The 72089-nt window shown below is 43.6% G+C and overlaps 1 long non-coding RNA gene and 1 other non-coding gene across 2 annotated transcripts; both read left to right on the top strand.

The window, feature by feature from the left end:
• The first annotated feature begins 37577 nt into the window (after positions 1-37577).
• On the top strand, positions 37578-65077 carry LOC128340432 (uncharacterized). Its single transcript, XR_008313716.1, has 3 exons — positions 37578-37627; positions 50672-50803; positions 64994-65077. It is a non-coding gene; the product is annotated as an uncharacterized LOC128340432 (long non-coding RNA).
• LOC128341322 (5S ribosomal RNA) lies at positions 44073-44191 on the top strand. The gene has a single exon (XR_008314346.1). It is a non-coding gene; the product is annotated as a 5S ribosomal RNA (ribosomal RNA).
• Positions 65078-72089: the final 7012 nt, after the last annotated feature.

Here is a 72089-nt window from a genome sequence, read left to right as displayed (position 1 = left end):
AAACATTCTGATTGACTTTCTCAGCACAACAGCTCTTTGTTATGTGCATGCTTTCGATTCAGATTTCGTAGTTTTTTCACTTAACCTCCTGAGTAGATGCAAAATAAAAAACTAGGAAATAACAAGCATTTTAAAATCCCTGTGTGGTACATCTGTTCTGGTCACCGAAGTGACAAATTGCATATTTATTAACTTGTATCACACCTATAACAAAAGGGACAAGGTGTTGTGCATTCCAATTATTAAAAGTCACCAAAACCTTAATAACTCATATATTATGGCCTTGGTCCAGGAGAGAACTGGAGAAGAGTGTGTTTAAAAAGCACTAATCTGGTGTTAATACCGTGTAAATTAATTCTGTCCTGGAGCATGGCTTGTATTTATGAAGCTGCCTTATACTGAATTAGACCATTGGTCCATCTGGCTCAGTACTGTGTTCTCTGACTGACAAGGCATCAGGCAGAGGTCTTTCCTAGCCTGTTACCTGTGAGGCCAATGATACATTGCATTGAATATACATTCAGTGCAATGTATATATGCCCCTATGTACCCCTATGTAGGGGTATTGTAGTTCTAGCTTTCTCTTGCTGTGGAGCAGAGGATCTGGATCAAGGCTGGGGGTGGTTAATCCTGCCCTCTTGCCATTTTCATGATGTAAATCACACACACCCCTCAACAGCTTTGCCCTGGGAGAGAAACTGCCAGCTGCCCTCTCAAGGCAAATAACAGCTCTGGGGTTGAATTTCTGTCAGCACTGTAGCATGGGCAGGGGTGTAGCAATGTTGGAGTGGGCCCAAAGATAAGATTTTAATATGACCCCCCCCCAACTGAAGCTCAGCTCATGAAGTAAAGAAATCTTAAATGAGGCTGAATAGTGGTAACAAAAAGCATATCTATCTATCTATCTATCTATCTATCTATCTATCTATCTATCTATCTATCTATCTATCTCCTATGTGCCACAATAGAATATCATCCTAAATTTTTTTTTTTTAAGATTTTGTAAATTGTGGACAATGCAAGTCATTTAATGGTACTAGAGAAAGACCTGCTGTTCTGGTAGCTCTGGGTCTTAACACTCACATCAATTTTGGATGATGAATACAACAGAAGGAAGCCCAGGCGGGTGCGCGGCTGGGGGAGCCAGTTATGTGACTAGCCTCTGGGGGGCCCCCAAGGCAGTGGGCCTCCAGACAACTGTCTCCCCTTGCCCTATTATAGTTACGCCCCTGGGCATGGGGTTAAAGGTTAACCCCTCTCCGTGTACTACAATCTCATTGCATGCCAACCCTTCTCATTGTTGGAAATTCTCTGTGGTAAGAGAATCCCTTTCTCATTATAGCAGAGTGCACAGAGGCACAACACAGCGGAATTTACTTAGGCATGCGTGTATGCTGAGAGTAAAGTAACTTGGAGCCAATTCATAGTTCCAAATCAATATAGAAGGCATTTATTAAGGAACTCCATTCTAGATAGGAAAGTGAGGAGTTAGGATCTCTAATCTATCTATCTAGCTGGATGCAGATGGATTCTGCATCTTCTCTGCACACATGGTGCAGGGAGAGAGGCTTGCCATGTTGCAAGGTAGAAGGACAGGTAGGGAAGAGAGAGAGGAAGGAAGTCACCCTGAGATTAGCAACCTACATTCCAAAGGGATAGTGTCAGAGCAGTGGAGAAGGGATGACCAATGTCTTGACCCTCTAGCCCTCTGACTCACTAGTCTGTCCCCCACTGTCTGAGACAAGAGACAGCGCAAAGTCCTTTAACTTCCAACACTCATGGCTGCTATTTTATAAAAGCAGAAACAAAACAGAACCACAATTATGTGCTTAACGTCATGTTTACTTTGACCCTTTTAACTCAGTTCCCCTGCTAACTTGAGCAAAGAGACACCTTTTTAAAATGGTGATTTTCTTTGCTGAGCAGAGGGAGAGCAACAGGCCCCATCTGCCCCCAGCACAGCATCCCTCCAGTGGTTGTTGCTGGTGTCTCTCTTATGCTTGTTTTTAGATTGTGAGCCCTTTGGGGGCAGGGAGCCACCTTTGTTTGTTTTTTATTTCTCTATGTAAACTGCTTTGGGAACTTTTGATAAAACAGTATTTAAATATTCGTAGTTGTAGCAATAAAGATGCCAGGGACTGAATCTGAACCTTCAGCATATAGAGTTATGGTCAGTAACAACTGGCCTAGCAAAATCTGTGTGTATGTGTGTGCAGGCACACACACATTTCCCTCAGTTCCACTATAAGCAAGTGTCTTTCAACTTTGTCATGGTACTCCCACATGTATATAAACAAGCAGAAAGAAAATTGACCTTCCTAAAGTCCACTGGATAGATGGATTTCCTGATGGTATTCTTATTTGACACAAGCACAGAAGCAGTCACAGACTTATTGAAAACTAGACTCTGGCAACTTCCAACACAGTTGATTCACTTCACAAGTATGGCAAATGCACATCACACACATTCAGCCTTGTGTTGTACTGATTGAGGGTCCAACTTGTTGTTACTTTAAGCATGTGCTTTGCAAGTGCATTTTTTAAAAAAAAAACAGCTGAGGAGGAATCAGATTGGGCTCCTCATGGATTAGGACTTTAATCCTGGATTAGGTCTCAATCCAGATTGGCCCCCACAGCTGCTATTTCCAAGGCGGGTGTGGGGGGAAAAGCTTTGATTGACCTCCCGTCCTCCCTCCCTTCCTTATAGCAGCTGCAGTGGGGAAGTGATCTGTATTGGAGGGGAATAGAATGATTTTGCAGTGCATAGAGTTAAAGCTTCCTCCTCCCTATGGGTCCAATCTGGTTGCTATTTAATTTTCATCTCATGCTTTCAAAGCACATGTTTCAAGTAATGTGTAATTTGACCCTAGGACAGTGTGGTTTAGTGGCAAGTTGCAATGGTGTACACATGGTGTGCACACTTTTTCTTTGCAGATGTGTTACCTGGGTAGAAAAAACCACCATCTCTGAAGAGGCCTTTGGAGAGACAACCGCTGATATCAGCAGTGCCACATATTATCAGCTACTCTCACTAGCTTTTTTCACACAGCGATAGTGGAAATGGGGATGGAAACTATGATACACAGTGCCCATAAATCCCTTTGATTAGGTATGTATGTATGTATGTATGTATTTATTTATTTATATTTTCATTCATTCATTCATTCATTCATTCAATTTCTATACTTGGATTTAGATCCAAGTAGTAATGATATGCCCAAATCATACTCCCTTGCAAGACTCACATACATTAGACTCAAAGCTTGCACATTCAAGACTCTCAATATGGGAAGAATTGTACTGAAGACAGAGGCAAAGAGACTATACACTGTGTGCCCTTGCAGAAGGACATGCCTTTTAGCTCTTAGAGAAATGGTACACGTGCTTGAGCTCTCTCTCTCAATCGCTCTCTCTCTCTCTCTCTATCCCAACACATCTTTTCAAAATAACTTTGCATTCGTCCTCAAACCTGGAGCTGTGAAAAAAGGCAACAAGCCCAGTGTGTAAATGGAGTTTTCAGTTACACATGGTAACATACCACCTCGTTCTTTTCTTTTCTTTTCAGTTCTTGTTCCATTTTTGTTACTATTTTCAGTCTAAAAGAGCTTTGACTTTTTCAGGTCATGAGGAAATCACACATTGCATTTCATGTCTCCATCTTGATGTCACTATCTTTTGCATTCACAAGGTAGCATTTTTGAACCTATAATCCACACCTTTCCGACATGGTTTCCTTTAGGAGAGTCTGTATTCCCAGAAGTCTGGATCTTTCACTTTTAGCAAAGGTGAGAATGTGTTTGTGTGTGGATGGACCAATTCAGAGCAATATTTGGATGCATGTCTTTCAGATTATCCCAAGTGAGTAACCAGACCTCAGAATGGTACAGTATCTGCAAGACCAAAATCAGAGGAGTGGGTCTAGAGAAGCCTGAGCAAGAGGACGCTTGTGCAAGGGAATTCCCCTCTCACCCTACTGCAGACCCCTGCCCTTCCTGGAAAGCGACTCCTGAGGATGAGGGGACCCTCTGGAATCATCTGGGATGTGGCCCAGAGGGGCTTCAGCGGGGTAGGTATAAGCTGCCTTATAGTGAGTCAGACCATCTCGCTCAGTATTGTTGACACTGACTAGTGGTGGCTTTTCCAAGTTTTCAGGCAAGAGTCTCTCCCAGCTCTGAAGGTGCCAGAGAGTGAACCTGGAAGCTTCTGGATACAAAGCAGATGCTCTGCCACTGATCTACTGCCCCGCTTGTATAAGGGGCTTCCTCCTGATTTCTCTCCTCTCCCTGAAGCTCTCCACACCCCACCATTTGCAGGAGTGTGTCCGCAGAGGGCTGCAGTAGGGATGAGGGACAGAAATGTACCTCATGTGCAAGTGGCCATCTGCTCGCCTTTCTCTGGATCCTGTTCCAAGAACCTTCGTGGAAAACATTCTCTCTTTGTAGACTCATGGAATATGTCCCCTGCTAAATGAGCAAAGAGGCACCTTTTAAAAGTGGTAATTTTCTTTATTTAGCAGTGGGAGAACAATTGGCCCTATCCATCTCCAGCACAGTATCCCTCCAGTGGCTGTTGGTCTTATCTATCTGAAGTTTCTTTTTTAGATTGTGAACCCTTTGGGGACCAGGAGCCATGTTTTTAAATATATATATCTATGTTAACCACATTGGGAACTTTTGTTGAAAAGCAGCATTTAAATATTCGTTGTATTTGTTATCTTTGTACTGTTGTTGTTGTTGTTGTTGTTGTTATTTATTCAATTTCTATATCGCCCTTCCAAAAATGGCTCAGGGTGGTTTACACAAAGAAACAATAAATAAATAAGATGGATCCCTGTCCCCAAAGGGCTCACAATCTAAAAAGAAACACAAGATATATACCAGCAACAGTCACTGGAGGTAGTGTGCTGGGGGTGGATAGGGCCAGTTACTCTCCCCCTGCTAAATAAAGAGAATCACCACGTTAAAAGGTGCCTCTCTGCCAGGTTAGCAGGGGTTGTAATGCTTCTGTGTGTCTAGCTTCTAAATTTCAGCAGTTATGTTTACAAGTGGGAAGCATGTAAATAAGGCAGATCATGTGCAAAGTTTCAGTATCAGTGCCAGCAACTTCCAGGATTGCAGAACCATGACATTTTCCATGAGGTCTGCCCAGTTTGTGTGGTTGACAGCTGAATGCTTCATTGCTGTAATAGCATGGAACTCTAACCACATAGGAGTAACAGCTGTGCCCCTACAGTTTGTACGAACCAATCCTGTGCCACTCGTGAGACCCCACTGAGAACCCAATGATTAGTTATAGTCAGTTGCCATTTTAGAATTCTCTTTCTCATTCTTCTAAGTTGGCAGCAGCCATTTCCCTGCCCCCTCATGCTTGGGCAATAGGATAGGGAGGAGAGTTAGATACAAGTGTGGAACTCTCTCACCAGTGCTGATCCTCATCTTGCATCTTTAAGGAATTGGCTCAGCAAAGAGAAAGGATATTTGGCCTGCCCCACCACCAACACAAGCTATCACTCTGGGCACTTCTGAACAAGCAGAAAAGTCGCGGTTCTGCAGATTTTCTTCAGAGTAAGCCCCTTTGAAATCGGTTGACTTATTTCCTAGTAGCCTGGGTCAGAAAAGTATGTTCAGATTCTGAACTTCAGAATTACTGGTTTTATGCATATTCATGCAAATATAATTGACTGAAATTTATGTGATCAGTCAGTTAAAATGTATTTAACTGGGTGATGGATCTCATAGAAATTGACAGTGTATTATGCCAGAAATAATCTATTCCATAAATATATGGAAGGCATGTACTTCATCCAGCCTAGTCTGTATCTTTAAATGCCTTGTGTGTGAAAAAGATTTTTTCTTGAAGACTGTTCAGAAAATTACTTCCTTGTTCCTTTTTTATCTCTTTCTTTTAAACTTGTGAATTGTCAATAGATAAACTCCTTCCTGCTCAAAAATTCGTATTTGCTCTGGGAATGTCTTTTGCCTGAAGGCACTACACTTAGAAAAGTACATTAAAAAATCCTTAGTCATCTTAAAAATCAGACAGATAGTGATGTATTTGGACTGGCTGAGCTTTAGAGCTTATCTTTGAACCTGACATTTCATGTTCCATTTTGGTTTCCCTTTCACAGGTTGTCAGACTGCAAGCATGGCTTCCAGACATGGGAACTCTTGCTATAACAATCTATTTTTCAGCCTAGTCTATGAAGAAAAGCCAGATGTTTACTCCACATTTTAGTTGCTATTTACTACTATACTCTGGTGAAACCAATCCTTAATCCCATTCCCAAGCAAACTTTTAGCGAGAAATCAAAATTATTCATTACAAAAGCTGTATCCAAAAAGGAGCACAAACTGGGTTAGCAAAAACTTGTTAGTGACTTATTTACTTTTTGGATATCTCATATAGCTAAGAAAAGGGCATGGTTGTATGATGTGCTAGATAATGATGCCTCATTTGTGGGGGGAGGAAATCAGTGAAAATCAAGACTGTCACTCAAAAAAGTCAATGAAACTTCTCAGTTTTGATTGATCAAACCTGCATAAACTGACTTATGAATAAAAACTAGTTCTGAAGAAAGGCAGCATATGGCTGGTTTGGACGATACGTCGTCCACTGGCCTGACCTCAGGCAATGAGGATGTGTGCATACCATCAAGGTTCATGAATGGGCATGTCCTTCTCTTCTCTTCTTCAAACCAGGGTGTTTTACCTTAATTGCATGGGGTGGAAGTTCAACCAAATGGCTCCTCTACATATGCTGCAAATACTACTTTGATGATCTAGTATTTGTTTTTTAAAAATATCTATATAATGCACAAACAGATCATTGTAATCATCATCTTAGGGAATATAGAGATGACTAGGCAATAACCAAGGTACTTTTACACAAATAACTTCAGGAAGACAACACTGGGGGAAAGGGTTTAGTGCCAATCAGCTTCCTTCTCTGATCCCTTGTGTGGTTGATATTAAATTGTTTAAAAAATCACAGGGAAATCCATTTTCAGGGCTCTTGCTGTCACATCTTACTGGGCTTGTCTGCTCGTGCGAACGGCCCCTGATGACTGACACCCAGACATCGTGAGTGACTAGCTTGTCCTATTAATTAGAATGGCACTTTTATCAAGTAATTTGGTCAGGATGTCAGCCATTGTTTCCCCCCAGTTTTGAACATATTAGAGCTGATATGAAATTTGCCCCAGTTCCACTGCACCATTTGCAGGTGGTGAAATGGTGGGACGGTGATTTTCTGAGTAGCACAGCCTTATCAAACTGCCTGCCTGATAGCCACTGTTTGTCCCTCAGAAGTGCCCCAGGAATGATATATGTTGACATAGCATTGATCCTAGGGAACTTCTGTGGGGGGAAAATAACACCCACTGGCTTTCCAAAGGAGCACAACTGCCTCACAACAAGTATCAGTACAATGGAACTGGTGGCTACAGAAAATGAGCTGGAGGAGTGGTAGTTATGGTACAACATACATGTCTCTGCCTCCCAAATGTCAAGCCAAAAATTATCCTGGGACAACCTTCAGCTCAACCGTATCCATACCCAAGAGCAAGACCTTTAATCTTGCTGTGAATGTTGCTCCCCATACTGAATTATCTTTGCCTCTCTCACGGAAACCAGACACACACACAACTCTTAGGTAACGTGTGGCAAATGGTCTCCCTTTTTTAAAGCAATGATATTTGTGCCTTTCATAGCTGCTACACAAACATCCGCAATAGAAGTCCATTTAACTGTTCATCATGCCCGTAGAAATCTCTGGCCAAAATGCAAGCGCTCCTGAGGAATAACTGCATTGTGACTGAAGATATAGGAAGGTTTAATTATATATTGCAAACATTCATCAGAGTACATTTCAGTCCATGGAGTATTTGCATGAACCAAGCATGGCCAAAATGGATTCATCATGTTGAACTCTGAGTGAATGCTTGTCGAAGAGTTTCTGTCAGGCTCTTTGGACTCTGAGCAGCACACTAGAAATGTGCTTTCATTTCATCTTTTTTCTAAGAGCACCATTGTCTGAGCCTCTCATTTTCTCAGAAATCTCCTTTGACAGATCTACCCATTCAAAAGTCAACCTCAGTTTACTGAAATGAAAGAATGAGATTGAACTTCAATACACGGCCAGAGAATCATTCCTCTCATTTGCCAACCACACATTAGTTCTGTATCTCAGTGGAATAAAATAGATATGAAGTTATTGAATGGAAGTTCCAAGCACGGCATCTGCCAATTGTGCAGGAGTTGGAAATAGGCTAGTGGGAAAAGACATCTGGCCACAAAAATTGCATTGTGGGTGGAATTAATTATCTACTAGGACAAGATGCTTTTTCTTATGTAGATTGAAAAGTTGTGGAATATTGCTGTTGCTTTTTGTTTTTTCTTCAGCATTCCTGCTTCTTTTTGTTTCTTAATTTCCCTTGTCTATATCTCTTTGAACTAAATGGTGGCTTGATGCATTAAATGGTGGCTTGATTCTATTACTTTTTCATGCACTGTCCAGAAAGAAGGTGCTAATGCATCATGATAGTCATCAGCGTTGCTCCCTAGTGCTACCTTCCCTGCCCCCATGAAGTCCTAATTTGACTAACAAGCCTAGTTATTTATAGCACTATTAATTCCAAGCATTATTTGGAAATTATTGTTTCTGATGCAGAGCAAGTGATTTTATTTTCTGAGACCTCTGGACATGACACCGTCTCCATTTCAGTTATCTTGAACTTACAATTCAGTTCTCTCATACCCCTAAAAGATACATGGTGTTTATGAGAATATATGGGGATGACAAAAACAGAAAAGAAAATTTATGAAAGATAATTTCTGTAGCAGAGTATTTTGCATTATGTCTTATGGACATTTGGAGTTTTTGAAGAGGTTCTTTTCCTTAAAAAAAATAAAATTCCAAGAGACACTGATGGAAAATTGGTTTAAAATGATGATGGTAATCATAATTTTGATGACTTTATTTAGATTTATAGGACAACTTACTCCAAGTGTTTTGGCTAATCATCCTTATTCACCAATAACATCAAACTGCTTTGAGGATCAAATCAAAGGAGGAACATTAATCATGCTCAAACTTTCTTATTTCCCAGGTCTTTTAAGATGTCACCTGAGTTTTATTACTTTTTTATTCTCCTATTGTTCTTATAGCTTTCATTGTTATGTTCTACTGAATCATTTTTCTCTTATTGTTGAATTGCTTTTAATATATCCATAATTGCTGCTCTGAGAGTACTTGGTATGGGAGGTGTGGGATAAAAATGCTAGAGTTAGTAGATAGATAGCCCGGCACTCTTTCTCCTACCATGACCATGACCTTCGGGCTTGATGGAGATAGGAATGCCCTCTGGTTTTGTCCCTACAGGTAATCATCAAGATTCGGAACTTGGCTGTCATAACCATATCATAGATTTTTGTATACCATGAATATGTCTAATCAGTTTTTAAAGCCCCTTTTGCAAGTAGCCATCACAACATTCTGTAGCAATGAATTGCATGCATTAATTCCGATTCAATTACGCTTCCTTTGGGGCCCTTGTTAATGTTGAAAGGTGGGGAATACAAATTTGGATCAATCAAATAGATAAAATGAAATAAAAATAATCACACAAAGTAGTATTTCTTTTTGTTTATTCTCAGCCTGCTTCTAATCAGTGCCATCAGATGACACTGAATTGTAGTATACAGGCAAACCTCGTTACTCACGGGGTTTCTGTTCCTTGCCTACTCCTTCTAGTAATAAAACCACGAGGCATTATGCCTATGGGGAAAGGAGGAATTAGTTCCAGAATGGACCAAAATGGCAGAAAACACACATGAAAAAACAGCAAAACAAACAAACAAAAAAACACAAACCCCAATGATAACAGGCAACAATAATTAAAAGTCTTTACTATACCATGCTCTCATATATGAAAATGTTTTGTAAAAAAAAAAAAAATAGCCACAAAATGGCTCCTCCTCACAACTTGGCAGATATGTGGGAATCTAGGAACTACGGTTAAGTGGGTTTTAACCCGTTAGTATCCGTGGGTAATGAAAACAGGTGTCAATTAGACACCCGTGAATACACAGAACTGCGAATAGTGGTTATGAGGTTCTACTGTATAGAATAATAGAATAATAATAATAGAATAATATAGAATAATCTATATATATAATTTTCCTGGGTGTGCCCAGGAGAAATGCGTCCCGGCAGCCCAGCTGATTGGCTGGGCTGCAGGGGGCGCCTGATTGGCTGGCAGCACACCCAGGAGAATTCGCTTGCTGGGCGGCTGCGGAGGCAAGGCGGCGGGCCCAGGGCCGCGGCGGCAGAGCCCAGCGAGGCGGTGGGCCCAGCAAGGTGGCGGTGGCCCCGGCCGTGAGGCGGGGCGAGGCGGCGGGCCCAGCACGATGGCGGCGGGCTAGGCCGTGGTGGCGGGGCCCAGCGAGCGGCGGGCCCAGCGAGGCGGGGCAAGGCGGCAGGGCCCAGCGAGGCGGCGGGACTGGCCGGGCCGCGGAGGCAAGGCGGTGGGCCTGATGGCGGCACTCTGGGGCCGGCCGCAGCATCGGCGGCGGCACTCTGGGGCTGGCCAGGCCCGCTGGCGGCGGTGGCCTCACTCTGCCCTGCCGGAGACGGGGGGGCGGGAGGAGAGAGAGAGGTAGCTTGGCCTGGCCGGGCCCGGCCGCGGAAGCGAGGCGGTGGGACTGGCCGGACCCGGCCGCGGAGGCGAGGCGGCGGCGGCCGCACGGGTCAGCTAGTAGAATAAAATAGAGTAATAGAATAATATAGAATAATGAGGTTCTACAGTAATTACAGAGATGAGTGTTTCTCTCAGTACAGCTCATTGTTTCATGTATATCATATACCTCAAATAAATAAGTAAATGTCATCCATTACCTTTTTTTTTAGCCTAGTTTCCAGTAGGCTTATGAGATCACCCAGCATTCTCTGTGTGTGGCTGTGTGTCCCTCCCACATCAACTTTGCAACACCTGGACCAATATGAACCAAATTGGGCACAGTTGTAGGGACACATCGGGACACCTCAATGGTGTAGTTTGTGATGATGTCATCCACCCCGATCCAAGATGGCGGACACATAAGCTTTTGAAGTGCAAGTGGGCTAACTTGTGAACCACTTAACCAATTTGAACCAAATTTGCTACAGCTGTAGGAATACATAGGGATGCCCAAATAGTGTGGTGTGTGATTATGACATCCACTCCAATTCAAGATGATGGCCATGGGGACATCTGAGATGCAAGCGGGCTAATTTGGGGACTGTCTAACCAATTTAAACCAAATTATGGGCAGTTGAGGTGAGTGACACACAGGGACACCTCAACAGCATAGTTTGTGCTGATGCCATCCACCAAGATGGCAGATGCATACACTTTGGAGGCACAAGTAGGCTAACTTGTGAACTGCTTAACTGATTTGAATGAAATTTGCTACAGCTGTAGTGACATATAGGGACTCCTCAATGGTGTAGATTGTGACAATGTCCTCCAACCCAATTCAAGATGGAGGACACGTAAACATTTGAGGTGCATGTGTACTAACTTGTGGACAGTCTAACTGATTTGAATCAAATTTGCTACAGCTGTATGGACACATAGAGATGTCCCAGTGGTGTAGTTTGTGAGGATGTCATCCACCTTGATCCAAGATGGTGGACGTGTGAACTTTTGAGGTGCAAGTGCACTAACTTGAGGACTGTCTAACCCATTTGAACCAAATTTGATACAGTTGTAGTGAATGACACACATAGACACCTCAATGATATAGTTTGCAATGATGCCATCCACCCTGATCCAAGCTGGTGGATACATGAACATTTGAGGTGAAAGAGATCTAACTTATGAACCTTGATTTGAACCAAATTTAGTCCAGTGGTAGAGACAGTGAAAGGAAAATAGGCTGATTAGTTCTTACTAGAACAACTTGTCCTAATTGGAAACGTCTTTCTTCAGTAATTTTCAAAATCTCCTTCTCATGTAGATCATTGCTTCCTTAGTCTGAATGCTGGCCTGTCTTTTAAAGAAAGACACTTTCCAGTAGGCTTATGAGATCACCTGTGTGCCGTCGTGTTTGTGTGTCCGTGTGTGTCGTCCCCCCCCGCCATCAACTTTACAATGCCTGGACCAATATGAACCAAATTGGGTACTGTTGTAGGGACACCTCAACTACATAGGCTGTGATGATGTTTTCCACCCCATTTCAAGATGGTGGATGTATAAACTTGTGAGGCACAATTGGGCTGACTTGTGAATCGCTTAACCAATTGAACCAAATTTTGCTACAGCTGTGGAGACACCTCAACTACATAGTTTGTGATGATGTCATGCACCCTGATTCAAGATGGCAGATGTATGAATGTTTGAGATATAAGTGGGCTAACCTGTGGACTTTCTAACCAATTTGAACCAAATGAGGTACAGTTGTAGTGAGTGATGCACAGGAATACCTCAATGACATAGTTTGTGATGATGTCATCCACTCCAGTTCAATATGGTGGTCACATAAACATTTGAGGCACAATTGGGCTAACTTGTGGATTGTCTAACCAATTTGAACCCAGTTAGGTACAGCTGTAGTGAGTGACACATAGGGACACCTCAATGGTGTAGTTTGTAATGATGTCATCCACCCCGATCCAATATGTCAGACACATAAACATTTGAGGCGCAAGAGATATAACTTGTGCACCTCGATTTGAACCAAATTTAGTCTAGTTGTAGAGATAGTGAAAGGAAAGTAGGGTGATTAGTTCTTACTAGAACATGTTAATTGCTCTTTTCTGTGCCTCCTCCCTTTGAGGAGGAGGTGACCAGAACTACACACACTGTTCTAAAAGTGGATATATCTTAGATTTTTAATGGTATTATGGTTATTTTATTTCCAGGCCCTTAAAAAAAATTCCAAGCACTGAATTTGCCTTTTGCACTACCGCGGTACATTGAGTTGACATTTTCAGCAATTTTTCTACTATGAAAAGAGATCCAAGATATCTTTACAGACAATTTAGATTGTAAAGAGTATGAATTTAGAAGTGTTTATCCCATTGTTTATCACGTCACACTTAATGTTGAGTCTCACTTGCCATTGTATCATTCAGTTAAGTTGGAAAATTGCACTGCCATTTTCAAGCTCAGATAACTCATTTACTGCATGGTAGAAAGGCATGCTAATTAAATAAAAAGTATGTTTGTGTAAAAAAATATACAGAGGCCTTTCCCATTCCCTAGTATTGCAGCAAGCTCTTCTTGGCTGCTATAATTTCCCTAATTATTTAAGAAAAAAGGTACTTTGAATCAACAGGCATTCTCAGCTACTACCATGACAATAATGAATTCGCAATCCAGATGCTATAATGGTGCAGTCAGAGAAGGAAACTTACCTCCGAATAATGGAAATTCATATCTTTATATCCAGTGCAAGCACTTTTTTATTTACCAGCTCTCAACATAGGAGGAGAGCTGGTCTGTAGGAGGAGAGCTGGTCTTGTAGCAAGCATGACTTGTCCCCTTAGCTAAGCAGGGTCCGCCCTGGCTGCATATGAATGGGAGGCTAGAAGTGTGAGCACTGTTAGATATTCCCCTCAGGGGATGGAGCTGCTCTGGGAAGAGCAAAAGGTTCCAAATTCCCTCCCTGGCTTCTCCAAGATAGGGCTGAGAGAGATTAATGTCTGCAACCTTGGAGAAGCTGCTGCTAGTCTATGAAGACAATACTGAGCTAGATGGACCAATGGTCTGACTCAGTATATGGCAGCTTCCTATGTTCCTTCCTATGTTCCATGTCAACTAATTTCTGTAACTTCCAGAAAGAGCCAACTTCTGTCTCTCTTGGACTTGATATGGCAGTAGTTATAGAGAGATATGGTAACCTTATTAGCTAATTAAGTAGAAGCTCTGCATTCATGTTTCCAAGGTTATCATGTTCACCTTCTTCCACTTAGATATGACATTATATGTTTTCCATTTATTCATAGAAAATAGAATTCAGCTAATCAAATAAATTAGTCTAGCTGTCTAGTTCTCCATGGCCAAATATTCCCTATTGCTTTAAAATTATTCAAGTGCTGGGGATACAATTCATCCTTTAGAAAGCTATTATTTTGCAATGTAATACACAGACATCATTATGGACAATTTGCTTGTTCCATTTTTCCTTTACTCTCACATGTACACCAATTGCAGCTTATGCTATGCCTTTTGCGCCCTCTCCCTCTTTGCAATACTTGAAAACTCTAAAGCTGTTCATCCCACTCTGTCCAAGTTTGTTTGAGAATCCTATATATTTGAAAGACGTAATCTATTAGGAGTCATAGTGTTTTTAGTTCTCTTCAACTGAAACAAGTCCTTCAATTCCCTCATATAGTTTTGCTGTTTTCTTTTGAATTTGGATTAGGTATGGCAGGGGTGGGGTCCGGTAGGAGTTCTTCCAAGTCCTCTGCCAGCCTCCTGAGTGACAGCCCAGTTCAGGCCTGCAAACACATGCAGAGGCCATTTTTCTGACCTCTGCACATGTGTGCAGGCTATTTGCATGGTGATGCAAATGGTTTGCACACAGCATGGAGGTCACGAAAATGGCCTCCGTGTGTGTGCAAAGGCCCAAGCTGTCATTCGGCCCGGGCTGTCACCCTTGCCCCCTCTGATGATTCTCTGCTGCCTCCGCCGCAGCCTCTTCTAAAGGAACAGAGGCAGCTTTCTCTCTCCAACTCCACCCCCATGCCTTTAGCATAGAGATTAGGGATACCCCCTTTACTTTTAAAAGGGAATCCTCAAGGATTACCCTTTACTAGTATCTGTGAATTGGCTCTTAGAACCAGGATTGGTCCAATTCAAACTCAAACCGGCACCCCTGGTCTGGTTTGAACTTGGAGCACCTGAACCAAGCCAGTTCGATTCGAACTGCAGTTTGAATTGAGTCAGCTCGCACACCCCTACCCATGTCCAAAAATGAATGCTGAAGCATATGTATCGTATGACTAATGAGAACTCTCTGCTGTCAGCCCTTCTATTGTAACTAAACTTATGTACATGAAATAATTGCATTCTCCATTTTATGCCTGTTTCCCTTCCCTCACTTTCTCTGTTGTCTCCCCTACGTTTGTTTCAAATTGTGAGCTCACTGGGGCAGAGATGTGTTTTCTTATTATAAAATGTTGTGTGCACTGATGGTGCTGTACAAATGTTGTTATTTCTCTCCAGGCATGCAGGGGTATATATCTACTATGCCAAGATGAAAAGGGTGTGTGTGTGTGTGTGTGTGTATGTTTCTAAATTAGCTATCAGAATGACTTCTGAGAAGAAAAGAAAGATGTGGATGCTCTAAGTAAGTACTGTAAGGGTCCATAAGAACATATGAACCTAAGAACATAAGAACAGCCCTGCTGGATCTGGCCCAAGGCCCATCTAGTCCAGCATCCTGTTTCACACAGTGGCCCACCAGATGCTGCTGGAAGCCTACAGGAAGGAGTTGAGGTCATGCCCTCTCCTGCTGTTACTCCCCTGCAGCTGGTATTCAGAGGCATCCTGCCTTTGAGGCTAGAGGTGGCCCACAGCCCTCTGACTAGCAGCCGTTGATAGACCTCTCCTCCATGAAGTTATCCAAACCTCTCTTAAAGCCATCCAGGTTGTTGGCTGTCACCACATCTTGTGGCAGAGAATTCCACAAGTTGATTATGCGTTGTGTGAAAAAGTACTTCCATGTGTGGGTCCTAAATTTCCCGGCAAGCAATTTCATGGGATGACCCCTGGTTCCAGTGTTTTGTGAGAGGAAGAAGAATTTCTCTCTATCCACTTTCTCCACACCATGCATGATTTTATAGACCTCTATCATGTCTCCCTGTATTTCAAACTGTAATTGTGTACAAATGCATGGAATTGTAGTCCAATGGCTCTTTTTATTTTAAAAGTTGCTTTGGAAGGGTGTGACTGATATCAGAGAAGGGTGGGGAAAGAGTGCTTATGTGCTCACACATTTTAAACACCCTGGGGGGAAAGCTACCTGAAGGGATTTGGAGTTGGGAAAGGATCAAATACCCCTTCCCTCGCTACTTCTCTGCTATCAATCCCAACCCCACCTCATCTGAAGTAACCCTTAAAACAAAGTGTGTGTTGGGGGATGTTAATTTTACCCCCAGTGAGTAAACAGCAGAGAACTAGGGAAGAGCACACACTCCAGTTACAGAGTAGGTAGCACAGAGTTTAGTTGTTACAGCTATTTAGAGAAGACACATGGAGATTCTTGTAGAACTAAATACTAAGTACTTATTGGTTAAGTACACTTGGATAGGAAAGACCTAAACCTAATCTAAAGGACTACATAATGAATAGGTAAGGAGGGAGAGAGATGTTTCCAGGCCGGTTAGCCTAACGTCCATTCCATGCAAATTGATGGAAATCATCCCAAAGATAAAATTGTAAAGCACCTAGAAGAACAGGTCCTGCTGGGAGTGAGCCAGCATGGCTTCCGCAAAGGTAAATCTTGCCTCACCAACCTTTTGGAGTTCTTTGAGAGTGTCAACGAGTATGTGGATCAAGGTGATCCAGTTGACATAGTCTACCTGACTTCCAAAAAGCTTTTGACAAAGTTCTTCATCAAAGACTCCTGAGGAAACTTAGCGGTCACGGGATAAGGGGACAAGTACATGTGTGGATTGCTCACTGGTTGAAAGACAGGAAACAGAGGGTAGGTATAAATGGAGAGTTTTCACAATGGAGGGAAGTAAGATGTGGGGTCCCCCAGGGATCTGTACTGAGAACGGTGCTTTTTAATTTATTCATAAATGATCTAGAAGCAGGAGTAAGCAGCGATGTGGCCAAATTTGCAGATGATACCAAACTCTTCCGGGTAGTGAAATCCGAAACGTATTGTGAAGAGCTCCAAAAGGATCTCTCCAAACTGGGGGAGTGGGCGACAAAATGGCAAATGCGGTTCAATGTTAGCAAGTGTAAAGTGATGCACATTGGGACGAAAAACCCCAACTTCAAGTATATGCTGAAGGGATTCGAGCTGTTGGTGACGGACCAGGAGAGGGATCTTGGGGTTGTGGTTGACAGCTCGTTGAAAGTGTCAACTCAATGTGCGGCAGCGGTGAAAAAGACCAATTCCATGCTAGGGATCATTAGAAAGGGGATTGAAAATAAAATGGCTAACATTATAATGCCCTTATACAAAACTATGGTGCGACCACACTTGGAGTACTGCGTACAATTCTGGTCAACACATCTTAAAAAGGACATTGTTGAACTGGAGAAGGTACAGAAGAGGGCAACCAAGATGATCAGGGGCCTAGAGCACCTTTCTTATGAGGCAAGACTACAACACCTGGGGCTTTTTAGTTTAGAAAAAAGACGTCTGCGGGGAGACATGATAGAGGTTTATAAAATCATGCATGGCATGGAGAAAGTGGAGAAAGAGAGATTCTTTTCCCTCTCACACAACACTAGAACCAGGGGTCACTCCATGAAATTGATTGCCAGGAGGTCTAGGACCAACAAACGGAAGTACTTTTTCACACAACGTGTGATCCACTTGTGGAACTCTCTGCCACAGGATGTGGTGACAGCCAACAACCTGAATGGCTTTAAGAGGGGTTTGAATGACTTCATGGAGGAGAGGTCTATCAATGGCTACTAGTCAGAGGGCTGTGGGCCACCTCCAGCCTCAAGGGCGGGGTGCCTCTGAGTACCAGTTGCAGGGGATTAATGGCAGGAGAGAGGGCATGCCCTCAACTCCTGTCTGTGGCTTCCAGTGGCATCTGGTTGGCCACTGTGTGAAACAGGATGCTGGACTAGATGGGCCGTGGGCCTGATCCAGCAGGGCTGTTCTTATGTTCTTATGTTCTCTCTAGGAGGAAAGGAAGGATTGCGACTGAGTACAGGAACTATGGAAGAGTCAGATCAGGGGTCATAGAGTAGAGACAGGTAGATAAGTTAGGGAGACCCTGACTCACTACCTCTACTCCCAGTGCCCCTAGTGGCCATTAGGATAGTTGGTGCAAAACGTCGATGCACCGGAACTCCATCTCCAACATTGTGTTTGCATGTAATGTGTAGTTTGGTCTTGATGCTAAGTGTTCCTTGAGAAAGATGTGCATAAATGAGCCCCTGGTGGTGCAGTGGTAAAACTGCCGCCCTGTAACCAGAAGGTTACAAGTTCGATCCTGACCAGGGGCTCAAGGTTGACTCAGCCTTCCATCCTTCCGAGGTCGGTAAAATGAGTACCCAGAATGTTGGGGGCAATATGCTAAATCATTGTAAACCGCTTAGAGAGCTCCGGCTATAGAGCGGTATATAAATGTAAGTGCTATTGCTATTGCTATTGCTATAAAGTATTGTATTTATTGTCATTTGTATTCTACCCATCCTGAAGGAGTTCAGGCCACTATATTAAGGGGTTTCCCATTTAACTCTCACATCATATATGGGATTGGTTAGGTTGAGAGAGAAGGACTTGTCAACTGTTGTCAGCATTGCCATGTGACAGAGACTGAGACGCAGATTCCCATTCATTACAATGGAGTATATGTAGCAGAACCTTATGGTAAATGGTGTCTTATATTGTCCCTTTCAAGGAGGGATATTTAACCTGCACTATCAAGAAGTGTACATTTAAACTACACTTTCCTCACTTCCAGACTGGCTGGAGGTTGTGTGAACCCACCTATAGAATCAATAAAGCCTAAATTGCATTGGAAGAATGGCCATGTAAGTGGACAGGAGGAGATGAACAGAAAGTGGGCAAGAACCCACTGTAAATGATGTGGAGGAAACAAATGTTCATTTAATATTTTATTGGCTCTGTAAGTTGACTTTGAGAAGAAAATGCCAAATAAATGTTTAATAAATAGAAAACTAAATAATACATCTTGATAAATTATACATGGAAAAATATTATCCAAAATATTAAATATTGATCTGGTATAAATACTTTAAAATATTATTTATTAATAAACGGCTTCCAAGCAGCAGTTGCACAGCTGAGAGATTGCTTTCTCTTAAAATGGTGGTGCATGGTTGGGGGGGGGATATATATTTGCATTTTAGTAATTCTAGAATAACCATGTTCTTTTCACAACAACAAAACATTTTATTTTAGCTCACCCTCATTCCAACTCAATTTGGGTTGGAACAATTTAAGTTCTCTCTCTTGTTATGAATACCATCAATAATGAAGCCATATTGCATTCTATTTGACACTTGTATTAGCTCCTTCTTCTAACACTGCTTCCACTAACCTATTAATCTTTTACCCCGTCAAATCCACTTGTGGGTATTTTGGACTTGATCTTAAGCACAGTCACTTTACTATCATGGAACACTGGGCTTTTATTATACTAATACTTCTTACTGCGTATAAACATTGATCTACATATTCAGAAGAATCATATAGCATAGGCCTCCTAAGACTGTACCACATCAGCCTAGAAGTGGGGGAACATATATCTGAAGGACCTTCCATATTAAAAAAAACCCTACCTCCACATAGAAAATTTGCACTTCTGGGAGAAAGCTAGGTTAAAATGTTGTGCACATGACCAATCTTGGGCAGGCTGGTGTGGGAAGGGGGAGATCCTACCTTCCCACACCCCGATGCTCTGAGCCTGCTGCTGCTGCTTGCATGCCCATGTGAATGGCACAGCAGTGATACTCAGGGAAGGAATCAAGAGGAGAAAGTCCTCCAGTATCCCACAAGGTATTGCACGGGCAGCGAAGAAGCTATTCGCATCAATGCAGCAGCTCCCATCTTCCTGGTGGAAATCTCACCCGATTGCAGGGAGCTGCTAAGAACAGCCTGATCATACAGATGATTGAGGCTGTGAGGTAGGATGGGGCTTTTCTGCGCGCGCGCACACACACACACACACACACACACACACACACACACACACACACACAATATAGACGTTTATTAATTATTACACACACACACTATATCTATCTATCTATCTATCTATCTATCTATCTATCTATCTATCTATCTATCTATCTATCTATCTATATCTCCAAATGTTCAGCCTTGGCCCCTTGGCTTGGAGGTACCCCAGACTGATGTGGCAAAGGAAAGACTATCATCAACGGGAGAACCCAAAGCTTGGGTTAAAAGATAGCCCCTAGTTTTTTTTAAGTGTTTCTGTTCTGTTTTTTGTACCAGTTTGAAGCGGGGCCCAGCCCCTTCCCCTGGGGTGCAAGCATGCAGTCACAGCCATACCTCATGAGCAGAAACATCCAAAGGGGAACAGGTACAGGGATGAGTTCCAGTGCCCTGTGTGGCAATAAAATATGTAATAGATGTACATTTTACAACCTACAAGACAATAGAGAGCTCCCAAGGATTACTCTCTCATGAGCGGGACTGGCCATGGAGAGACACAGGCGGGCCTGAGGGCTGTTGCTACCTAGCCTGGTTGCTGGTTCCATCCAAGCCTCAGGAAAGGGTATCCCAGCAACACCTTTCCCAGTCCCAGTGACTGCCACGAAGCATCAGTCCAAGTGCTCCCTCTGACAGTCTGGTCTCCCCACAACACATATCCATGGGGTTGTGTTTTTGACTCTCACAGCTACCTGGCTTGCCAAGCATCACTCAAATCTGCGGGTGCCCTCCGCCGGGATGCCCTGCAGTGGTCAATTTACATATGCCACAATGTTGGTCCTAGTCTGGCCCATCTGGCTGTGGACGTGGGATCTATCCTCACTTTCCCCCAAGTATGCTTACCCAAAACTCCTCGGACACATGCACTGGACTGGACTCCTTGGAAGTCTGGAAAGGTTGAGTGGATAGGGGTAGGTGTGGAGTATGAGTTCTATTTTTAACTGGAAATACTGGGTGCTCCACATCAGTGGAACCCCCTAGTGTTGGATGGCCTACCTCATGAGAGTGCAGTCCAATGGAGACCCAAAGCTCATGGTGCTTCTGGTTCTCCCCAGTGGAGTGGCCCTCTCATGAGAGGGCTAATCCTCAACCAGCAAGCTGACATGGGGGCAGGAGTGTGTTGGGGCTTCCTGGAATGCTTGGCCCAGGTCTATGAGTCCATCCTTTGTCACAGTGGACCAAACCCCACGATCCTTTACCTGCCCTCATATATATATTCTCTCCTAGAAAATCAACATGATCCCTTCCCAGAGGAACAGAAAACTACTGTCCATCTCCACCTCTCAGTACCAGTGATTGTGCTTGTGTGAAACTGAATGGCTTCAGGGGTCTTCCAAGGGCAGTGGTGCAAGTGCTTTGAGGAAACGGTTTATGACTTTTCGCTGCTGAGGATGGGTGATCAGTGCCGAAAAGGCACGATCGCACTGAGCATGCCTCCTTGAAGATTATGACCTCTGGCAAAGCAAGCGGTACAGAGCTTGTTGGGATGCAACTTCAGTGGACCAGGAAGAGGGAGGGGTCCCTCTGCCCAAGAGCCAGGGGTTGGGAAACTTTAGTGGGATGATCATCTGCAGGATGATTCCCAGGTTCACGGATTAACCACAGGTTCATCTGCCTGAGGTTTCATGCTATGTCCAAAGATGCCTTCTCTCACACACACTCTCACTCATACAGCCAGCCTGCCAGCCAGCCAGCCAGGGACATGCATTTGCTCAATGAAAAGAAACCCAGGTTCAGGCAGCTTCTGTGTATGAGAGAGACAGACTGAGTTTGGGAGAGTATGAAATAAAGAAGGTAAGCAGACAGCTGAAGCACCCTGGGATGCAGGGTATTCCTTCTGGGGATCTGATGTAACCTGTTGCTGCTTGTTGAAGTGCTCTGCTATTTTGAGTATATCTAATGCTCAACTTGTATATCTGTAAATACACCAAATGTTACAAAGGCACCATGAACCTCCAGTGATCTCTCCCAAAGGAAGCCAGAATCTGTGTAGCACTGAACTCCTTGAATGTCTCATCGTCTAGAAAAGTGGGGAGCAGACACTGAACAATATATGCAAACAGTACTCAGGCTTGTATCCTTGGAGGAAAGTGCCACAAATTAAAAATTAGACTGAAATAATGGATTCAACCACATACAAATCTAGGAACTCTCGGTGTATCCACCATGTTTATTGTTGATTCTGAGATTGCCCAGAACAGTGAAACCTTCCCAGCTCTTTTAAAAAATGATATGATGGAGGAGAAGAGCAGCAACAATTATAGCATTTTTGTGGAGAAGAAAATAAATTGAGAGACGAGAAAGACATTATTGTCTAGCCCACTTAGATTCAAAGCAGCAGCTGCAAATATTCTCAAGTGCAGACTTCAGTAACAAGCTGGAAGGGACCGAGGATGAAATGGATTCCAGATTAATCTGGTGACAGGGCTGCACTTGTAAATGAAAACTGGGAAAGCAAATGCCATGAAAGCCACTTCAAGAGAGAGTGCTGGATAGGGAGAGGAAAAACCCATTAAAGGGATAGATTTCTGTATTTCCCAAGGCTTAAGTCTATCTTTTAAAAAAATATGTGGCTAAATCCCCTTCAACAAATGGATGAAGGAATTATCCCATTGACCAAGGCAATCATGATACTTGAAGATGAAACTGAGAAAACTAGTTGTGCTGGGGACCATTTTAATAGACTTTCCTTTCAGACTATTAACATTTGTCCAGTATTAAATTTGCTTCATGAGATTCAATTTTCTGAAGAAGGTGAGCAGACAGCTGAGCACCCTGGGGTGCAGGGTATTCCCTCTGGGGATCTGATGTAACCTGTTGCTGCTTGTTGAAATGCTCTGCTATTTTTTAAGTCTATCGAATGCTCAACTTGTATATCTGTAAATACACCAAATGTTACAAAGGCACCATGAACCTCCAGTGATCTCTCCCAAAGGAAGCCAGAATCTGTGTAGCACTGAACCCCTTGAATGTCTCATCACCCAGAGAAGTGGGGAGCAGACACTGAACAATATATGCAAACAGTACTCAGGCTTTTTGAGATGTTAATGTTACATGAGACAACTTTTACTTCTTATCCTAACATCTCCATTTCTGAATCTACAGTCCTTTAGGTGCTAACCATCATAAGCCCTGTTCTGACATTATGGCCGCCTTCTCACATAACACAAAACGGGAGGTGAATGAGCCAGAGGTTCCATTTTGTGACTGTCTGAATGCATGAAACTGTGGTTTTGTCACAAAAGTGACCTGAGGTTTTTGAGCCAAAACTGTAATCTGAACCTTTGGTTTGTAGTGAGTTTCACTGTTCCAGCCTAAGGTTTGAAGGTGGCATTGTGTCATCCGAATTCTGCCACTGCTGTAACCTGGGTTTTGTGCTGTGGCTGTTGCCAAAACCATAGAGAGGGTGGCTCAAACCAACCCAGAAATGTGCCAGCTCTATGCCTACCACACACCTCTCTGGCCGTGTCTCCAAGCATTTGCCCCATCCCCTGCTGTCTTCACACTGCTCCAGCCGTTGCCTGGCAACAGGGATGCCACATTGCTGTTTCCTGAGTTTCAAAACCATGTCAAAGGGAAAAGCCATATTGGGCCATACCAACTTTCCATGGTGTCTCATATCCCCCTTTTGGCAATCTGCAGAAAAAGGGGATGAGATGACAAGACTTTTTAATTATTTCACAGTGCGGTAGACTCCAGGATCCTTTGCCTGCCCTCATATACATATTCCCTCTTCAGAAGTCATCACAATCCCTTCCTGGAGTAACAGAAAAATAGTGCCCCTCTCCATCCCCACCACTGTCAGTAATTGTGCTTGTGAGAGACTGGCTGTGGGGCTCGTGTGAGGGCAGCGGTGCAAGTGGAGTGAGGAAAAGCATTTAAATGCAATTTCAAAGGGTTTAAATGCCCTTTTCCTGCTGAGGGTGAGCAGTCTGTCCCAAAAATGCACGATCAGGCTGTGGACGCCCTTTGAGGATCGTGATCAATGGCTGCTGACATGCGGACACCTTGCCCACCGTCTGGCAATGTGAATGTTATGGAGCTTGCTGGAACATGGCCTCGGTAGTCCAGGAGTGGGCAGGGGCTCCTCTGCCCTGAAACTGGAGGTTACCTTGCCCAGGTTGGAAGATAACCTGCAAGACCATTCCTGGATTCAAGAATTAACCTCAGGTTCGTCCACCTGCAGTTTCACGCTGTGTCCGAAAGGGCCCTATGACATACCAGATGTCTGTACTCATGGACCTGTTTTTGTATGACTGTACTGTACATGCATTCATTCTAAAAATGAACTAGGATACAGGCCTCCTGAAATACAGAATACAGACACCTATTGCTGTATGTACGTCCAACATTATGTGTGAATAATTGTATGTATGGACAGATCTGTAAGTGCATGCATTGTACACCAATTTCCATGTGCTGAACATAATAGGCCAATGCAGATGAACCTCAGCCTGCCACTGTTCTTTCACATAATAATGCTGGAATGTCCTTGCAAATGCACCCAGCCCTGTACGTCACTCAAGGATGTGCTGAGGCATTCTCGGCACATCCTTTACTCATGTGTAAAGGTTGCTCATACAAATCACCCCTCTTCATGCACTGCAAAATGGTTTTGCAGGGTTTAAACAGGGTTTTGCTGTATGTGTAGAGGAGCCATTCGGATGACCACTCCTTACATGCAAGTATCGGATGTGCCGGGAATGTGTCATCATGTCCTTGAGTGGTGTAGGGGCAGACACATTCATGACAAAGCTCTAGCCTTATCATGTGTAAGAGTGGCAGTGGGTTGAGATTCATCTAAACTGGCACAATGTGTGAATAACTGTATGTGTGTACAGAACCGTGTGTCCAGGGGCGTAGCTATAATTGAGCGAAAGGGTTCAATGAACACGGGCCCCCAGCTGCTGAGGGCCCTCAAGCTCCATCGCTCCCTATTATCTTCATTGTCTCCCTCACTCTTGGGGGCCTCCAGAGAGAGGGATGAACACGGACCTCCTCCCCCCTAGCTACGCCCCTGCATGTGTCTGTATACTGAAGCCCTGTTCAGACATTATGTTGTATGTGCATTCAGGTGTTTGTATACACATGCATGTTTTTGTATGAATGATTGTACATGCAAACATTTTAAATGAGTACAGGCTCCTGAAATGCAGGATACAGATAGGAAATGTATTACTGTATGTGTGTTCAACTTAATGTGTGTGAATAATGTCCGCTTTCTCCACACCATGCATGATTTTATAGACCTCTATCATGTCTCCCCGCAGTCACCTTTTTTCTAAACTAAAAAGCCCCAGGTGTTGTAGCCTAGCCTCCTAAGAAAGGTGCTCTAGGCCCCTGATCATCTTGGTTGCCCTCTTCTGCACCTTTCCCAGGGCTACAATGTCCTATCCTCAATGTGGTATGAAGATCACAATTCTGAGTTTCAAGCCAAGATTCCCTCATGTTACTTTTATGATGTTTAATATTGGGAATCCTGGCACAAATTTGAACAGGATCAAGTTCTATGACAAGCCCAAGCTTCCATGACATTCAATAGGATAAAATTCTTCCTTGCAGCTTTGCTACAAATAGACTGTAGGGGCTAAGGCTGGAGACAAACAATGTATTCCCCCTGCCCCCAGGGAGTTGAAAGGATTTAGTAACTGGCACTGACATCCTAACTAATGAGGTGCTAATGCTTCTACGGGCTGGAGGGGTGTGATGGAAGCCCTTGTGCAATCCCCCCTTCCGCCTGCACAAGTAAAGTTGCACAAGAGCCTTTAGACTACAGAGCATGGCTTGCACTCCAGAAGGGCCCTGCCAGATCAGAAACACAGCAACATGCTTCTGCTCTTTCAAAACCCTTCCAGAGCATGGGCAGTGCTCTGGAATCTAAAGGTTCTTGTGTAACTCTGCCCATGCAGGGAGCAGGAGGAGTTGCCTGAGGGTTCCTGCCGTACCCCCACAGCCCCCAGAAGCACGGGTTAGTTAGAATGTCACACTGATCATACTTCTATCTCTGGTAAACTGATTTTGAAGGTATTTGTATTTCTTCAAAAGCCTGCAAAACCTGATTGGAAGAGGTAGGGGCAGGGGCAGATTAAGCTTTTTGTCGCCCATAGGCAACAAGGCTTTTGCCACCCTTTTACCTTCAACAAAAAATGTTTGCCTTTAAAAAAAAAAAAAGGTAACAGAGAGAGACTTTCTCCTCGCCACCTCCACCCTTGCTGCAGCAGCTGCTGCCCACAAACAGGGGCAGCAAAACTTGAGGGGCAAAATTTGCTGCTCCTCAAATTTTGCTGCCATAGGCAAATGCCTACTCTGCCTCTCCGTTAATCCACCACAGGGTAATGGGAGAAAATTAGTGTGTGTGTACTACGGGAAGTGAAACTTCTCTCAAACGATGTTTATTCATCCTCAAAACTGGTGTCTGCTTCCAATCTAGCTTTCTTTGAGACAAAAATTATGTGCTTTTATTATGCGTCCATCAGAGGACAGGAAATCTCTGCTTTCAATTATGGATTTTCATCATAATTGGTGGCACTCAGTTACTTAATTAGCCAAATAGGCACCAGTTAGATTTTGCTCATTAAATCTTAATGCCAGCTGGTTGTTCAAGTCTGTCAGTTCCAAAGGTGCCAGGCTTCAGCCGAGAGCCGCCATCACAGGAACTGATAGCAAAAGCATCGCAGGTCTTCTCAACTGGCAGGATAGGTGTGATGAAGTTGTCGGATAATTAAACTTATTGAGCAGCTGTTCGTGATTTGACTTTTTGTATCTTCATCTGTAACGTGTTCACATGGAAGTAGTTCTCACTGAGCTCAGTAGAAGTTTGAAGAATTACAGTAACTGAACAGTAACTGAACTGTGATGCTCTGCTGAGGTCAGTGGGAGTTAGGTCAATCTAACTCACTTTGCACTGAGCTCTCATGGACGGCATTTCCTTTCAGCTTGCATCCCAAAGCAGAAGGTAGTTTGCTTTTCAAAGAAAACACCACTATGAGTTTCTTTCGCACAGTAAGAATAACAGGCAACTGCGAAGTGAACAGTGCCCCACTGCCATCCGTTTTTTTAAAAAGGGTTCCATAACACTGATGGATCTTTAACTTCTTTTGATTGTTAGCATGGTGAGGGTCATTCCTTACTTTAACATTTGACAATGAAGAAGTAAATATGGCCTTTTCGTCTAGCAGTGTTTACTAGCTTTTCAGGGTAAATAATCTTACCATCTATGGCCGAAATGTTACATATACATGCGTGTAACAGAGCCTGGTTTTGTCTCTTGAGCAGGCTCCCTGAATTGCCTTAATGTCAGGGGCATAGCAAGGTTGAAATGGACGCTGGGAAAAGAAGGGAAGATGGGCCCCAGGGCCCCTCCTGCCTTCTTCCCCCCTGCAATGACTTTGCTGCAGAATAGCAATGTAGATACGGTGAAAAACAAAGGATTCCCGGCATGCCCTTTCTCTGTTTCCTGTGCAAAGGCTATCACATACTCTTCACACTCTGATCAGGAAACAGCAGCTTGCCAATGAGTCAGGGAGGTGGGAGGAGAGCGTGATGAGGGGGCTGTTCCCCAGTCAGTGGGGCCCCCTCCCTCATGGGCCCAGGGACCTTCTGCCCCTGCTCAGTTATAGCCCCACCCCTGCTTGGTGTCTGTTTTTCCCCAAGAGGGAGGGAGACGTTAATCACTTATTTCTTTATTTGTTTTCCTTTTTAAATGGCAAAATAGTGTAATTTATAGAAAACATAATAATGAGAGAGAACGCAATGAAGTCCTCCCACTTCTCAAAGAAATGGGCATTAGGGCAACTCAGAGAGGATATTCCAGAGGCAAAGGAAAGGCGACACCCTGGTAATTCTGCAGCTGCCTGGCTAGGGAAGTGGCTGGACCTGCAGAGGGAGTTTCAAAAGGGCAGGGATCCTGAAAGCCCTTCATGGTGCTCTGTCTTTCCATACTGGACAGGACGGTGCTCCTCCTCCGTTGGATTTTCTGAGCTCTCAAGGAAAACAGGAGGAAAAGCAGTTTGCTTGCGTCATAATGTAGATGTCCATAAAAAAGCAAATCGGCCATTTTTTCGATGTGTATGTTTTTCATTTAAAAAGAAAATAAACACAAGGGATCCCTGAAGGCGCAAAATTCAAAAGCTACTGCACTAAGTCCACATCCTCAAATCATGTCTGAAAAGCTAGCTAGCTGGAGTAATTTCAGGGGGATTTCAGAGACATTCCAGAGTAAACAACTTGGGCCATTTAGGACGATGCTTTCTGACCAGCTCTGTTCCCGGCTGATTACGATGTGAGTGTGCCATGAGCATGCAGGTCCCCCCCTACTCCCAGTGCACCATTATTGATTGCAAGGGGCCACAGTCCATATGAACCTGCCCTCTACACGCAGATCATCACACACCACTTTAAAGTAGTATTTGGAGCACATGTAGAGGTGTGGTTTGGATGAACCATGCCCATGTGAGCAAGGAACCGTGCACTGTGGGGAAACATGCATGCTCATGGCGCGCTTACATCCTAGTCACACGGGAGTGGGACCTGTCAGTAAATATCATCCAAGCCAGCCCTTTTTCTGCAGCTATCCTTGAGTTACTCCAGAGAATGGGAGCTCATTATTTCTTTTTTACATGATATTTTATCCCTCTTTTTGATATGAATGTGAACAAAGCCTTTGTGATGCTAAAGATGGAGGTTGTGACTTAAAGGAAACCGTTGATTAAAGCTGAACAATTTGTTAAGGTATGGAATGTAAATTACTAGTGTCTGGGTTGAATTCCCAGTGAACATGCCGTCTATTGTGGAGAGCGAAAGCAGAAATCTTTCAAGAGATGGCTGAATAATTTATTGTAGAAAGTCAGTAAATGAGGTTACAAAGTCACAAATGCTTTCATTCTTTCACGAGAAACACAGCCAACCATGATAATTATGTATTTCATCCATATTATTCAGGAGGGGGGGAAGTGGTCTGTGTAAATTTAAGGTTTTTAAAGCAAGTTACTAATGAGAGAGAGAGAGAGAGAGAGAGAGAGAAAGATAAGAAATGTAATTTCAAAGTTGTTGATCAGCCTTGAGACAGGAATTTCAAGAACCTATTTATGAACAGAAACAATGCAATTACATCTCAAATACCAAAGTTTGGACAATTCAGATGTTATGAAAAAATACTTTTTGTCCCAACAGTTCTGCCTTTTGTACTACATCATAATGTCTATAGAGAAAATAGTTTTGATGATAACAAAATTGATTTTTCTGGGGAAGTTTTGCTCAAATGATGTTTCTTGTAATATTTATATTTTAAAATAAATTGTCAATTTAGATCATATCCAAATGCAATCTCATATTGACTTTTTTTTTTTTGGCCAACATTCTGCACAGTGAAATCTCGATGCTAGCAAGTCACTGCGAGTTCTTCACACAACAGGCTCTATTGCGAGTTTACTGTGAGGCTTTACTGTGAACTCAAAGTTGCCCCCAAAAACGGATGCAAAAAGTGGATTTTTTAACCCCGGATATAAATTGGGCTACCCTCTAACCCACAGTGAAAAACCGGAATTGCGTGTGAAGTGCTCCCTGATAGCTCACAGGGACTTTGGGGTAAATCTGCCCGATATGTGAACACACACCCTCCATTCTGGAGAAGATGCGAGCTAAAGGACTATAAAAGTCTGGTATGAAAAACACCATGGGGCTGCTAAGCACATAAAAGGGAAGCCTGGGGCTACTGTGGAGGGGGGCACACTCCTTGAAACAATGTGCGGGCACTTGAGTTGTGCTACTTCCTTGGTTTCCAATGGGAGTTGCATGAAGCAAGTGCCTGCACATTGTTTCAAAGAGTTCTGCAACAACCCCAGGGCTGCCTTTTATGTGTGTGGCAGCCCTGGCAGAATGTCTGCCAAAGTGCATACTGAAAACCCATTTTTCTTTCTTTCAATAAAACTGAAAGGGTGCTCTTCCTATTTTTATAGTCATGTTTATTTAGTATGATGTTTAAATTTTTGAATAGGCTCTAATTTAAAATTTACCATGAAGCAAGCTCTCCCCCAAACATGGCTTTCATGGACGGAGTGAAGTCCTCAATTTTCAAAATAAAATAGGCATTTTCAGAATTCTTTTGGTATCCCAGCACATAATATTCAATGTGTTCATGTAAGCAGTGAGTTTTGTCCATACGTTCACTGCACTACACATCCTATAAAGGGACTTGGTATCTGTTATGCAACCAAAGCACCATTTTCAGTTCCATGACCAACACAGCAGTCCCGTGGAATACAATGGCCGATTTGCTCATTTGTAAGGGCAATCCATTTAGCTAGCAAGCTTTAGAAATATTTTGAGGAGGTGGACTTAGTGCAGTGGTTTACAAATTTTGTTCCTTCAGGGATCCCTTATGTTTGTTTTATTTTTAAATGAAAAATATGCATATTATACATGATTCACCATTGTAGACAGGGATTTCTCATTAATACAAATGATCAGAAATGCTGGTTGGGATCCAAAGAACTTTGCAACTAGTGAGGAAGCTTGTGACATGATAGAAAGATCTGCTGGGTAAAATAGGGAAAGTTTAAAAAGAATCGCTAGGCATGCTCAGCTCCTTGGGTGCACCTAAGAACATTTATAACTTTGATGAAATTACAGATAAGTGATAAATGTTCAGAATACATCCTATACTAGTCAGTTTTTCAGTTTCTAATATGTACACAATCCTTACGTCCATTCTTTCTAATGCATTCTTACCTTTCAGTATCTGGGCGAAGTAATTTCTATTGCCACTAACAAGTTCATAACCAATCTCACCAAATGTCTTCTAGTAATCTCAATACAATTATTTTTTGGGTTTTCTGACTGCAAATCTGATTTCTCTTATAATAATTTTATCTGGAGGAAAATATCCCATGCCTTTTTTTAAAAAAAAACAGGACATTTCAAAAAAGGACACAGCATATGTGTTTAAACAGAATGACATTTCTAACGTCCATATACATTTTGGGAAAACATTTTAATCTCTTTGGAGTTAAATACCACTGACAGATCAGTTTAATCTGCACTTCTCCTAGATTTTGTCATTGAATGAATTTTCTAATTGTATTATACATTTCCAGTTGTTTTGTAATAATAATATACTCTTGCTCTGTTTCATTTCAGTTTAAAAAGCTCTCCATCTGACCTATTTAAATTTAGCAGCAAAGTAGACATGATAATTCATATGATTGTCTTCTGAACTGTATAAGGAAAGATTTTGTTTTCAACATCTGTTTCCCCCAATAAACTGCATGTTTCTCTGAAATGTATTGTTCACAAATTGATCTAAAACCTGCCATCTTCTGTCAAATGTTTTCATAAGTAATAATGTTATTATTCATAATATGTCATAATCATACCATATCATATGTATACTTCATTCAGCACTTTTAAATAAACACCAGTGTTGACTAAGATGAAACTTCTATTAAAAAAATAAAGGCTAAGGGTGATTTATCAGGACTAGTCCTTGATATTTCTCCCAGCTTATTAAAATTTGATCTTGAATCACTTTTTCCTTGGTAGCCATCCTCAAAATCTTTTATCAGTCTGTAACAAAGCGCTGAAAGGAGCTGAAACACAAAGATGCTTGGAATCATATCATGAAGAATTTCTGTCCACAAAAACATGCTGATAGTGCAATGTCATGACACACCATTATATTTCGGAATGCTAAATCTTCATTTTGTTCTTATAAGGTATTAAAATACTCTACTTTCTCCCATTTTTGTGATCCTAAATTATGATTCAGTTTCTTAATACAGTTAACATGGCAGTTTCTCAATATACTGATACTTTCCTTTTACTACCCCTACAACTGGACTAATTTTGGTCCAAATCGGTTAGGAAGTTCACAAGTTAGCCCACTTGCACCTCAAACATCCATGCTTCTGCCATCTTGAATCAGGGTAGATGACATCATCACAAACTGTGCCTTTGAGGTGTCCCTATGTGTCCCTATGCAGCTGTAGCAAATTTGGTTCAAATTGGTTTGGCAGCTCACAAGTTAGCTCTCTTGTGCCTCAAATGTTCATGTGTTCACATCTTGAATTGGGGTGGATGACATCATCACAAACTCTGCCATTGAGGTGTTGCTTTGTGTCATTCACTACAACTGCACTAAATTTGGTCCAAATTGGTTTGGCGGCAAACAAGTTAGCCCACTTGTGCCTCAAATGTCCACATGTCCACCATCTTGAATTGGGGTGGATGACATCATTACAAACTATGCCCTTGAGCCATCCTTATGTGTCCCTAGAGCTGTAGCAAATTTACCTTGCTGTCAGATGGAGGGGCGGGGACACACATGCACGTACACACAGAATGCTGGGTGATCTCATAAGCTTACTTTCCTTGTAAGCTTACTTCAGTAGGCTAAAAGTAATGGCTGACATCCTAAGAGTGTGTGTGTACTTCTAACAGCAGCATGCATGCAGCACTTCTGCCCCTTTGAAGCATGGGTGCTCTTGAGCAGGCATCCCCAAACTGCGGCCCTCCAGATGTTGCTGAACTACAACTCCCAGCATCCCTAGACACAATTTTTTGTGGCTGGGTATGCTGGAAGTTGTAGATCAGCAACATCTGGAGGGCGGCAGTTTGGGGGTGCCTGCTCTTGAGCAATAGTCTGGCTATTTTTGGTGTTCTCCCTGTGATCCAGAAGTGCTTCTGGAGTGGGGGGAGAGTGCTGAAAATAGCTGTGTTCTTGCACAAGAGCGCCCACACTTCAAAAGCACAGAGGCTAGCACTGGGTTTGTGCTGTACTTAGGATATCAGCCAATACTTTTGGAACTATATTCATTTTGCTTGAAGTAATCCTTCAAAATCAAAATTAATTTCAATGATTTCTAATCTTAGACCATTATAATACGTTGAATATCTGGCTCATGATTATTTGCAAGCTGTGATCTAGAACAGTCACAAGCCTCAGGCTTACACACTCCCTGCCTTTCCCTCCTTTGCATGCAAGGGGACAAGATATAAAATTTCCTTTCCTGTTTGATACAAATTGCAATCGATGGAAGCCCGTGACTTCTTTATGCAGGATGTCAAATACCACCACTGCCACCACCCCCGCATTTGTGTGGGCACTGTCCTCCTCCTCTTTCTTTTTTTGAAGCGGCAGTGGCTACTCCTGCTTGATTTTGTTAATGCACATGTATGTGCATATTCATCTCTGCCTTTGCTGCAGATGCATGACATGTGCACCCTCTTTCCTTGCTTTGCTATTGTGCTGTTTAAAAGAAGGAGGAAGTGGGAGAGGAAATGAGGACATTGGAGTATTCAGGACACTCCATGCCTTAGTAGGGTTTCTTAACCTTGGGCCCCCAGATGTTGTTGGACTACAACTCCCAGAATCCCCAAGCAAAAGCCATTGCAGCTGAGGATTCTGGGAGTTGTAGGCCAACAACATCTGGGGGCCCAGGGTTAAGAAACCCTGCCTTAGGGTACTGTAGACATTCTATAGAGCATCTGTAGCATTCTAGTTCTTTTCCCACAGAGTACTGCAGACTATAGAGCATCTAGAGTACTTGATGCCCTTTCCTCATTTCCTCTTTCACTTCCTCCTCTTTCTCATAATCCCCCCCTTGGAAACAAGGTAAGAAGTGGAGGAATGTGCACACACACACACACACACACACACACACACACACCCTGTAGCAGGCAGTGGCAGCAGTGGCAAGAAGGGGCAGAAGCAGAGAAGCAGCTTGGCAAACAGCCAGTCAGATGGCAGTTTGTTCAAATCGCAAGATCTGATCTTGATATCCTGGCTTTAGAATTAACTATGGCTTGCAAACCACAGCTTCTCATATTTGGATGAAATAAGAAGCTGTGGTTTGTATCATACCAGGAATGGAATCTTTAAATCTCCTCCTTTCATACACGGAGGGAGGGAGGCGAGGGCGAACCCTTGACTCCAAGACTTGCATCTGCCTATGTGCATGATAAAACATGGTTTGGCTTTACATCTGAACCATATGTCACGACACATAGTAGTTTCCCTCAAGGATATATAACTGACTGGAATAAATTAGGCTTGTGTTTTATTAAAAGCAGGAATGAAAAAGAAAATATAGGTTAAAATGTTAAAGAAAACAACCAGTTTCCCCAAAGATGTCACTTGATGTTCACAACTAATTATCTCATTATCATATACAACATTTTTTGTACCTCCCAAGTACCTGCTTTCATGTCCTCAATTTCTCTTGTACTTCCAAGGAAAATTACAACAGGTTTTGTATAGCCAATGCAATAACAAATGTGAATGAGGACAGTATTATCATTCCAAATTGATAGTTAATGGGCAGCTTTTGTTAGAAGTGAAGGACTTTGCGCTGTCTCATGTCTCAATGACAGAGGCGGACAGACTAGTGAGTCAGAGGGCTAGGGAGGTCAAAACATTGGTCATCCCTTCTCTACTGCTCTGACACTATCCCTTTGGTATGTAGATTGCTATTCTTAGGGACTTCCTGCCTGCCTGCCACTCTTCTCTTCCTTTTCTTTCCCTTTCTTCACTCTTGCAACACCCATGCTCCTCTCTCCCTGCACCATGTGTGCAGAGATGCAGAATCCATCTGCATCCAGCTTGCTAGCTAGATTAGAGATCCTATCTCTCCACTTTACTATCTAGAATGGAGTTCACTAATAAAGACTCCTTATATTGATTTGAAACGATGAACTGGCTCCAAGTTATTTTACCCTCAGCATACACGCATGCCTGGGCAGACTCCGCTGTGTTTTGCCTCTGTGCACTCTGCTATATTAGAAGGGTATCTCTTACCAGAGAGAATTCCCAACAGCTTTCTAGTCTAATATCCATGCCTTATGGTGTTTAGATCATAAGCTTGCTATTCATAATTGCCTTCCAGCCAAGTCTGGGTCTTCTTTTTCTTTAAATCATCTTGATTTAATCTGATACTTCCTGTACTTTTAAAGGAGCATTTAATGCTTTCTATAATTCTCCACCAATATCTTCAGAAATGGCAAATTATTCAAAAGAACATCTATATGTTTGGATGGTTGACTGAATGGAGAGCACAGGCGCCTTACAAAATTCCATAAACTGTTTTCAGATTTGCTCAATAGTTTTATGACTTACCTTCCAATACTCTCATAAGTGGCATCTGCTTGCTGCTATTTTCCCACTAACATTCTTGCTGATAGTTTGTTAGGGCAGATTCTCACATAATGGTGGCAAGTAAGTTTCCGCCAACTGACTATTTCCAGTGAGCATGCACTCCTGGCACGAGAGACAAATTCTGCTCCAACACACCCATGTTTTGACCAAACACACCCATGTCAGGTTCCCCAGTTGCATTTCCCTCTACGAACCTGAAATCTGCAACCAACTTCAAATCTTGCTTATGAATGTCAGGTTCCCAGAGGGAAGTGCGCTGGGGAACCTGACATCCATGTGTTTGGAATGACAAACTGGGAGCAGAACTTGTGGCGCACACCAGAAACATGTGATCAATGGGAACTGGCGATTGGCAGAACCTGACTTGCAATTATGTGTGAACCTACCCTTAGTTGATTAAGTATTGCTTTGTTTGGATCTCATACAGATTTGTTGGTTAGCAGGAACAGGGACTCTCCAGATTGGATTGGGGTCATGTTTCTGCGGAGAAAGGCGCTTTAACCCTTTCCTCTCATTCTGTTGTCCCAATTTATATCACAGCTGCATGGAATTCTGGGAACGAGGAAGGAAGTCCGGGCAGAGCGTGCAAACCAGCATGAGGTCGGATGCCTCATGGCGAGCAGCAGGATAATCTCTCAGGGTGAGAGATCTGCAGAAGGCTTGATTGATACATTGGATTGGATTGGATTGGACTTTGAATTGTGTTGGACTTTGGGGGCAAGCCCCAGAAAACACTGAAAGAGCCCATATCCTTAACTAAGGTTGTAATGTGCACCGCTCCAGAATCATCTGGGCATGTTTGAAGCATTCTTGTAATCATGTATTTTTAAGTGTTTCTAAACAGCTAAAAGCCTCAAACAGAACCAGTCCTGAGTCAGGAAAGGAAATGTCCACACACCAGTTTGCTACACAGTCCTTTTGTATTCTTTTCTATAACCTTTAAATATGAAAATAAATAATATATTATTGAGCATAAGCAATGGCAAGCAGAGTCAAGAGCAAAATCTTTCACATTCAAATGAAAATAATCTCTATATATCTACAATACCTTTTTCACTTATCTCTCTTTTATAGTGACTATAGCTACCAACCACATTCCTTAAACCTGTCTTTATCTATCTATCTTTGAATTCATAACCACATTACATTCCTCTCCCATAGTCAATCCCTTTCAACAAAATCTTTCAACTTTCTAATTAAACTACATCAAAAATGATGGGAGCACTTTTTTGTTTTATGCATCACTTTCTCTCTCTCTGCTTATGTAAGTCACCTTTCCCCCTGTTCTTTCTCTCTCTTTTTTCTTTGTGCTTAGAGAAGTCCTGTCGTCCTCCTCCTCTAGCCCATCCTCCCTTTCCCTTCTCTTCCTGCTGCTCCTCTCTTTTTATCCAGATCTCCTACTCTTCAACCCTCCTTTTCTTCTAGTTTCTGTATAATCATTCTTCTTCCATTCTTCTTTCTTTCATTTCACCCCCTCTTTCCCAGCACTTCTTCCTTACCTGCCTTCCCTTTGCCTAGAGCTCCACTTTTCTGACTCTTCTCTTTCTCCACACTGCTGTTAGCCCGCATCCGCCCCCCTTTCCTCCTCCAGGTGTTTCCCCTGCTGTTCAAATACCGAACATTCCCTGTGCAAACAACCCAAGAGCCACTGCTCCACTGAAAACAATGACACTTAATTTACAGGTGATTAAAGAGAATTAAAGTTCTGAGGTGCCAATTTTCTTTTTGAAGGATGGAGAGTACATCAGAGTTGAATTTTTTAAACCCTTAAATTTTTTAATTTGAGTTGAATTTTTTAAACCCTTCTGGGTTTTTTAAACCCAGAAGGTGAGGGGAAGTATGGATTTTGGAGCATGAGCAACCAAATGATAGCACACAATTTGAAATTATAAATGACAGATTACTGAAAAATTGAGTTTGAGATGCAGTGGAAGAAAAAAAGTGGGGGGACAGCCGGGGGGGGAGGAAGCATTTATGGGTGGATGGGTGAGTAGTCAAGCAGTGCCCCACATATTAGATTTTGAAAGCAGAAATGGGTTATGCTCAACTTTGGTCCTCCTGCAGATGGTGGCCTACAGCTCCCATAATTCCTGGCTATTGGCCACTGTGGCTGGTGATTATGGGAGTGGTAGTCCAAAAACAGTTGAGGGGGGGCTAAGTTGAGCAGGCCTGCACTAGAGGCATATCTAGATCTCATAATTAACTATTGCTTTAAAAAAACAACAACACCATTTTCATCTTGTAATTTATCCATTGATACAAAATTTACTTTAGAAGGTAATAATGTTACCATTCTTTTTGTGTTAGATTTTGCACAGGCTGCATATCTTTCCCTTCAAATAAACAGTTTAATCTATATTATTAATTCTCCAAGACGGGCCATGCGTGGGGACATGGTAGAAAGGAGGCGATTGGCTGACAGAGTTTGCAAGCAGAAGCACCATGGTGGTTGGGCAGTGGGGATTCCATATGCAGATAGGGAAAAGGAACCTGTGAGAGCAGAAGCACCATGGTGATTGGGCAGTGGGGATTCCATATGTAGATAGGGAGGAGGAGCCTGTGGCACTGTGGTGATTGGGCAGTGGAGCCTGTGATGGTTAAGGTCAGTTGGAATGCGACTGTTACTGGTTGGGAGATGTTCTTGATTGTAGAGGAGAGGAATCTATATATAAAAAAGGATAGCAGGCAGAGGTCTGCAAAAAGAGATGCCATTGTGTGAATTAAATGAGGTAACAAGAGGAACAAAATCTGTTAACTCAGGGAGGGAGGGAGAGAAAAAACATGAAGGGAGGGGGAAGAAAGAGTGGAGAAGAGCCAGTGAAGGTGAGAAAAGAGAAAAAGAAGGGAGAGGGAAGAGAGAAAGAAGCAAGGGCAAGGGACGGGCCTCAGCCTGTCAGCAGCCTGACAGGGGAATGAGTGGCCATGGTGTCACTGGCAGCAAGGAAGGGTCCAGGCAACCATTGCTGCTGTTTGGGGCTACCAAGGCCATTGGAGGAGGGAGGGAGGCAGGCAAGGGATGGACCTGGGCCTGTCAGCGGCCTGAGGAGAACGAGCGGCCATGGTGGTGGCAGCAGCAAGGAACGACCCGGTCAACCACTGCTGCTGCTCCTGGAGGGAGGAGCAGGGCTTGGGTGAGGGTGGGGAGGTCTCTGGGGATAGGGGGCTGCAGCCTGGCCAATAGGCACCAGCAATGCTGCAGCCACGACCAAGAAGGGTGAAGGAGGATGGAAGCAACGAGATGGAGGAGGAGCAGGAGTGCAGCTCAAGTGAGGGTGGGGAGATCTCTGAGGTGAGGTGAGCAATCAAGTACTAACGTGCAGATGCTCTAGAGCGTGCAAGAGTTCCAGCATTGAAGCGGAGAGAAATAAAGGCGGTGGTCAGGATGCAGAGGTGGAGGGCCGGCAGGCAAAGCCCCTCTGGCCAGAAGAGGTGGGTGGACAGCGGGCAAAGCCCCGCCGGCCAGGAAGAGGAGTTGGTGGTGGGGAGAAATAATGGCGATGGCAAGGAGGTGGGCAGACAGCGGGCAAAGCCCTACCAGCCAGGAGGAGCAGGTGAGAGGTGGCGGCGGGATGGCCTGGCCCTGGCCTGCCCAATGAAGAGAGCTGCGAGGGGAGAGAGCTGCGGGGGGAGAGAGCGAGCGAGCAAGCTGTGGGGGGGGGGAGAGTGAGCGAGCAAGCTGTGGGGGGAGAGCGAGCAAGCAAGCTGTGGGGGGAGAGTGAGCAAGCAAGCTGCGGGGGGGAGAGCAAGCAAGCTGCGGGCGGGAGAGCAAGCAAGCGAGCAAGCTGCGGGGGGAGAGCGAGCGAGCAAGCAAGCTGCGGGGGAGAGCGAGCGAGCAAGCAAGCTGCGGGGGATTGCGGGAGAGCGAGCAAGCTTCAGGAGGAGAGTGGGTGAGCAAGCAAGCTGCGGGAGGAGAGCGGGCGAGCGAGCTGTGGGGGGAGAGAGAGTGAGCGAGCTGAGGGGGGAGAGCAAGCGAGCTGTAGGGGAGAGCGAGTGAGCTGCGGAGGGAGAGCAAGCGAGCGAGCTGCGGGGGAGGAGAGCAAGCGAGCTAGCTGTGGGGGGAGAGCGAGCGAGCGAGCTGCCGGGGGAGAGCAAATAAGTGAGAGCACTGTGGAGGGATGCCACAGGCTCAGTGCACAACTGCACAGATGCTCTATGCGGGGTCAGCTAGGAAGTATTAATTCCTTTGATTCTAATTTAGATTTCTGTTAAACTATTAAATTGTAACTATCTGTTTTGGTAGTCTTAATATCCTCATTTGTTTAACTGGATTATTGATGCCATTTATATTTCATGTTACAGTGTTTATGAGTGTCACCATTTATAAATAAAAATAAACACATTAAGTATTAGTAAAGCATTTTAATTCTGTTGTTCAACTACTCCCTCCCTCTCCCCAGTTCTTATTATTGATTTATTATTACTTTTATTATTTGTTACTTTCCTTTAGGTGATAGTAGAAGCAACTACTAGGTATTTTCCAATAATTGCTGAGCCATTTCCAATCCTTAAATTAGTAACAAGTCATTATTTAAGAAGAAATTAAACTTAAATGAGATCTCCATCTATTACAAATTCAGTCTTAAAAATCTCAGTTATTTTCTTTCTTCAGAATTTCTGGATGAGTTTAAGCTAGGACTTCTGCTATTTTACTCTTTGTTATCAATAGATTTCTATTACGTGATTTCCACACACCCCAGGATGACCTCTTTTGACTGTAATATCAAAAGATACAAATTTATATACCACCTTGGGATTGTTTTAATAAAAGGCGGAATATAAATTTAACAATAAATAAAAATAAATATAGTCCTCTAGGCAGACTGCAACACTGCCTAGAGATATCAGGTGGTAGAAAAATATGATACATTTTTTAAATGATAGATAGATAGATAGATAGATAGATAGATAGATAGATAGATAGAATTTATGAATTCTATGTAGAAAGCACCAATTCCCCCCACCCACCCACACACACTATTACAGAAGTGATTCTGTAAGTCTGCTAAACATCCTACATCCATATTTTTAAAAAGTGGATTTGCTGAATATCCTGTCAAGTTCTTTCTATGGGGGCGGGGGGGCGGGGGATGCACTCTTAATTACACATTGCATTTTCTTATCTCATAATGGAGTAGCGGCTGCCTTTGTTAGCCTGATGAATGATCTCCAATTTGGAATCCAGAGAGGAAGTGTGACTGCTGGTCCTTTTGGATCTCTTGGCGGCTTTCAATACTATTGACCATAGTACCCTTCTGGAACATCTGAGGGGACTGGGAGTGGGAGGCACTGCTTTGTAGTGGTTCCTCTCCTACCTCTTGGGCAGGTTCCAGATGGTGCCCCTTGGAGACTGTTGTTCTTCAAAATCTGAAGTTTCATATGGTGTCCCTCAGGGTCACTGATGTTTAACATCTACATGAAACTGCTGGGAGAGATCATCAGGGGATTTGGTGCAGTGTGTTATCAGTATGCTGATGACACCCAAATCTATTTCTCCATGTCAACATCATCAGGAGAAGGCATAAACAACTAAAATGCCTCCCTGGAGCCAGTAATGGGCTGGATGGGGGATAACAAACTGAGGCTTAATCCAGATAAGATGGAGGTACTATTGTGTGAGGCTGGAACTCGGGAGATGATTATGATTTGCCTGTTCTGGATGGGGTCACACTTCCCCAGAAGGAACAGGTACACAGTCTGGGGATGCTTCTGGATCCTAACCAGAATGCCCCAGGTTGAGGCAGTGGCCACTCCAGAGATGCCTTCTATCAATTTCAACTGATACGCCAGCTGCATCCATTTCTTGAGATAGATGACCTCAAAACAGTGGTACATATGCTGGTAACCTCCAGACTTGACTACTGCAATGCGCTCTATGTGGGGCTGCCTTTGTACATAGTCTGGAAACTGCAGTTGGTACAGAATGCGACAGCCAAGTTGGTCTCTGGGTCATCTCAGAGAGACCATATTACCCCTGTATTGAAAGAACTACACTGGCTACCAATAAGTTTCTGAGCAAAATACAAGGTGATGGTTATAACCCATAAGGCCCTAAATGGCTTGGGCCCTGGGTATTTAAGAGAATGTCTTCTTTGCCATGATTCCTACCACCCATTAAGATCATCTTGGAGAGGTTCATCTACAGTTGCCACCGGCTCATCTGGTATTTACTCAGGGACGGGCTTTCTCCATTGCAGCCCCTAGGCTTTGGAATGCACTCCCTGTTGAAATAAGAGCCTCCCCATGTCTGACAACTTTTAAAAAGTCAATTAAGACACATCTGTTCACCCAGTCTTTTAATTAGACTTACTGTTTTAATATTTTTAACCTATTTTGGTAATTTGTTTTAATGTTTACATTTTGTTTTAATTGTGTTTTATTGTAAACCACCCAGAGACATAAGTTTGGGGCGGTATAGAAATGTAATAGATAGATAGATAGATAGATAGATAGATAGATAGATAGATAGATAGACTATTTGACCATAGTCAGTTTTATATGTGCTGCTTTTTATATATTCCTTGAACCATTGTTTTCTTTATTTGTTATTCCTCTTTAGTTTTTTCCTATCTTTTCCCCACAAGTTTCCACAGTAATTTGAATTTTAGTCCAATCTTTTTGTGTCTGACTACCTCAAACCTTAATTTTTTGTATAAGTAAAACAACCTTCTGTTTCTTTTCTCTTTTTTTGAAACTATTTTTCTAATTTTGTCTCATTTTCCTTTAATTTTGGCTCATTTTTTTTCTTTTTCTCTTGCTTTTTATTTACCTTCAGGATATTTATTTTTTCTTGTATCCTGGTTTTTGGGACATATTAAAATAAACCTTATCTTGCTAGTGTTTTGTTTATAAACATATGCCATTAACAACAACAAAATATTTATATACTGCTTTTCAACAAAAGTTTCCAAAGCGGTTTTACAGAAAGAAATAATAAACAAACAAACAAATAAATAGAAATAAATAAATAAATAAATAAGATGGCTCCCTGTTTCCAAAGGTTTCACAATCTAAGAAACAGAAATCAGCAACAGTCACTGGAAGTACTGTGCTGGGGGTGGATAGGGCCAGTTACTCTCCCCCTGCTCAATAAAGAGAACCACCATGTTAAAAAGGTGTCTCTTTGCCCAGTTAGAAGGGGTGGCATTCATTAGATAAGTTATTTTCTCTTTTTCTGATCAAAACTGGCCTTTGTTCAGTAATCCAGTTTAATAATAATTCCTCTCTATAACACTGAACAGTTTCCCCAATATCACATTTCCAAAATGTAAGTCACAAAACAATCAGTTCTCCTCAGTTCCTAATCAGGTATTTCAGTTCATCTTCAAACAATTAATATAATGAACATTGTTTATAACTAATATGACCAAATTCTTCAAGAACCCTGCATCATACCTTTAAACTCATTTAATCAAATATTACAAAGTTCATCAGCTAATATTAACCACAGTTCATAGTGAAATTATGTTCATCCATTTGGGAGTCAAATTGCTAAATAATTCTTAATACTTCATTATAAATCTATTGTCCCGGTGCATAAAAATTATTTGTCTCAGTTCATTATAAATCAAAGCAAGGCAATCAATTAATTTAGTGTCTCATGTTTTCAATTCATCTATTAGAATGGCATATAATTAGAAGTTGTTCTGGTAAGAACTTATCTGCCTACATTCCTTTCACTATAATCTTAACTGATAATTACCATCTTCACAAGTTAGCCTACTTCAGTCTTAAACGTTCACATGTCCGCCATCTTGAATTAAGGTGGATGGCATCATCACAAACTATATCATTGAAGTGTCCCTGTGTGTCAGTCATTATAACTGTACCAGATTTGTTTCAAATCAGTTAGGCAGCCCACAGGTTAGCCCACTTGTAACCTCAACCATTCACATGTCTGGCATCTTGAATTGGGGTGGATGACATCATTACAAACTACATGCTTGCACAGTTCTTCTGTGTCCCTACACTTGTAGCAAATTTGGTTCAAATCGGTTAGATGGTTCACAAGTTAGCTATCTTGTGTCCATTTATTTATTATTATTAATTATTAAAACTTTTATACCGCCCTTCCAAAAGGCTCAGGGCGGTTTACATTAAAACACCATTAAAATCAGTTAATAATTAAAACAAAAATTATAAAGCATAAAACAATGATTAACAATTAAAAACATCATAAAACAACAATTAAATAATCAGAACAATTTAAAAACAAGTTTTAAAAAGATGAGAAAGCCTGGTTGAAGAGATGTGTTTTCAGGTGTTTTCTGAAAATTGCCAGAGATGGGGAGGATTGTATCTCAGCAGGGAGCGCATTCCACAATCTCGGGGCAGCAGCCAAGAAGGCCCGTCTCTGTGTAGCCACCAAACGAGTTGGTGACAACTGGAGACAGACCTCCTCAAGTGACCTCAATGGCCGGTGGGGCTTATAGCGAAGAAGACGCTCTCTTAAATACCCAGGGCCTAAGCCGTTTAGGGCTTTATATGTTATAACTAGCACTTTGTATTTTGCCCAGAAACCTATTGGCAGCCAGTGTAACTCCATCAACAAAGGAGTAATGTGGTCTCTCCGAGATGACCCAGAGACCAACCTGGCTGCCGCATTCTGAACCAACTGAAGTTTCCGGACTACGTACAAAGGCAGCCCCACGTAGAGCGCATTACAGAAGTCCAGTCTGGAGGTCACCAACAGATGTACCACTGTTTTGAGGTCATTGATCTCGAGAAACGGGCGCAGCTGGCGTATCAGCCGGAGCTGATAGAAAGCACCCCTGGCCACCGCCTCAACCTGAGAAACCAAGGAGATATGTTGATCCAGAAGTACTCCCAGACTGTGAACCTGTTCCTTTTGGGGAAGTGTGACCCCGTCTAGAACAGGCAGATCAAAACCGTCTCTAGAGTTCTGACCCTGCACAATAAGTACCTCCGTCTTATCTGGATTCAGCTTCAGTTTATTCTCCCTCATCCAGCCCTTTACTGCTTCCAGGCAGGCATTTAGGGAGGATATGCCAACTCCTGAAGAAGTTGACATGGAGAAGTAGATCTGAGTGGTCTACGGCCACACTACCCTGAACGCACCCGATCTCGTCTGATCTCGGAAGCTAAGCAGGGTCAGGCCTGGTTAGTACTTGGATGGGAGACCGCCTGGGAATACCGGGTGCTGTAGGCTTCCAGGAGGAAAGGGCCTCTATAAATAGGCCGCTACAATTCCTAAGCACCAAGAAAGATTGGGTCACAGCCTCTTATTTCTATACAATCTATTCACCAAAGCTGCACTGGGCGTTTACAAGAGCTCGCTTGAATGCTCTACCCTCAGTGATGCTAGCAGGGAAATTTGAGAGAAAACCCTATGAGGAGAGACTATGCCCGTCCGGAGCTGCTCCCAAAACATTGATGCATTCACTGTTACATTGTCCACTTTATACTGATGAAAGAGATTTATTTTTATCTCAGTATCTGAAAGATCTCAAAAGCCACTCAGTGGAGACAATTCTTATATGTTTATTAGAAGAAAGGGACCCAACAATATCCCTGGCGTTTGCTAAATTCTGTTACACATTGACCAAACTAAGAGAAGCTAGAGCACAGCAATCGGTTACTGTCAAAGGTTCCTGATTTTATGTATTTGATGACATTTTAGACTTTGTTTCCGTTTTTGTTTTCTCTCTTTACTGTGTATATTCTGTGTATATTGATGTTTGATCTAAGATCATAAATAAACAACAACAACAACATAGATCTGGGTGTTATCAGCATACTGGTAACACCCAGCTCCAAATCCCCTGATGATCTCTCCCAGCGGTTTCATGTAGAGGTTAAAAAGCATTGGAGAGAATATGGAGCCTTGAGGGACACCATACTTAAGCTCAGATTTTGAAGAGCAACAATCTCCAATCGACACCATCTGGAATCTGTCCGAGAGGTAGGAGCGGAACCACTGTAAAACAGTTTCTCCCACCCCCAACACCCTCAGACGTTCCAGAAGGATACTATGGTCGATAGTATTGAAAGCAGCTGAGAGATCCAACAGAGTCACACTTCCTCTGTCAATTGCCAATTGGAGATCATCCATCAGGCCGACCAAGGCAGTCTCCACCCCATAGCCCGCCAGAAAACCAGTTTGAAATGGGTCTAGATAATCACTTTCCTCCAAGACCGCCTGGAGCTGAGAGGCCACCACCCTCTCAATTACCTTGCCCAGCCATGGGAGATTGGAAACTGGCCTATAATTGCTCAACTCTGAGGGGTCTAACGCAGGCTTCTTTAGAAGAGGTCTAATAATTGCCTCCTTAAGACAAGGTGTTCACATCTGCACCATCTTGAAGTGGGGTGGATGACATCAACACAAACTACTCCATTGAGGTACACTGTGTGTCACTCACTACAACTGTACCAAATATGGTCAACATCGGTTAGGTGGTCCACAAGTTAGCCCACTTGTACCTCAAAAGTTCATGTGTCTACCATCCTGAATTGGGGTGGATGACATCATTACAAACTAAACTCTATGTATCCCCGCTTGTGCCTCATCTGTTCACGTGTTCACCATCCAAGTGAGCTAACTTGTGGACTATCTAAATGATTTGAACCAAATTTGGTACAGTTGTAGTGAGTGACACATAGAGACACCTCAATGATGTAGTTAGTGATCATGTCATCCACCCCAATTCAAGACGGCAGATGCACGAAGTCTTGAGGTGCAAGTGAGCTACCTTGTAAATCGCCTAGCTGATTTGAAACAAATTTGCTACATCTGTAGGGACACTTAGGGACTGCTGAAGGGCATAGTTTGTGATGATGTCATCCACCCCAATTCAAGATAGTGGACGCGTGAACATTTGAGGCTCAAGTGGGCTAACTTGTGGACTGCTTAACCAATTTGGACCAAATTTGGTGCAGTTGTAGCAAGTGGAACAAAAGGACACCTCAACGGTGTAGTTTGTAATGATGTCATCCACCCCAGTTCAAGATAGTAGACATGTGAACGTTTGAGATACAAGAGGGCTGATTTTTGAATTGCCTAACCGATATGAACTAAATTTGCTATAGCTGTAGGGACACATAGGGACAGCTCAACGGTATAGTTTGTGATGATGTCATCCACCCCAATTCAAGTTGGTGAGTGCATGAATGTTTGAGATGCAAGTGGGAACTGATTTGGACCAAATTTGGTAGAGTTGTAGGGATACACTTCAATGGCATAGTTTGCGTTGATGTCATCAACATGGTGAGATTCAACATGGCAGATGCATGAACATTTGAGGTGCAAGAAGACTAACTTTTGAACTCCTAACTAATTTGGGCCAGATTTAATCCACTCGTAGCAATAGTGAATTGAAAGTAGGCAAATTATTTCTTTCCAGCTCAGCTTGTTAATATCTCTGCTACTTGGAAGATTCAATAAAACCAAAGTTCAGTTCATCCAACAGCAACAGTTCCACCTCACTGCTTGTTATCTTTTTTTGTACTTTCTTATTTTTCTAGTGTTAAGTTATCCCCTAAGACTTCCCCCCTCCCTCAAGTCACTCCTAAACACCTCAGTGCTATTCTCTTCACATTATCTCCCCAGTTGTTATCCGAAATATGGTCTTAACACCCACACAAAGTGTTTGTTTCAGCTATGCAAAAATTTCTTATGAGGGAGGCAACTATGCAAAAATTTCTTATGAGGGAGGTAACTGGATGCTACTCTCCACTTCAGCACCATCATCCCAGCCTTTCTAGGCCTTGACTAGTGCAAGGGCTCTAGAGATTCACTGGTGGCTGGGGGATGCAGTGGTTAGCTCCTGTCACTAATTCCTCTTTCCCCTTCAGAGATCAGTTTGTTTGCTGAGGTACTTCCTGCCTGTCTTTCACATAACTCCAGCATGTTGCAGAGGATTCTGGAAGTGTTTTAGACAGAGAACGCTCTCAGTTCAAGCTCAGGGCAACCAGACCTGTTGGGCATCACCATAGTCCTCTGTGAAAGCCGGTACACCTCAGAACACACCTAACTTTCCCTCATACGATACAGGAGAAGATTGAAAATGGGTGGCAAACTGACTTTGGGTTAAACTTGTGTACTGTTACCACTATCCTCATTAAAGAACCCTTGATACATATCTGAGGAAGACGTTTCTGGAATACAGCTTGAAAACCAGTAGCTTAGAGGATTGTATATAGTTTTTCAACAAAAGTTCTCAAAGCAGCTTACAGATCAAAAGGAAAAGGTTTGTCAGTGTTTTCCCAGCAATTGGAGAACACCTTGTGTGGGCTTGTAACACTGGCTTCACGTCAAGACAGATAATTCTAACAAGACAGATAACTCTAACTCTTCCTTCATTGAGGGATCACAATGCAGCCATGGTTTCCTTCCTCATATATCTCATATTCTCACACATTGATGTGATCATTCACTGTGATTGCTGACACTTCTGAAGGGGAGGATGCATTGGGTTCAACTAGTTCTGCAAATTGTTTGAATGTTGATTCTGGACTGTTGTTTCTTGCTTGTAGTTTATTAAAAGATGTATAGGTAGCAAGAGACATTACTGTTTCCACATGAGGTCACTAAATCCATTAACATACGTAGGTAACACAACATGACTACAGTTTGTAAGTGTCAAAATTCTTCTGCTTTGGCTGTGTGAGCTGCTGATGGGGCTGTACAGTTGATCCAGTCCCGTAGCTATCAATGGGCATGACACAGCAGCCATATTTATTATTTATTTATTCGATTTCTATACCACCCTTCCAAAAATGGCTCAGAGCAGTTTACACAGAAAAAATAATAAATAAATAAATAAATAAGATGGGTCTGATATTTGCTTTAGACAACTGAAGCTCATTATCCTGTTGAAAAAATGTCACCGGCTTCAAGTTAATATACACAGTATTATAGGTGGTCCAGGATCATTGCATGCAGTGGCTCTGACCCTGAGATAAACATGTGGGGAACCTACTTGCTTTCCCAAGAAGTCTGACACTGAGAAACTTCACTTCCATATTGTTTGCCAAAATAACGAAGCATGACCATCTGTCTTTGGAAAGAGCAGGTTGCTGCACAACCATACCTTGAACATATTTGCCGAATGAGCATGGCTCTTCTGGTAGGTTGACCTATCTTGGGAGAATAACTTTGAAAGCATTTTCCATAGCAGAGTGTCAGGATCCAAACACAGAGTCTCCATGTTTACACTTAAAACTGAAGATGAATAAACATGGGTATTGCCCTATGACATTTTTCACAGAAGAATTATTTGCATTGTATCAGGTGTGATGATTGATATCCTTGCTCTTTATTTATCTGATATGACAGAACAATTGGCATGTGGTTTTGTTTTTAATCCTATAGACTTTGTTATGCAGCTCTCTCCCAAGAGACAGGAGTCTAATTCCCATAAGCAACAGATGAGGTGGCAAATACATGTCCCGAATAGACCACTTCAGACTCTAGATGACGGCTCACATGATGGAATGCTCTTGTGAACTCATGCACAAAAATGTTCCTACATCTTGAAAACCAGCATGTCAGAGAGAGAGAAGATTATGCTAGAACTTCTCTCTCTGATATTTAAGCCCTTTTCAGGCATTCATTCTTCACAGAATGAACATACACAGGTGCGGGGGAAAGCAGACTCCACCCCTGCCCTATCTGCAGTTTTTAGAACACGAAAGAGATCACCTCTATATACAACCATTTTATTTTATTGTTATTTTTTATTTTTTGATTGTTAAATTTATATACCGTCTTTCATTAAAAACGGCAGATCCCAAGGAGTATCCCAAACCATATATGCAATAGACATTTTAATGAGTGCATGAAGTTGGGAGATGGACCTTGGTCCCAGTATGCTGACCTGGACTGTATGCATGTTCATTCTCCACTGAATGAATAGCTGGAAAGGGCTCAGGTTTTCTGTGTTAAGGGGATATTTTGTGTGTGCAGAGGGGCAGTCCATGACATGAGCTAGGAGTGTGCAGGAGACTAAATGATTCCCCCTTTGCTGCCACCCACTTTCTTAGGCTAGGGAACCCCCTTTGCTTGTAAAGGGGACTCCTAGCTGGATTTCCCTTTACAAGTAATCTGCCGAGCCAGCCTGCAAGCCGGTTCTTATAAACGGGGATGGGCTGGTTTGAACTCAGACTGCCCAAACCAGGCCAGCTTGATGACAAGCCCGGCTCAATGTGAGCCGACTGGCACATCCTTAATATGAGCCCCCACTTGCAGTCTGAAGTCCAGACAGCGGTTTACCTCCTCCATCTGCTGCTTGAGAGACCTAGGCCAAAGAGTCTTGCAAGTTAGCATAGATGTGCTCATAACAAATAAGGAGTCTCAGCTCTTCTCATCCTATGTTGCATTGTAAATGACTCTGTAATACTCACTTAAGAACAGGGCAACACTCCATCGGTTGAAGAGCAGGGAGCACTCACTTGGTGCATCCCTGAACTCCACTGATGTTTCTACTGAGCTCACAGAGACTCTTCAGAGGTGGCCAGGGGAGGGGGACTGACATGGGGGAAAACACCCTCCAGACAAATAGTCCCCCCCACTTGCCCCCCCATTTATGAATGCAACAGGATGCATATCAGTGAAAATATGTTCAGTGTTAATGTGAAATATGCGATTATTTCTGTTTCAAGAATCTAACACAGCTCGCCCACCCAGGAATGCACTTTGCCCCTGCTGTACCTCCCCAACAATTTCCACCCACTGGTGCCACCACTGCTCCAAATATTCCCAATGGGAGGCTCATTGCTGCAGTGATGGCACAGAGCGACAGAGCAAGCCCATGGGTTCTGCGCGGTATGCAAGTCACTGCCTGACCCAAAGCCAGTTTGAATCACTGTCAGGAAGTGGCTGAGGGAAGGGGTGGCATATAAAAGCTGATTCTCATGACGATGTCTTTATAGAGGAGACTGCTAGAAATGCTTTTCTGTGGAGAGTGTAAACTCTGGAAGCTATTTACCACAGGAGTGCATAGAAAATCTCAATGTCATTGCCAAGCCAGTCCAAGTGTCTGCTGATACGGCTGTGGGGATTATCTGCATAATTGGGTCCATGCATGCCATAAGCAATGTGCAATGTTATTTCCAATATGGCGCTGCTGCTATGTGGAAGCAGTATGCTTCCTATGTGTAGACCATAACATGATCTTAAATTGACAGTTGACAAGATATACTCTTTGATTATAGTACTGGAATACCGTGCTTTTAATCCAAACTAAGAGTTGCATGTGGGGAATACTTCTGTGCATGCTTGAAAAAATGGGGTGATATTTTGGTGCCTCCCCCACTTCCCCCTAGAGCCTCCTGGCCCCATAACCCTCAAGGACATATTTTGGGATGCACAGGTGGCTGCAAAGGAAAGGGAGGACTGCTGAAAATCACCACCCCTCTGTGTGTATGTGGAACAGTTCCCTATACACAACTCTTGGTATGGATGTAGATCAGTGTGTTGTTGGGGAAATGATCACAGAGCTATGGTCTACTGTGTTTTCTGAAGTATGTAGATTCCTTCATCCACAGACCTTGTCATTTACAATTATCCTCTCCTAGCTCAGTATTCTATATTTTGTACTGTATTCTCTTTCACAGGGATAGCTGCTAAAATGTTCCCATCTCTATGGAGTGGTGATGTATATACTAACTCCATTTGTTTGTCTCAAAGGAAACTGGAGAAAGCAACAGTGAATACCATGATGAAAGTTCCCTTATATTTAGCTAAACTGTTGACAGTGATCTCGACTGACAGACTGAAGCAGCAACAAATGCAGTGAGGCAAGAACTGATAAAGGAAAAGGTCTGTAAATAGTTAGTTGTGAAATCCTTTTGAACTGGGTTAATAGTGTCTGGATTGTTGGAAAGGGATTCTGTGGCAACCCAGACTTGAGCTATCTTCCCCTTTAGCTTTGGGACTGATTTTCAAATTATATACAGATGCCATGAATAGTTTGTGGCAAAATTAAATGAATAATGTAAGAAACGATATCATAATAAATTTAAAAAGGGACTTTATGGTGGCAATAGAAGTTGAGGGGAATAAGAGGAATGCAAACGGTGATAAATAACATAGAGATATGTGTTCTGCCATAATAAAATGTATTAAACAAAATTAAACATAGAACATTTTCGGTATATGTAATCTCAACAGATTTTACTCTATTGAAAAATATTCTCATTTTCAACTCTTGTAGTCTAGCTGAAGAGAATCATGTTATTGCCCAAGTACCTCTACTCACATCTTTTTTACCGAGAAGGAAAAGCAGCCTGTAGGTTATGGAAGATGGATCAGTTCTGCTGGCAGTGGACAGTCTGCTATAGCCAAATTGCTAATATTTGTAACAAATGCTTCTAACCATGATTTAACTGCACCTATCCAGCCAAGATTATAATATTGGCAAGTTTTGTCCTTGTTGCAACCCTTTGTATCATTTCTGAATTGTTCCATCTGTTACATATTTCCTTCATTTTCCACCCTGAATTCAACATTGGCAAGCCAACTTAGGCTAACTGCTGTCTTAAAAGCAAAGCATCGGCTTACTCTGTGTAAAGCAAACCTAAAATAAGAAGGAAAGAAGCTGATTACTGCCAACAGTCTGTAGGAGATGGATGCACAAATATTATTTATCATTCAATAAATACAGCCTCATTTGATCAAATGGTTTGGAGAAGACTCAATATCCAGAATATTTTCAATTCATCGGTGATTAAGATAAATAATGTGGATTAAAGCTTAATTAGGGTTACTTGGAGGAAAACCATTGGGCTGGATAACTGGACAATTCAGCTATTCAATTTGGATAATTCAAATTCATGTATCTAGAAGGCTACGATATATCCAAAGGCTATTTTAGAATGTAGAATCCTGGTAGATAACTGCATCTTATGTAAGTAACTATTACAGATTAGTTTTATAATGTAGACAGTTTTATACAGATTAGTTTTATAATGTAGCCTTTTATGGTGGAGCCTATCTTTTAATATCCATCAGTGCCTGTTATGCTATAGCAGGTAGATGCTTCATCACCAAAGGAGTACTGGTAGTTTTCTTTCTCATGGGACTGTCTATGGTCTGGTCTACACATGCAGCAGAATGAGGTGGTAGAATTCTAAGGTGGTGGAGCAGACTGTACCATCTCAGACTGCAAGCAGCAATGCCATTTTTGAGTTACCCTCCCTACATTTATTTTTTAAAAACCAAGCTTTCTGCAAGTTAAAAGAAAGAGCATGTCATTTGGGGATATTCTAGTCCATCTTGCTCCCTGTTGTGCTAGTCTTCTACTTGTAGGAAGTTTTTGTGTGTAGAGAAGCCTTCTCGTATGTTGTTTTCCTCACCTGCAGCCTGTACAGTCCATTCTGTCACCTCTGGTCTTTACCATCTTCTCTTGTCTGTGCAGAACAGGCCCATATCAATTGAGTTTATGTACATACTAAACTAAAGTCTAGAGCAGTGGTTCCCAACCTGGGGGCCTCCAGATGTTGCTGAACTACAATTTTTTGTGGCTGGGGCTGATAGGAGTTGTAGTTCAGCAACATCTGGAGGCCCTCAGGTTGGGAAGCACTGGTCTAGAGTCTAGGTGCAAAAAACCTGATTAATTTCTAGCTGGAGCTGATGTAGTTTGTTGATTAAGAGATGGAAAAGTATAAGCTGGAGGTTTTGTGAGTTTGATAATTTCTGGTTTGCCGTTTGTTCTATGGGGAGTTGATTTATATTTTTGGTGTACAACTTTTCATGGACATGAGGTGGCATCAGGTCTCAGTTCTTCCGTCACTTGGGATCTGTCTAAGGCCTTACATGCTTCAGATAAATCTCTAGAGTCCCTCTAGAGTCCTTCTAGTCTAGGGGCAAGGGCAGGTCTTCCAGCTGCATGGTGTGGCAGGCCTTCATCCTGCATCATTGAAGGCCACACAGACCCAGTTCATATCTGCTTAAATCCCAAATATGGAATAGTCTCATTACTGCAGACAAATGGAGAATGTATTCCTGGCAGTTATTCATGTGATTATGGGTGGGGGTGGGGGGAAGAAATGTCCTCACATCAGAAAAGTGCATGACCCAAATGTTACTTCTTCTACATGTCTGTGACCATCGGACAGGTCTGTATGGTGTATTTGAGAATGTATGGACAGGTCCTTACCTGCCATCCTATCCAGTTCAGACATTCCTTGGCAGTGGATAGGCTGGTGCATTTAGTAGAATCCTAACCATCTGAGGGTCTATTAAAAATACGTCATTTGAATTGTGCATTTTTTGTGGAAGAGCATTCACTGCATTTTGAACAGATGTACAATTTTTCCCCAGAGCAAGCCTTAGAAGAAATCCATTCTCCCTGCCTCCAGCTAAAGTGATGGTGAACACTGATAATGGGCTTTCCCTTGTGACAGTCATGAAGTTCTCTCTTTCTGTGTTCAAAGCTGTTTCTCAAATTTTGGTGGGTGGGGAAGTTAAGCATCAAACATGCTTAATCAAATAAACATTCAAGGCACTCTGGAAAGACACTTTTTAAAAAGGTGGGCAGCCCATATGAAGCATGGGTGGAGAAATCAGAGTTGCGTGCAGAGCAAGTATGTGCACCATTTGAGGAGTGATGTCAGAGAAGCTGACATCACTCCATAATGGGGTGGGGCGGTGGAACAGTGGCCCCTGTTGTAGGTATGTCCATATACTCCCTGAAGATTTTCTCAGAATGAGTCAGAGTTCCCTCAGACAATAGGACATCGGAAAGAACTTTCAAAGTTCTCTTGTCAGGCTTCCCCATTGTTCTATCAAAAGAAAATTAAGAGGAACCCAATTTCTAGCCTAATTGTTAGAAACAACTGCAGCTTCAGTCACTCCTGATGGATTAATGGTGGGTTGTCTTTCATGTTTAATGTGGTGGTGTGATGTGATGCAATCAGGCTGATGAGAAACTGATTGGCCCAGGCTCATGGAGCAGCTGCTCTGAGTGAAAAATCAACCCTCCTGTGGCCAAAGTCTACTTCAAGGGGAAGGCTTTCGGAAGTCAACACTGGAGCAAAACAAGGTCTTAAATAATGAGCACTCTGGAGTCATAGACAGCCTGTTCTGTCCTCACTTTTGCTCTTGGAGCAATAAATTCTTTGGGATTTTTCCTCTTTCCTTGTTTCTAATAACTTTAACTCTGTTCTGATGGGGACCCCTCTCTGTTTTTCTATGGGAAGATTGATAAAACTAATTTAAGCACAGAAGGTAGGAAGGAACTTCTGCTTATATACATATATAAATATTAAGCAGTGTGAAGACTCGGAAGATCGCCATCTGGTTAGCAGGGGTGCAGCAAGGTTGACGTGCGCCCTGGGACAAAAAGTGAAGACGGGCCTGTGTGCCCACCCCCACTTCTTCAGAGAGGTGCAAGGGGAAGAGCCAAGAGCCAGCTGTCATCCAGCCAACCTGTCCCCCTCCCTCACAGGCCGAGGAACATGTGCCCCCTCTTGTTCATATCTACACCCCTGCTGGTTGCCAATTTGTTTCTGGGTTCAGTTCAAGGTGCTGGTTTCAACCTTTAAAGCTATCAATGTCTTTTGACCAGAGTATCTTGAGAACCATCTGATCAAGCACTATGTTCTACTTTGTACAAGTCCCTGCTATTCACTGTTTTACTGGGGTCTCTGTGTCTGTTGTCCCCCTCCCACACCTCATGCCTACTTGCCCACTGCTGAGTTAAAAAAAAAATTTTTTTTTGAGAGACAGAGGGTTCAGTGACCTGGGAGTGGAACCAGTCAAATAAGCTAAAGATCTTATACTGGTGACAGCAGATGTTTAGACTGAGGGCCAGCTGAGGCCAAGCCCTCACATACCCGAATCAAAGACAATTCTGAATGTAAGATGATTCCCTTCAAAAGCAGAGGTTAAATACAGGTTTTACTTGCATTTACGTGAAAGGAACAGGACTCTGAATTTAAGATGACCTCCTGATTTCTAATAGTGAAAAACTTGGGGAAACTTGTCTTAGATTCAGATAAATACAGTAAGATATGATTGTTTGTGCTTTTATAAATATGCTATATTTTTGCTATATTTTTAGGTTATGTGTTTGATGCTATTTTTATCGTTCCTTCTGAGGGTTTTTTTGGATTGTTAACCACCTTTCTATGGCAGTAATCTCATCTTCTGTGGGATTATTCCCATAGAAAGGCAAGGAATAATCCCACCGCTCAGAGCCTTTGTACACCGCCCAGAGTCTTTGTGAAAAATAAAAATAGATAGATAGATAGATAGATAGATAAAGTAAAAGCATCACAACCATTTACAAAGAATCCAATGTTATCAAAGTTGTTAAAGTTGTGCCGTTGAGTCGGTGTCGACTCCTAGTGACTACAGAGCCATGTGGTTTTCTGTGGTAGAATACAGGAGGGGTTTACCATTGCTATCTCCTGCACAGTATGAGATGATGCCTTTCATCATCTTCCTATTTGCTGCTGCCCAATATAGGTGTTTCCCATAGTCTGGGAAACATACCAGCAGGGATTTGAACCAGCAACCTCATGCTCCCTAGGCAAGTTACTTCCCTGCCCACTGTCACTCCTGCGACCCGCTGCTTGCCATCTGGCTCCCTGCAGCGTGACCCCCCCCATCACCCTGCTGCTGCAGTCGCTCCTGTGCTGATGCCCTGGTGCCTGCCACCACTCCTATCCCCTGCCCCCTTGCCATCCAGCTCATGATGAGCTGGGAGTTATATGGGAATGGAGGGCATGCATGCACCCTGTGATTGCACTAGGGCTCATGAACCCACTCTATTCTAGGGATGTGCACAAAACTGGTTTGCCTGGTTCAGTTTGAATTCAAACTGGGTTCGAACCGGGAGGGGGAGGTTCTGTTTTGGTTTTGCTTGAACCCCACCTGGTTTGGTTCAAATTTGAACCAATTTGAACTGATTATAACCTTCAAAAGTGTGTGGGGTGGTAGTTGGCACCCATGGGTGCCTACTACCCAACCCCCAAAGCAATTGGACACTCATACGATTTTTAAAATGAATTTTTGAAATTTATTTTTATTTTTTATCATAGGGTATAATGGGATGTGATTCATCCCATTATTCCCTATTGTGGAGCACTCATGGGTTCCAACTACCACCCAAACCCCAAAGCAATCGGACACTCTTACAATATTTTTATGAATATTTGAAATATTTTTAATTATTTTTCTCATAGGGTATAATTGGACTCAAACCAGCCCATTATCCCCTATTGTGGAGCACTTAGAGGTACAAAGTCGGGTGGGTGGTAGGCACCAGGGGTTCCTACCACCCACCAAACCCCAAGGCAATCGGACACTCCTCCGATTATTGGTGAATTTTAAAAATATTTTTAAATTCTTAATAGGGAATAATAAGGATTCCAGCAAATGTATCACTTCACATCAAGGGGAAAGGGGTGACCTAGAGTGGAGTGTGGTGAGTGGTAGTGCCCAAGGGGGGCAAGAAAGCTACCAGAATTATTTGACAGGAATTGGGTAAAGGGCTGATTTTTAAGTGATTTTTGAGTTTACGCGTCTTTAAGGTTTTTCTCCATAAGGAAAAATTGAGGTTTCAACAGCCCCATAACTGCACTTGGGGGGTGCTGGGATTGCCCAGGGAAAGTGATGGTGTAGTTCACAGAGGGTGCCAACCAGGGGCGTAGCTAGGGGAGAGGGGGCCCGTGTTCATCCCTCTCTCTGGCGGCCCCCCGGTGTGAGGGAAACAATGAAGAAAATAGGGAGGGGATGGAGCTGGAGGGCCCTCAGGAGCTGGGGGCCCGTGTTCTTTGAACCCTTTTGCTCAATTACAGCTACGCCCCTGGTGCCAACCACCCCCATGGATTACTAACCCATGGGGTACAGGGTTTTGTTGTTTCTGAGGTGTTCTGAGTGTAGATTCTCTGGTAGCAAATGAGAGCGGATTCATGATTTGTCACTGAAAATCTCATTTGCTACTAGAGTGGGTGCCTACCACCCACCCCACTTTTGTGCCCCTAGGTGCTCCACAATAGGAGATAATGGGCTGGTTCGAGTCCCATTATACCCTATGAGAAAAATAATTAAAAATATTTGAAATATTCATAAAAAATCATAGGAGTGTCCAATTGCTTTGGGGTTTGGGTGGTAGTTGGCACTCATGGGTGCTCCACAATAGGAAATAATGGGCTGGTTTGAGTCCCATTATACCCTATGAGAAAAAAATATAAATAAATTTCAAAAATTCATTTAAAAAATCGTATGAGTGTCCGATTGCTCTGGGGGTTGGGTGGTAGGTACCCATGGATGCCAAATATCACCCCACCCACTTTTGGAGGTTTGAACCAGTTCAAACCAATTCAAATCGAACCCCCCCCCCAGTTTGGTTCGAATTTGAACCTGCAGCTCGAACCTGATGGCTGGTTCGGTTCAAATTCGAACCATCGAACCGAACCGGTTTGCACATCCCTGCTCTGTTACCATCTGACTCCCAGCTGTCCAGAAGCAGGAAGCTTCTGACTGACTCTGAGCCAGAGGGCAAGCACTGTGGGGGCGGGGAGGCAGTGATGGCAGTGGCATGAGCAACAGCAGCAGTGACCAATGGGAGCAGCAGCGAGGTGCCACTGGGGGGTCATCATGCGGGGGGGGGGGCTGCCTGTGTGCAGCCATTGAACATGGGCCCAATCTGCCTTTGCTATACCACTGACTAATAATAATAATTTATCTTATAGCCTGGTATCTTAGGGACATACAGTGTGATTTTTGACTTTTTCTCGTTGAACAACAGGCCCCCCCATACCATAGCCCAAACTGCTTTTGGACACCCCCGCCCTTCATTTCAAGGGCAGTTTGCTTTGCAGCATGAGTGTGGAGAGGCTGTTAAGCCCAAAGCCCTCTTGGATGCACAACTTGTTATACAGTTTTTTGAATCCTGGCCATAGAGTTTTATATATCTTTTTGTTTCATTTTTATCCTGCCCTTCCTCCAAGTAGCTCAGAGGCAGTGTATATTTGTTTGTTTGTTTAAAATACTGACATCATGCCCCTGCAGCACAATGCTGGCTGCCTCACAAAAACTATGGTTCCTGCCACCTCTTGCTATTTTAACCTTAGGCTGTGGTGGTCCAAGATCACCCACCAAGTTTCATGTCCAAATGGGAATTTGTACCCAGGACAAGGCTGGTCCTTGTCCAACCACGACATCACACTGGCTCTCTAAGTTTACCCATGATTAAGACAAATCTCTAAGAAAAATATTTTCAGTATGGTGGGAAGGTTGAAGGCCCTTGAACATCCCATTATCTGCTGTTGCTCTACTGCTTGCTAATGTCATAGGATTTATTTTTATGACAGGACCATTTTATTGTTTAAAAAATAACTTTATAAATAATGTACTGTGTTTTCGAAACTGGATGCTTCATTGTCATGGAATTTGTTCTGTGAATAGGGAAGCATATTGTCTGTAGTCCTGCTCCATAATTTTTATAGCCAACCTGCTGTGCGAGTTATCTCGAAGCATTTGCTAAGTGGGTTGCAGAAACACTAGAGAAACTTGAAAATGATTTTTAAAAAACAACCTCTCTCTCTTTTGGCTGGCAACTGCTCTGCCAAAGGCAATAAAGAGAATAAGCTTCTCCTGTTAAGAATTATTTTTTCAAACCCTTTAAATAGATGAATAATTTGTACAGATGGAGCATCACCCCCAGCACTTCACCCTTGCTCATTAATAGCTGAGTCAGTTTGGTCTGCTTGAGCGTGGACTTTCGGTAATGTTAAAATTGGCTTAAATATCTGCCTTCCTCTCCATTTGTTCAGCTTTCTGCAGTAATTTGTCCCCTGGTTTAGCATCATCTTTTCCACAGCTGAACTAATAGACACCTGCTGGGGTAAGTGATGAATGCTTGAGAGAATTCTCTGCCATAAGATGTAGTAACAGTCAACAGCCTGAAAGGCCCTAAGAGGGGTTTAGAAAAATTCATGGAGGACAGGTCTATCAGTGGCTACTAGGCTGAGTGGTATAGGCCACCTCCAGCCTCAGAAGCAAGATGCTTCTAAATACCAGTTGCAGGGGTGTAGCAATAGGAGAGAGGGCATGCCCTCTTCCCAGAGGCACCTAGGAACATAGGAAGCTGCCATATGCTGAGTCAGACCGTTGGTCTATCTAGCTCAGTATTGTCTTCACAGACTGGCAGCAGCTTCTCCAAGGTTGCAGGCAGGAATCTCTCTCAGCCCTATCTTGGAGAAGCCAGGGAGGGAACTTGAAACTCTTCCCAGAGTGGCTCCATCCCCTGAGGGGAATATCTTGCAGTGCTCACACATCAAGTCTCCCATTCAAATGTAACCAGGGCAGACCCTGCTTAGCTATGGGGACAAGTCATGCTTGCTACCACAAGACTAGCTCTCCTCTCCCTAAAAGATCTTGTCCTATCTTGGAGATGCTGCCAGGGAGGGAACTTGGAACCTTCTGCTCTTCCCAGAGCGGCTCCATCCCCTGAGGGGAATCTCTTCCCGTGCTCATGCATCAAGTCTCCCATTCATATGCAACCAGGGTGGACCCTGCTTAGCTAAGGGGACGTCAGGCTGGCGACCACAAGACCAGCTCTCCTTCACCTGGTGGGCCACTGTGTGAAACAGGATGCTGGACTAGATGGGCCTTGGGCCTGATCCAGCAGGGCTGTTCTTGTGTTCTTTTGTAGAATTATTCTCCACAAATTCTCACCTTATGTATTTCTTCACACAGGAATACTTCACATATCCATAGATGGCTACTTGGGGGCATGGCTAACAGAGAAATCAGACCTTAAGGAGCATACTTTGCGGGGGGGCACCCAAAGAATTGGGGTGTCTGGTTTTTTTTTAATGGTGCACAAGCAGCTGATAGAGTCTATTTAATTTTTACAATCAAGTTTATAAACATCATATTTTTTTCAAGATCAAAGTCCCTCATTGTCTTGACAATTCTTTCTTTCTGTCAGAAAATGTTAATTTGCAGTTCTAAAGATGCCCAAGTACCTGAATGTGGTTTTGCAAATCAAAGGGAAGAGCTATTAACAGGTTTTCAGTACACCATCAATCCCTATTATTATTATTATTATTATTATCATCATCATCATCATCATCATCATCATTACATTTTATATCCCGCTCTTCCTCCAAGGAGCCCAGAGCGGTGTACTACATACTTAAGTTTCTCTTCCACAACAACCCTGTGAAGTAGGTTAGGCTGAGAGAGAAGTGACTGGCCCAGAGTCACCCAGCTAGTTTCATGGCTGAATGGGGATTTGAACTCAGGTCTCCCCAGTCCTAGTCCACTACACCACTACACCACGCTTGTCTCTTTGGCCCCATTTGGACACAACGCCAAAAGGGGTGGGGTATAAATATTTTAAATAAATAACAAATAAATAAGAGGTAAGCGTGCCAGAGCGTGATCGTCCGAAAACTGCAGTTGCGGTTTCATCATCCAAACATGACTCTGTTTTCTCTCCCAAACCTGGATTCCAAACCTCGTGACTGCACTCTCATGAGGCAAACCTTCCAACTCAGTTTGTATTGAGTTATGCTGCTGAAACCTGAGGTTAGAAAGCAGCATTGTGTTGTCCAAATTCTGCCACCGCTATAACCTGGGTTTTGTGCGCAAGTTCCTCCAGCCGTCATAGAGAGGCTGACTCAGAGCAGCCCATAAATGCGTCAGTTCTAAGGCAGCAGCGTTTCTTGCTGGCTGCCTCTCAGAGCTGATGGCCCACCCTCTGCTGTCCCATTATTATTATTATTATTATTATTATTACATTTATATCCGCTCTTCCTCCAGGGAGCCCAGAGTGGTGTACTACATACTTGAGTTTCTCTTTCACAACAACCCTGTGAAGTAGGTTAGGCTGAGAGAGAAGTGCCTGGCCCAGAGTCACCCAGCTAGTTTCATGGCTGAATGGGGATTTGAACTCGGGTCTCCCCAGTCCTAGTCCAGCACTCTAACCACTACACCACGCTGGCTCCCTTGTTCCTCCTGCCACTGATTGGCAACAGGCATGCTGTGTTCCTGCAGTTCTTGCATTTAAAAAGGACAGAACACCAAAGGGGAATGCTTTAAATAAAAGGAAAATAGATACAGATGCAAGGAGCCCTTTCCTTGACCTAACACCTGATCTACACACATTCCTGGGCTCTCAGAGCTTATCAAAGGAATGTGGTTTCTTTGGCCTTAATGTACACATAGATGCGTGGGGTGGGGCAGACCAAGGGACATGCCTGAGAATCCCAGGGGAAGACACTGGTTGCCAGACCACAGAAGGGCCAGGCCTGCTCCTCTGTCTGGAACTCCAGGAACAGATCTTATTGACTTCCTAGAAGGGAATATGTATATTAAGGCAGGCAAAGGATCCTGGGGATTGGTTCACTGTAACCAAGGGTTCCACCAGGCTTGCAGACCTGGGCAAAGCAGTGAGAAAAGCCCAACATACTCTCATGCTGGCAGCAGGGGGGTAAGGGGTGGGTTAGTTTTCTTGTGAGAAGGCCAGTCCACTGGAGAAAACAGGAACACTAATTTGTTTCAGCTCTCCATTTGACTGTACTCTCATGAGGTAAACCTTCCAACTATAGGGTGCCCCACTGTTGTGCCTAACAATAGAACTCATGCTCTGTACCTTCCCCCTTCCACCCAGCCATTCTGGACTTAAAAGTGGTCTGGCCCACTTCAGGTGTCTGAGTGGGTGGGCAAACCAGGAAAGACCAGGGATGAATCCTATGTCCCTGGCTAATCAGTACCCACTTGATTTGTCCATGCAACATGTTTGCAAAGATACACTTGCAGGTTGGGGTGTGCAAATAGACTTCCTTTCAGGGAGAAGGCAGCAGAAAAGTGGGAAGAAGGAAGAGTGAGGAGCAGAGTGCTACAACTCAACTCTACCCTTCAGAACCAGCAACATCCAGTTGGAGATGGATTCCAAATCTGACCTTGAGTCTGCTCCTAATTCTGATTCCGAGGTCTTGTGGCTAGGCCAGGGTTTTTGTACTAAGAAACATATCCTGAGGCAATGTGTAAGTTAAGTGCCATGACTGCAGGTGCATGACTGTGAATGACGGCATTCCTCTCTTCCCAGGGGAGGGAAGAGACCCTTCCTCCCCAACTGTGGAAGACAGTGGTACGAGTGGTGTGAGGAAAGGGTTAAAAGGTCTTTGCCCTGCCGAGGGCAGGCAAACACTGTTGCAAAGGCAGGATCACACTGAGCACGCCCCCTCTAACAGGGAGGAGTTCCTCTGCCCAGAAGCCCAAGGTTGCCAAACCACAGTTAGTCCATCGCCTGCAGCATGATTCTCAGCTTCACAGATTAACCACAGCTGCATCTACCCGGTCTTTCACACTGTCCAAACGGGGCCTGTCTCTCTTCACTCATTGAGGCCTGTTACACTGAATTATGCATACTGTTCACTCTGAGCATGTGCTTAGTGTAAGACCCAAAACCACTTTATATGAATCTAAGTATGTCCACAGTTCCTGTGCATGTGCAGAGTCATAAACTTGGTTATAAAGTTGAATAATTATATCAGCCACTTGTGGAGTGATTCTCTTGCCCTGTAATAGAAAGCAAGCAACAATCCAAGAAATCTCAGTCGTTTCTCTCCCCCTCAATGGTGGCTGGCTGCTACTCAATTTTCTTTAATTTCTTCTCCTGAATGAGGATCATGCTAAGGAGGGGGAAAAAACCATTTCTGGAAAGTCAACTGCTGTGTTGAAGAAAAAGACCCTCATGAGAATTTCAGAGAATATTCAAAAGTCCAATATAAAACCTCCAGAATTCCCTCCCCACTCATATTCTCCCCCTGAGAAATATTGGAGATTGTTTGGGGGGCATATTGTGTTGGATAGAATACCACCTGATTTCAGGTTTTGGGAATACAACTAATAATATAATAAACTTTATTATTAGTATTAGTTACCTCTGCTCCGGCCACATCTGTAAGCATGAGGAAACACACTTACTATGTTCTCAAACACATGCTTAGGTATTCTGAGCACGTTTAGTGATAAATATGTTTCACTGAGGTCATATTCTCTACAGTAAGTTTGTATAGAATAGCAGCCTTGATTTTCATTTTGTGGTGACATTCATACACAGCCAGGCATGGTTGACTACCTTTGTTACTAACTTTTACATAAAAATCAATAAAACAAACTTTGATGGAACTGCTACCAGGATTGCCTTACAAAAGAAAGAAAAGAAAAATTAAAGCAATAAACAGCACCCAGTTATATCTCCATAACAAGCTATGAGAATCAGCAAGGTAATAAAAGTAGTGACGGAACTGTTTGACATCCATTACACAGCAGAAAAATCAATTTATTATTGTTTGGCAGTTAAGTAAATGAATTATCACCGAAGAAAGGAAAAATATATTACTTTTAAAGATGTGTGCAGTTCACCTTCAAACATATCATGAATAAGATCCTCAGTGTCCTGCTTTGAAAAGGACACCTTCTGCTGATATAATGAAATTTGCCCAACCAATAATTACAGTGCTGAATGTGTCTTCTGAGCCTGAAAAATGTGTGTTCTGAGCCTGTGAATCTTCAAGCGTGATTCTTTAATTTTGAAGAAAACAGGTAGTTCAAATATGCTTCAGAACAGCAAGGCTTTTTTAGTTAGCAAACAAGCCAAAGGACACAAGAACATCTTGCATAAATAAACATTCACTCTTCTTCCTTGATTCATCTTTCACCATTTGCAACCTCACTGCCAGCAACCTTTCCCCATTTAGCCGACTGATTAAGACATTTGTATTCTTGACAGCTTTTCCCATTTAGGGCTTACTTCCGCTTTAAATGTTCTCTCAGATAACGATATTGCTTAGGTTAGTTTTGTTTTTAAACTGGGTTGGCTTTAAGTGTTTTCATGGGAGTTTAAGATGCAGGGCTTTGCTCACCCATGTTGGATGGAAAATTTCATCATCAATTCATACATTTTATAAATGAATTTAATGTTTTAGATGACTGTGGGAGTCAGTGGCATAGCCACCGCTGAACGTAGGGCATGAATGCCTGGGTCTCCAGCAACTATCAGCTGCCCCCTCCTGCTTCCCCCTGCATCAGGCACTTGGGCCCAGAGCTGAGCAGAGTGCTGGCCACCTCACTGGCCACTCTCCATCACAAAGCTGCTGTGGAATTGCCCCACCCCAATGAAAACAGATGGCCTTTTTAAGGCAGACCTATTTTCGCTGGCCCTGGGACAGTGTGGCTGTGCTGGCTTGGTGATGTCATTAGGCCTCATTGGAAGAGCCAGTGAGAGTTGGGACTGAATGCCAACAGGCTGCTAGCAGTGGCGGTGGCAGGTTGCGAAGGGAGTTGGCTACGGGAGGTGGGATACTCAGATCTTGGCCCAGAGCTGCCTTCAACTTTGCTACATCCCTGGGGTGAGCGTGCAAGCAGAGTTCATGGAATGGGACTTTCCCACTCCCCCTTTTCACTGCAAAATCTTGATATCCCACTGGTGGAACGTTGTGGAATGTTACATGGCGGCGGGGGGTGGATTCAGTGGGAAAGAAGAATAGGTGTAAATCAGGCAATCCCCCTTGTACCAGTATAAATGACCTCCACATGCTATTGCTCCATTGGATCCAAGCCATTGTTTCAAAAGTGCAACTATACCTCTGAGATAACATATCTCAGATAATATTATCTGTTCATTATGACTCAAATGTCTACTGAAATTTTACTGACATTATCGCTTGATTGCACCTGTAGAAAAGTGTTCTTAAGAAGCTCTGTTCAATTTTTTGGTTTCGCCATAGGCCATTAAAAATAAGTTAAAATTTAAAGATCCACAAATAATATGTATGAACACAAAGTACCATCTATCAAAAGCTGGCACGTATCCTGAATAAAGTCAACAGAAAGGTAGAAACTCTTTTCATTATCCTAGGATCCTTACTAAAGAATAAATAACCTGTTTTCTGGAGTTGGTACAGACTTGTAAGGAAATGCTATGAATTTCTCTCTGGCAGCCTGTGTTGAGTAAATAATGGGGGAAATCCTCTACCTTTTCAGAGCCACAAGGACAAAAAACGAAGATCATACGGGGTTGTGACCAATCTGCCTTCCAGAACTGCAGATGGCTTCAATTGAAATCTGGCAAGTGTAAACTCTCTTCTCAAAGAAACCTTTTCAAATTACAAATAGATTGTTCTTTAGATGTGGTTTATATTTGAGCAGTTTGTACCAGGGGGCTACCATTACATGCCCAAGAGCGGCAAAATCAATTTGCAAAAACGCACTGAAGCTGTTCACATATGCAGCCTAGCCCAGGCTAGGCTTGTGAAGCACCGGGAACGAGCTTTTCAGACTTTGTACTCTGCAGACTTTTAGAAAAAAACAGATTGTAGCCAGAGTTGGTGCCCATAATCTAGATATCTCACAATTCCAAATTGTGAGTTCTGGTGATTCCGCCTACCAGAGCCACTGCTCTGGCCTCACTTACCTGGAAATGGCATATTATGTGTTCTGCACATGCCCACAGCAAAATGGCCAAATGTGGCCTGGTAGACCACAAAGGGAAAGCTGTTGAATGTGAGTGTAAAAAGATGTGCTTCTGTCTGGCAACATTTCTTTTTTTAACCAAAAGCCTCAGAAATCCTGATTCAGATTGGGGCAGCTGCGCAGAAGATTAACCCTCCCCCCAACTCTTTCCCCACCAGAAATCACCAATTCCACCCCCTCACCCCGTTATTTGCTGTAAATAGGAGTTGGGGCGGGGGTCAGTTTTCAGTAAGAAAATTGCACAATGGGAAAGGGTTAACTTGCCATGCAGCTGTCCTGGTATGAATTGGGATCCCCAAGGTTTCTTTTTGTTTTGAGAGAAAAATATAAAGATGTGTTGTCAGGTTAAATTCAGGCACCATTTAAAGTGGTAATTCTCTTATATTTAGTAGGGGGAGTCCCTATCCAACCCCAGCACAGCATCCTTGCAATGCTTGTTGCTGATGTCTATCTCATGTTTCTTTATAGACTGTGAATCCTTTTGGGACGGGAACCATCTTACTTCTTTTTCTGTGTAAATCACTTTGAGAAATTTTTTAAAAAATGAAAAATGATATATAGATATTAGTAATAATGGCACATTTAACATAATGTATAAATGGGCCCTTAACTGTAGCTATAAGTGCTACCAAAGGGATAGTAGGAAAATGTACACTTTGAAGATAAGATTCCTAAAATCCTTTAATCAGGCTTTGCCAGTCAGGAGACCCCATGGAAGTGGCCAATTCATGCTTGCTTGATATTACCCCACTACAAAGAGATTCTATCACACATAATGTAAAAATGTATGCATCTGTTTTCACCTGAAAGAAGCTGGAGTATTCGCGCAAGTTGTGATTGATGTTGTTTGTGTTATATCTATAAGAACACAGTACTATAAGACTGGAGCTTCTGAAAATTAATGTTCTCACTCATCAAGAATTTTGTAGCGCTGAGTATAAATAGATATGCATTTTTCCAAAGCTTTGATATAGCTTGCTTAGAAGCACTCCGAGACTAGTAAGAAGAACCATTTGCAAGTCTCTAAACATAGGAAGACAGGCAGAAATGTTGTTCTGTTGAAACATTCGATTCTAGCATTTGATAACTGTCTCTTCTGGCTCGCTTTTTACCATATCAGAAAATTATGTGGCGATCAAATGTTGCACAGTTGTGCCTTAAATTATCCCACAGTTGGAACCTAAATAAATAAGCACACCACAATGCAGGGACAGTATGCTTTGTAGAACAGAAGTTTGCTTTGCATTGGATGCTGGAAAAAATAGATGTAGCCATGACTTGGCAGAGACCAGTTATTGCCAGGGCTAAAACTGATTCTTGAATCATCAACCAATCTGTGCTGTAAGGTTTACTTAACAAAAAAGCATTATATGCTGGCAAGAAAACTGAAGGAGGAAATGTTTGGTAGCAATCGACAGGCTTCATTAACTACTTCTGTCAAATGCTTTCTCATTGCCTAAGCACTGAAAATGGGGCCTTAACTGGTCAGCGGAGTGCATGTGCTTTGCATGTAGAGGGTCCTGGGTTCAGTCCCCAGCATCTCTCTGTAGAGCTGAGAAAGATCCAGATGAAGCCCTGGCAAGCTGGGGCCAATTACTATAGGCCATAGTAGCTAGAAGGCCCCACAGTTTTACTCAGTGTAAGGCAGTTTCCTGTAAACACTGGAGGTTTTCAGTGAAGTGAAATAGTGGCAGGGAAGAGCCATCCCCCTCCCCAGGTAAAGTACCTTTGGGAACCAGAAGAGGAGAGACTGTAGATCTAAATGGCCAGTGAAACAAAGGTATAGCTAAGGCTATGGCAACATTATGAACTCTGTACACATCATGGTCCAGATCGCCAATCACAGCTATATAGATAGTGAGAGTAAGATGAAACAGGTGTGTGGCCTACCACAACAAGCCCAAGAAATCAGTTTCATTTCATTGATGATGGAATTAAGATCTGTTCAGGGTGCAAAAATTGCTCTGCACCTCTGCAGTTAAGTTCTCCTTTGATTATAGAAAGCAAGACAATCTGGATTATAGAAAGCGAGACAATCTTTTGAGTTCGTTTGCTTTGTTGAACAAGTTTGTTGAAGGGAACGTTTACGTTACATGCAACTGTGTGCAATGTTTGGTTTCTGCATGAGTCACAAAAATCCCAGGAGACTGAGAGCCAGGCTGAAAGTCATGTTAAAGATATGGATGGCCCTGTTGTTCTTAATTTCTCTTTACGCTGTGGGAGGGGGAGCCCATAGGAGTGCCACAGCAGCACCCTTAGCAGCCAGCAAGCATTACCATAAGCCCAATTAGAACAACATCCCCAGCCCAGGAGCAGCTGGTGCAGGTGCCGCTGGTGAGGCAGCGAGAGGCACCTTTAAGCATAAATTAGAAGGTGCTTACCTCCACTCCAGCAACACTTACAAGCTACTCTGAGCTGCAGTGCACCATCCAGCACTCCCTGTGACAGGAGATCAGCTCTGCCACTCACTTGGTTTGTTTCCACAGAGCTGATCCCCTGCCGGCGGCCAGGTGAGTGGTGGAGCCGATCCCCCACTGCAGGGAGTGCTGGAAGGTGCACTGCAGCTTGGAGCAGCTTGCAGGTAAGCACCTTCTAATTTATGCTTACAGGTGCCTCTTGCTGCCACCAGTGTCTTCAGCCCCGTTTTGACTGAGTAAAATACCTTGCGATGCAGAATGCAGATTTCAGAGCAGACCAGAGGAGTGAATGAAACACAAGTTAGTCTCAAGGCCAGATATGGAGCTCATCACAGCAGTCACCAATAAATATTACACATAGACACACAGAGCTGAGCTGCCACTGTCCATTTTCTTACCACCACACCATCTCACAAACAGACCAAACCACAACTCAAGAACAGCAGGCAGGCACCCAAGTTCTGCCTTTGTCAATCTGAGATAACCAGATAGTTAACAGCAAGCAATAGCACAGCAAACATATTGTACTTAGTGTTGAGAAAGCCATAAAATCAAACCTCCCTTCCTCCCATTCTTCCATCCTGCCTGCCACAGAGAGACAGGAAGACAGAGCAGTCATGGCCTGATGGACCAATGGTCTGACAAGAAACAAAGCTTATACTTTTACACAAGAATAAGTCTTCTTTCTTTTCTTTTCCAGCATACATCCCTGCCTGCTTGCCTGTGCCTGTGCCTGGATAACACCATGGCCTTCATTTGGTAAGCTGACAGCCTGACACATCGGTCAGGGCACCAGTCGATCATCAGCCATGGCGGTGGCATGTGTGCATGTCTGCATGTGTTAGCAGCACTAATTTGCAGACTGTGACACATCTGGGTTTGGGGTTGGCCAGGGTGGGGTGAGCTGCCAGTGCTGTTGCAGTGGGTGGGAGTGACCATGGCCGGCTCAGGATAGCCCAGCAGGGGGAGGCTGGCCTTCAGGAAGACCAGCCACTCCACCATGTTAGCATCCATGCATCCGTGATGGGGCGTTACCATTCCCCCAGCCATGGAGAACACCCTCTTGATCTGGATGCTGGTTGGTGGGCATGAGAGGAACTGCCAACCAAGTCTAGTCTGTGTGGTTTGGAGCTCACCCACCATCTTCTCAATCAGAAGAGCAGCCTGGCTGCAACCTGGCTGAATGTTGGAGAAGATCCGCTGGAGAAGAGCAGCCTGGCTCAGTGTTGCTGTCTTGACACACAAGCTGTTCATGGCAACAAAGAATGGCTTGAGTGCCAAGATGACTTCAGAAAGGAGTGCCCAGTCCTGGCTGGATAGGTTGCACACTTCCAAGCCACACCTCCTTGCCAGGACGTGAATGGCCACCTCTTGCTCCTGCAGGCTCTGGAGCAAGAGAAAGGTGGAGTTCCACCAGAAAATCCTGAGGGATCAGGTGTTCAGGTAGGCAGAGCTCAAGCTGCCTCTCCTTGAGCATCCGCCTTCCCTTTTTACTCTGGTGGGGAAAAGCTGCTATCTTGTGGCACTTCTTTGCAAGAGCAGCCATGGCAGCAAAAGGATGGTGTCCAGTGCCTGCAGTGGGGATGTCTTGCCTGGCTGCAGCCCCAGAAGAGCCGAGTGCATCCTGCATGACCAGGTTCAGAGTTTGTGCCACACAAACAGATCCTGCTCGGCTGCCTTTGTGATGTTGGCAGCATTGTCAATGACCATAAACCCTCGACAAATGTTTGGCTGCCAGACAGCCATCCCCCCACCTGGTGACCCGTGGCCACTGATAGCTCATCTTCCATGTGGTCACCTGTGCTTTGATGCATGGCAGGGGCTGGCCATGCCACTAGCAGCAGATGTCCCCTTGCTCTCCTGCTCCCACTAGTGTGCCATGAGGGGCAGAAAAGCAGCGTGTCTCCCACTGGGTCTAGTCCACAGATCTGCAATGAAGTGCACACTGGTGACATGGCCTGCCTGTGCGCCTGGTACAGGGAGGGTGCCACCCACCTGCTGAAGGTGGTGCATGAGGGGATGTTGTAGTCGGGGGAAGCAAACAGAGCAGCCGGCGTGAGCCGGCATTCTCCACCACCTGGAATGGCTGGTCGTCCAAAGTGGTCATCTCCCCAATGGCCCAAGTGATGAGATGAGGTTCTGGGCAACCAGACCACTTGCCCACAGACTGCACCCACCCTGCAGGAAACTTCCCCTGCTTGGTAGCAGAAGCAAGTGCCTTGCTGCTAGCTGAGGACACACGAGGCCTATTGCTGACAGCAGGAGAAATGGACCCCCTGGTGATGCCATCGTAGGAGCCGCAGCATCCCTGCTGTAAGATGTTTGGGGTCCTTGTCCCTGCTGACCTGTGTCCCATAGTGGATGCAGGCAGCATGGTGTAGGTCACCATGGCAGAGCTCAAAGTGGTCCTACAACAGGCTGCTATCATCTCAGGACCATTTTTGTGGTGGTGATACTGGGGCTGCTGATTCATTCTGTGGGGTACTGCCACCACTGCCCTCCGTCTGGGACTGAGAAGAACCAGGACACAGAAGTAGTTCCTGCTCCTCCTCAGTCTCAGTGGGGTGGGGGTGGTTGGTGAGAAAACTGGCTGGGCTAGCAGAGAATTAGCTGTGGCAGTGCTGCTCTGGTACTGCTCGCTAGGTTGCCAGAACCTAAGGGGTATACTCGTGGGTCAAATGGGCCGTAACCCAAAGTTTGGCTTTAAAAAAGCCAAACCTGCCAACCTTGGTACTGCTCTGCTGCCACAGGGAGAGCTTCTTCCCTGACAGGGGAGGACCCTCCTCTCCATTCTACCTCAGCTGCCACAAGCAGCAGTACTGCGAGACCAGGCCCCTCCAGTGCCTGTGCACAACTACTCAGGGAGTAGGCCACTCTTGCTGTCACCCTACCAGCAGCATCACCCCACTCTGCTTCTGACTCGGCTTCGCACCCTCCCAGACATCTTGTGTGCTTTAAAATTTTAAGCCTTAACTCTTATGTGGGTGTGGTGGGGGGAGGAGAAGAAGTGCCTTTAAGGGGGTGTAGGCCCAGGGGTGGTATATTTATGCTCTGTGTGCCGTACACAGCGCTATCTATAGCACTGTGGTGCACACACAGAAGCTAGGACATTTAAAGCCCCCCCCCCAAAATAAGGAAGCAGGCTTTATTTGGGGGTGGGGCTTTTTTTGGAGGGGACTGAGCAACAATAGGGCAAGTCTAAGGGAAGGGAAGACAAAGGGCAGGGCATTACTGTGGCCTCTCTAAGCCAAACCCACCCCTCCTGTCCTACAGTCCTACTAGTACCTAATCCCTCCCTTCCCCAAACTAGGCCCTATTTAAAGAACTCTATAACCTGGCCAAGGTGGGGATTCTCATTTTCTGGTGTCTTCTGCTGGGGGCTTCCAGCATCTTTGGCTGTAGTCTGCCTGGTGTTGCTCTCAGAGGCACTCTTGGTCCAAGCAGACACCGGGACTTGACAGCTGGGGGGAAGAGCAGGTGGGCACCAGCCAGGCACCCGCCCACCCAAACAATAAAAAGGTGGTGGTGGGGGGGGGAGCCTGGCAATCTGGTTACCAGGCAGAACACACCAGCCTACAAAACCCAAAAATGATCCACCAGGCACACATACAGAAAAGGTGAAGCTTGGGGCTGCAAATGAAAACAAAACCAGCACAGCATCCCAGTTATCAGAGCCACTGAGGGCTATGAGCAAGAAGAAGAAAATGCACAGAAGGGGCAAAAAGTTCAAAGCCACTGGGAGCTGCTAATACACTTTTTTTAATGGAAAAAGAAAATAAAAGGACGTGTAAAAGGACTGCAAATTAAAAGATTAAAAAATTAGAGAGGCAGATAAGCCAGCAGGCACACTCTCTCGCTCTCTCTCTACTCACTGGGCCAGGCAGGCGGGCAGGCAGACCCACGCTACCACCACCAATCTCTGCTGTGAGCACTGCTGTTGCTGCTTCAGTCTCTCTCTGTGATCCTTCTCTTCTGAGACACAAATGGCACTCTGTGCCTCCAAGCAGCCCCTTAAATACATTTTGAAAATCCCTCCTTTGGCCTCCCCCTCCCTGCTCCCTTTCCCCAGCCAATGAGGGCACAGGTGCCCATGACAACACTTGATTTGAATGATAACAAGCCAACCAAGAAGCAAGGATATCTCAAGCCTATCAAAAGCCAGTGCTGAAAAACCAACCAGCAAGGGAAAA

Source organism: Hemicordylus capensis, chromosome 1, assembly GCF_027244095.1.
Source record: "Hemicordylus capensis ecotype Gifberg chromosome 1, rHemCap1.1.pri, whole genome shotgun sequence".
In the NCBI taxonomy this organism is placed as follows: Eukaryota; Metazoa; Chordata; class Lepidosauria; order Squamata; family Cordylidae; genus Hemicordylus; species Hemicordylus capensis.
This window is presented reverse-complemented; position numbering and strand designations above follow the sequence as displayed.